The 62424-nt window shown below is 40.2% G+C and overlaps 4 protein-coding genes, 1 long non-coding RNA gene and 6 other non-coding genes across 13 annotated transcripts; 1 reads left to right on the top strand and 10 right to left on the bottom strand.

Moving 5' to 3' along the window:
- Positions 1-4820: 4820 nt before the first annotated feature.
- LOC139434780 (uncharacterized) lies at positions 4821-6548 on the bottom strand. The gene is made up of 2 exons (XR_011644087.1): positions 5998-6548; positions 4821-5689 (listed from the first exon to the last, which is right to left on the bottom strand). It is a non-coding gene; the product is annotated as an uncharacterized lncRNA (long non-coding RNA).
- A 5497-nt stretch (positions 6549-12045) lies between these two features.
- fam83hb (family with sequence similarity 83 member Hb) lies at positions 12046-24567 on the top strand. 2 transcript variants are annotated; one of them, XM_034094955.1, is made up of 8 exons: positions 12046-12339; positions 17627-17820; positions 17937-18269; positions 19238-19402; positions 19542-19666; positions 19741-20289; positions 20423-22688; positions 22994-24567. In XM_034094955.1, the coding sequence occupies exons 2-8, from the start codon at positions 17698-17700 to the stop codon at positions 23012-23014; spliced, it is 3582 nt and encodes a 1193-aa protein (XP_033950846.1). In that variant the 5' UTR covers positions 12046-12339; positions 17627-17697; the 3' UTR covers positions 23015-24567. The 2 variants fall into 2 exon arrangements, with proteins under 2 accessions (XP_033950846.1, XP_033950845.1); XM_034094954.1 differs by lacking the exon at positions 22994-24567 and having other exon boundaries at positions 20423-22742.
- Positions 24568-24712: 145 nt separating this feature from the next.
- Positions 24713-37132, bottom strand: LOC117455439 (synaptonemal complex central element protein 1). Its single transcript, XM_034094956.2, has 10 exons — positions 37027-37132; positions 36427-36471; positions 36284-36346; positions 27346-27420; positions 27104-27151; positions 26889-26943; positions 26028-26117; positions 25881-25944; positions 25714-25780; positions 24713-25198 (listed from the first exon to the last, which is right to left on the bottom strand). The coding sequence occupies exons 1-10, from the start codon at positions 37040-37042 to the stop codon at positions 25095-25097; spliced, it is 627 nt and encodes a 208-aa protein (XP_033950847.1). The 5' UTR covers positions 37043-37132; the 3' UTR covers positions 24713-25094.
- Positions 27897-28028, bottom strand: LOC117455672 (U8 small nucleolar RNA). The gene has a single exon (XR_004553117.1). It is a non-coding gene; the product is annotated as a U8 small nucleolar RNA (small nucleolar RNA).
- On the bottom strand, positions 28865-28996 carry LOC117455671 (U8 small nucleolar RNA). The gene has a single exon (XR_004553116.1). It is a non-coding gene; the product is annotated as a U8 small nucleolar RNA (small nucleolar RNA).
- On the bottom strand, positions 29401-29532 carry LOC117455669 (U8 small nucleolar RNA). Its single transcript, XR_004553114.1, has one exon. It is a non-coding gene; the product is annotated as a U8 small nucleolar RNA (small nucleolar RNA).
- Positions 33990-34121, bottom strand: LOC117455714 (U8 small nucleolar RNA). The gene has a single exon (XR_004553157.1). It is a non-coding gene; the product is annotated as a U8 small nucleolar RNA (small nucleolar RNA).
- LOC117455670 (U8 small nucleolar RNA) lies at positions 34606-34737 on the bottom strand. The gene has a single exon (XR_004553115.1). It is a non-coding gene; the product is annotated as a U8 small nucleolar RNA (small nucleolar RNA).
- LOC117455703 (U8 small nucleolar RNA) lies at positions 35100-35231 on the bottom strand. The gene has a single exon (XR_004553146.1). It is a non-coding gene; the product is annotated as a U8 small nucleolar RNA (small nucleolar RNA).
- Positions 37133-37601: 469 nt separating the features above from the next.
- grinaa (glutamate receptor, ionotropic, N-methyl D-aspartate-associated protein 1a (glutamate binding)) lies at positions 37602-50338 on the bottom strand. 2 transcript variants are annotated; one of them, XM_034095118.2, is made up of 7 exons: positions 49960-50338; positions 42588-42914; positions 41814-41932; positions 41472-41672; positions 41132-41260; positions 40535-40678; positions 37602-39358 (listed from the first exon to the last, which is right to left on the bottom strand). In XM_034095118.2, exons 2-7 carry the CDS (start codon positions 42889-42891, stop codon positions 39209-39211), a joined length of 1047 nt encoding a protein of 348 aa, XP_033951009.1. In that variant the 5' UTR covers positions 42892-42914; positions 49960-50338; the 3' UTR covers positions 37602-39208. The 2 variants fall into 2 exon arrangements, with proteins under 2 accessions (XP_033951009.1, XP_033951010.1); XM_034095119.2 differs by having other exon boundaries at positions 41814-41929; positions 49960-50337.
- Positions 50339-50887: 549 nt separating this feature from the next.
- On the bottom strand, positions 50888-61373 carry mapk15 (mitogen-activated protein kinase 15). The gene is made up of 14 exons (XM_034095117.2): positions 60863-61373; positions 58627-58725; positions 58476-58505; positions 57414-57504; positions 56796-56926; positions 55977-56140; positions 55114-55253; positions 54973-55030; positions 54151-54288; positions 53835-53940; positions 53328-53679; positions 52596-52726; positions 52274-52426; positions 50888-51922 (listed from the first exon to the last, which is right to left on the bottom strand). The coding sequence occupies exons 1-14, from the start codon at positions 60950-60952 to the stop codon at positions 51728-51730; spliced, it is 1878 nt and encodes a 625-aa protein (XP_033951008.1). The 5' UTR covers positions 60953-61373; the 3' UTR covers positions 50888-51727.
- Between the last annotated feature and the right edge of the window lie 1051 nt (positions 61374-62424).

The raw sequence follows: 62424 nt of genomic DNA, 5'->3' as shown, positions 1-62424 counted from the left end.
CCCGCTAAACAGCATAATCTTCCACATGCCATTAGACCGTATTTCCCTTTCAGAGACGAACTGATTGTTGAAAATGGAGTCATAATGAAGGGTCACAAAGCCGTTATTCCTCTGTCACTACAGAAAGAATACATCAGCATCATGCACAGAGGACATCCTGGCGAAGAAGCTACAAAGCGGAGAGCACGTGGCATTGTTTTCTGGCCAACTATGACAGACAACATTCACACAGAAATACAGTCATGCTCAGTGTGTAACAGCACAAAACCACACCAGCAGAAAGAACCACTCCATCTGCATCCAGTTCCAGACCTGCCGTGGTCAACTGTAGCAACTGACATCTTTGAGTGGCACAATCAGCAATACTTAGTGCTAGTGGACTCATATTCAGGCTGGTATGAGATCGACATGCTTCGTGATATCACTGCAGCAACAGTCATTGCAAAGCTGAAAAGACACTTCTCAGTTCATGGAACACCTCACACCCTCATGTCAGACAATGGGAGGCAGTTTACTAGCCAGCGCTTTAAAGACTTTGCTTCACAGTGGGACTTCACTCATATTACCAGCAGCCCTGAGTATCCCCAGTCCAACGGGCTAGCTGAACGAGCTGTGCGCAGTGCTAAGCAGCTGATGGAGAAATCTCATAGAGATGGAACTGATGTTTTTCTCAACCTATTAAACATCAGGAATGTACCACGTGACGCAAAATTAGGATCTCCTGCACAGAGACTGATGTCGAGACAAACACGTACAACACTCCCAGTCTCGGTGAAGCTGCTTGAGCCACACATGCGTCATCCACAAGAGGTAAAAGCCCAGCTTCTAAACAAGAGGCTGTATCAAAAACAGTGCTATGATAAGTCAAGCCGACCACTACAACCTTTGATGGAAGGACAGGTTGTTAGGATGCAGACCCCACAAGGTTACAACAGGACTGGAATGATTCAAGAGATTTGCAAGGAACCCCGGTCATACGTCGTCCACTCAGACGGGAAGCTGTACAGAAGGAATCGTAGGCACATTCTGCCTGTAGCTGAGCCCGTCCCGTCACACACCTCCACAAGTGACACTGATCATCAGGACACAGGACTTGAGTTCACAGATTATAACACACAGGAATCACTGAACAGTGAACACATGAGGGCTGATGTTCCCACAGCTAAACTGCTGCCAGACACTCCTGAGAGTGTCTACAGGACACGCTCAGGCCGTGCTATCAAGCCTAATCCCAAATACAGAGACTGAAACTTTGTCATGTATGCATAAGCATACCACTCTGAGAACAATGACTCTAAACTGTTAGTTCACAGTTATGCCATATTGAGGCCTAAAGTTTTGTTGCACAGTGCAAATGTATTCTATTCTAGTAATCTACTTGTTACTGTAGTAATTACTGAGTTAAATGCTGCACTCCTTCTTTGAGATAGCCTCTGTGTTCATCAGTTACTAAATGCACACATAGTTTGATAATGTGTAAATTTGCAGCATCCTGTATGTTCTGTCATATGTGCTCAGTATAACAGTTTTGTTCACTACTGTAGGAAGAGCTAAAGAAAGGGGATGTAGAGTATTCGCATTTGGTCTCTTTGGTCCTTCTGCAGACACCGTACCGGATGTAGGGATCTATATGCGGCACACGAGTAGTGTTGTGATAACTACCAGGTGTATGTATGTTGCTCCGTTACTATCAAGGTTATTAAACCAAGTTCTATAACAAACATGACTCGTTTATGAGAACATCAAACAGAAATGATGTTGAACAAGTCTTATTAAGCTGAACATCGCCACAATTGTTCTGCTATGTATCGGTACTTATTTTATTTTCTTAACGTGTGAATGACAAGCATTAAGAATAACAACAAATAGCTATTTATCTTGCATATTGTCTCGTTTGATTATGAATGTAACGTTTATATAGTGGAACTACACTGTTTTATCAAAACCAAAGTGCCACGCAGTAACTTGGTAGGCCCATGCATGTATATCAGCAGGAAATGTGCAACCTAGATTACATTTACCAACACAGACTATATAGAAATATTTGTAAAAGTTGTTCATGCGTTATTAAGTGAATATGGCATTAACCCTCCTGTTGTCTTTGGGTCGGTGTTCATGTATTTTTGAATAACGGTTTCCTTTAGGTGATCCAGACAGGCTGGACCAGTGGGTGCTGAACATCCGGAGGAATACATGGACCCCCAACGTTTCTTCTCGCCTGTGCAGTGAACACTTTGAGAGTCATCCCTTCAGCACGGACTCAGGGGTACAGATCCTTTAAAAAAAAAATAACTTGGTTCCATTTGTGAGTGTAAATTGTTGTTACTAATTAAATACATGTTATACATCATACAATGCTAAATAATTGTTATGGCACTGGTTGCACATCAGTGATGAGTAATGTTCTTTTGATTAAAGGCCAAATTAAGATTTTGCCAGTTAAGTAAAGAAACATAGAAATCGATTTTTTTGCAAACCATCACATTTCTCTTCAATTTATGCAAAGACTCTTTATCATAGATAGAGAATTGCCATTTCCCCCACATACTCTATGTTAAAAACAGATGAATTATATTACCTTTTTTTACATTATTTTAATAGCAACATTCATTCATCTGTTGTCATCTTATAACTTATTTATCTTAACAGCTATCACTGTAAAAAAAAAATGATTTAAGTTAATTTTACTATACAATATTTATCTTTACATTCTGTTCTTGCATATGTCTTATTATATTTACGTGTATATAGATTTCTGCCTGCACTAATTTATTATTCTTAATTTAATTTAGAATTTATTTTATTGTTTTATGTCTTATATAACTATGTTGCATTGTTGGAGGAGCTCGGGACAGATGATTTGCATTGCCATTCCTACACTGTAGCCTATGTGCATATGACATAAATCCTTTGAATCTGAATCTTGGAAACACGTAATTGTTGAATAGATTAACTGCATAGTTAACATGTTGGCCCTCTATTGTCTTTTATAATGCACTCTTACATTTAAAACAACATTATTCAAAAGAAAGTTGAATATCTACAGACCTCAAAAAGTTATTTTATGTGTTTTTGTTTATTATTTTTATTAGGGAAGGAGATGCCTGAAAAACACTGCAGTGCCCACCATTTTCTATTTCACCAAAGAACAACAGCCTGGAAGGAAAAGCAGGTGAGTAGCAATGACGAGGTAAGTGACACTCCTAGTTCGACTGTTAATAGTAATGAGGAGGTTGCAGATGTCGACCATGGTAGTGGTGAAAACAGTCTTGCTGCTGATCAGAGCAATATCATTATGATACAAGGCACACCTGAAGAAGCCTTTGTTGTTCCACATGTGGAGCGTAATGACATTCCAACAGCCAATGCTTGTGAGGAGGATGTTGGTTTGGGTAGCAGCAGCCAACACACAGACTCCGCCTCTGTTCACTCTCACACTTGGGCTTTAAACCAAGTACTGAATAGTTTGTGCACACATTTCTAACATGTGATCTTTCTTTCATGTAGGACGCTTGAGGGAAGTTGCAACGCCTCGGCCAATGGGATGTCTTCTCCACGTGAAAGAGATTGAAGGCATCACTTATAACTTAAGACAATTTTCCAAAAGTTATGACTTGTATTGGCTTAGATAGTAATGGATTACATCTAACACGAATCAAGATCGTATTGAGAAAAATGAAAGTGTAATCCTTAGTTACATAGGAAAAGATGTAATCGCATTAGTTTTACTTTTTTTAATAATAGGGAAACTCAGGATTACAATCTTATTCAAAACCTAAAAAGAGCATATATATGTAAAATGATCAAATTGTATCTCTTCTCTGGAAGCGGTGCTGTTCTGTAGACTAATACTAATTGTGAATCTATACACCTACTGCCTGAATCTGCTATATGGTATTATATTATACATTTTAAGTAAAAAAATCATTAATATTTCTTCTCTCCTGTGTTTATTTGCATTGCATTTGATATTGAGGTAATCCAAAAGAAAAAGAAAGTTATCACGTTACATTACTTTTATATCTTGATACTCACATTAAGTTACTGGTTGTGTTTTTGGCAAGTAGCCCTCTCAACCCTGTACATAAGTTATATCATTTTAATTACTGATACAGTTGTTGCACATCTTTAATTTATTTTCTCGTGTACTTAAGTCATAAAATGATTCGAAACCTTTACTTTTCATAAAATGCAAGATGTAACTTTCAATGTGGCTTTATCACATTTTCAATGTAAATAGATATGATTAAATAAAGAGTAAAAGCACAATCTTAAATGTTGACAGTTATCATTTGCCTATGCTTATTGTTAATGTAGTGGTGTTATAAACAAAATGTTGTCCTAAAGGAAATTAAGATGTTTTTTATTTGTTGACAAAAGATTTAAAGTTGATGCTCACAACATGTGGGAACATTTATGGAGAAAAATGTTTCTATTGTAAAACAAATATTTATCTGCATACTGAACAAAACTCTCTAAAAGGTATTATCTTCTGTGACGTTACGACCCTGTAGGGATTGTGGGTATTTCACTTCATAATTACATTCTATGGTATGCTTATGACATTGATGCCAAAATACATGGGATTAGGGGAGACCTTCCTGTTGTTTGCATTGCCGCTGATAAATGACGGCGTAGTATTCATTGTCAAGATTTGTGTTTTTAAACTTGGGACTCTTTTCAGACTGCTCCGGCTTGGGAAAAGAGTTGAGCCTTAATGTGTAATGTTTTCTGTATTGTATGGTAAGCTTATCCTTTCATTTGATAGTCCCATTTGGATGTGATAGCTAACATTTTCAGTAAGCAGTAGACAAAAGAAGTGAAAATATGAATGTAATTTATTTTCAATATTTACATAAATACATAATTATTTTAACAAATCAAATAACAAAAAACATCATAACAAATACAAAATAAAAGGTTTGACAGACAGCCATGCCCAGCATGGGCCTGGAGAGCTGCAGAGTCCAATGGGGGTAAGAGGGGGGGGTGGGATGTGAGGAAGAGCAGCCATGTTAACAGTGTTATGGCTACAGATGTAATATCTAACTTAACATTAGCCATGACAGTCTGGGCTTAGCAAGGGCCTTAGAATACATACTCTAAAGGCCAAATCCAAAGACAGTGATACTGACATTTTAGCAGTTCACAGTCTTTGGAGGTGGTCTTTCAGGCAATTGGCTAGTGACTTAAAAAAAATATCATTTCCCCTAGGGGTGAAATGAACTCAATCTCGCAAAAACAGCCCAGGACTGTCATGTCTAATGTTGGAGTGGTCAACAATGGCACCATTTAGGCTATGAACAAAAGTAGCCATAACACTGTTAACAAACTTCCGGGCCTTGTCAATTTTGACAGGATTTGCACCAGCCCTCCACCGGCACCTCTGGGAGAGCATGATCTTCAAGCCAGGGTGCCGATGGTGAAGCTGGTCCAGGTCCTCCTTCATCTGGTTCAGCAACTGAACACTGGGCACATCCCCCAAGTCATTGCCGCCACAGTGGATGAGGAGGACATCCGGGACTGCTCTTCCTCGCGGGGAGTAGGAAAAGAAAGGGAGGACACCTCTCCAGCACAGTCCACCCCAACCGAACCAGCACACCCTCAGGTCGACGCCAAGGTTGCTGCTGATGGTCTCTGTAGCTCTCTGGGCTCCACGCCGGACATAGCTCCCGATTATCCATAGTCACTATGGGAGGAAAATAAATGAGAGTAACAAATGCTTCAGATCATGAGGAATATCAAATAAAGGGTTGCTCATTTTGTTCCTTTGACAATAACATACAAAATAACTATGAAATCACACCTGTATGGTTAAAAGTAACAAGAGAGCAAAACCACAGAAAACAGATTAACAGCACACAGTTTATATATATATATATTTATATACTGTGTGCTGTTTATCTACAATTGTGCATACATGTATATGTATAGTATGTTTGTGTGTAATGTCAACCATCTGAAGTCCTGTAAAGTAAGCCAGGACCATCAACTTACAGGTTGTGCAGTTTGGCGTGGATCTTCTTTTTTCTTAATTCTGAAATAAATAAAAATGTTTTAATCAATATAAAAGCACCTTTCTTTTTCTACAGTCATATTTCATTAATCACATTTAATTCACGCAACACTGGCCATATCTCTGCTAGTTTACAAAGTTTAGTTACAAATGACATTTATATTAGAAAAACGGTGAAGCACTTAAAAAACAATTGTATAGTGTAGGTTCAAGAACCTTTAAATCAAAAGGACAAGTTTTGTAAAGTTACAGGGTATCTTACCTTCAGAATATGCCGGGAACGAGGAGCAGTGACCGCAAGCTGGGTTGTTAGCATAGGTTGTTAGCTTAATACTTAATAGAGCATGTTAGCTTAGCTTCTTAGCCTGAGCTAGGTCTGGAACGTCACGCTCGGTGGCAGCAGGTCCCGCCCTGTCCCACCTCGGCTCCGCCTCAGCACCGCCTCTTTGCCCTTATTTGGAGCAGGCGGGAGAAGGCGGGAGTTAGACTCTGACGTCACTGTCGAGCCGTTAGTGGCCGACTCCGCCTACTAAGGGCTTCACGGCAACTCTGCAGAATCCTATGGGTGACGTCAAGGACCCTACGTCCATTTATATATACAGTCTATGGTTTGAACATAAGGGTGACATCTTTTGGTGCACAGTGGAAACAAGTATTTTAAGGAGTCCCGGGATTTCCCACAAGCCACTGCCAGTTTCTTAGAAGTGGGCAAACTGGGTCAGCTTTCCTCTGATATAACTAAATTAAATATACTTTGATTACTGTAGAGTCCCTCCCAGATGAATTTAACTGACAAGAAACTCACAATTTACAACACAAAGTTATGGTTACACACTGCTTTTCATTGCGACCGGGTATTGGTGATATCCATCGCGTGTTTATGCCACAAACTGTTTTCCCTCTTTGGCCCGCATGTCAGTCTTGGAGGTTTAAAGCCCAAGTTGTTGGTGCAAACACCTACCTGTGTCACCTTTCCACTCTGACGGTAAAACTGTTTTGGATCTGTGTCCTTTTCACACTTTAAGGTGTTTCAGGAGATTTGCTGATAACTGTAAACAATCATGGTTTCACCTCAACCACATTACAACCTGTCTAGGGAAGTTAAAGAAAGCTCAAGTTCAAAGATACCTGTGATATGTGGGAGCTAAAATAGTTTATCTTTAAATTATGTTGGTGAGCATCAGCAGCTTTCATTGAAATGTCTTATAGGTTTTGATTATTTGCTCTTTAAATATGTCTTGATTTTTAAACTATTATACACTGGACATTTTTAAATAATTGATGCCAGTCTGATGGTGTCAAGTTGGTTTGATAAATGAAAGTCTTTGTTTTGCTGTTTGTAAAGCTTTGCATGGTGTTTCCTGGATACTCATTCCCACCATTTCAAGACGATCATGTTGATGGTAATAATAGCATTAAAATGACAACACCTGTCACAGGTATGCATTGACACACACACAGGTGCACTCTGACACACCAACGTTTACCAAATATAAATGAAGAACCTTGCGGGGACTTTCCTTCTAAGTTGTTATTGGTTCTTGACGATGCCCCACCCAGTACTGATTGTCATGTTATGAGAGTCTCCTGACAAAGTCTCAAGTTCATCATTCCCCACACACACATAAATATGTATGATACCAATGATACAAACAGTTTTTCGAAATTAATGAGAGGATCATGTTTTACTCGGGGACTAATTCTTTTTGCTGGATCTTGTTCTGTAGGCGGAAATAAAAGGCCTGCACAATGCAGACTGAAGGAACTAAAAGGGAAATGTCATTATATGGTAGGTGGTAATGGGAGTGTAGTGTCGTCTCATTGGTGTGAGTCCAAATACTCACAACACTGCCTCCCACATACACACATACGTAGAGCAACACATACATCGTATATAGTGTTGAAATGGACGTGTTTGCACCTTACCTCCCCGCACAGTAGTGTAAAGATGACCTCAGGGCCCCAGTTTCCAGCGAGTCACATTATACTCAGATGTGACATTACAGCGTGAGAAAAGCATGCTGGGAAAGCTTACAGGGCCCCAGAAAAAGAAAAGAAAGACAAGAGAAGAGCAGACTCACAGAATAACCTCTTTGTATCAACGTTATAAAGTATTGCAGTACATTTCAGCTCTGGGACAGCAGCTAATTTAGCTATAGAGATGTAGAAAGTTCATCAAGTGAAGGAAATATAATCTATAAATAGCTTTATATTTCTATCCTGCCAAAAAAAACATCACCTCTTCTGTAAAAGACCTGAAATAATTGAGTCCTGCACATTGTTGGTGTTGAGTGACTCCTGCTCCGCTGAGCCGCTCTCCGTTTCCTAGTTATTGTGCTTTTGTCTCCCATCTCTCATTTCACTTGGACGACAACGTTTTCCGCTGAAAAAGGAAGATGTCTCCTGGGAGAGGGATCCTTCCTCATCGTCTCTTCCTGGGGTTTCTTGCTTTTCCCCCATTGACAAAGGAGAGCTTTTAACTTATCCAAAGTGAGTGTTGAAAAAAGACAGAGGGGAGCAAAATGTAAACCCTGAAGCAAATGCATGTTTTTAGGCTATATATAATCAAATGTACTTGTTTAACATCCATTATTAAACACTAAGTTCACAGTTTGTTAGGAGGAGACACTTAAGCTAATTTGAAGGCTTGTGATGGCTGAACAAATTAGTACTGCATCATTTTTGTTTTTAAATGTGAACCCTTTGGAATGACCTGGATTTCTGCATAAGTTGCTCATAAAATGTGTTCTGATCTTCATCTAAGTCACAACAATAGACAAACACAGTCTGCTTAAACTAATACCACACAAACAATTATATGTTTTCATGTTTTTATTGAACACACCATGTAAACATTCACAGTGCAGGGTGGAACAAGTATGTGAACCCCTAGGCTAAAGACTTCTTCAAGAGCTAATTGGAGTCAGGAGTCAGCCAGCCTGGAGTCCAATCAATGAGACGAGATTGGAGGTGTTGGTTAAAGCTGCCCTGCCCTATAATAATACACACCAGTTTTGAATTTACTATTCTTAAGAAGCATTGCCAGATGTGAACCATGCATCGCACAAAAGAGCTACGATTAAGAATTGTTGACTTGCATAAAGCTGGAAAGGGTTCCAAAAGTATCTCAAAGCCTTGATGGTCATCAGTCCACGGTAAGACAAGTTGTCTATAAATGGAGAAAGTTCAGCACTGTTGCTACTCTCCCTAGGAGTGGCCGTCCTGTAAAGATGACTGCAAGAGCACAGCGCAGAATGCTCAATGACGTGAAGAAGAGTCCTAGAGTGTCAGCTAGAGACTTAAAGAAATCTCTGGCACATGCTAACATCTCTGTTGACGAATCTACGATACGTAAAACACTGAACAACAATGGAGTTCATGGAGGACACCACGGAGGAAGCCACTGCTGTCCAGAAAAACATTGCTGCACGTTTGAAGTTTGCAAAAGAGCATCTGGATGTTCCACAGCACTACTGGCAACATATTCTGTGGACAGATGAAACCAAAGTTGAGTTGTTTGGAAGGAACAAACAACGCTATGTGTGGAGAATCCAAAGGGTTCACATACTTTTTCTTGCAACTGTATATGGTATTCAGTTGTGGGAATGTAACTAAGTACACTTACTCAAGTAGGGTACCCCTACATTTTTACATGCATTTTTAAACATCACAATCAGGATTATATAGTATTCTATATAATGCTGTGAAAAGAGAAGTTCTGCATACTTAGTACTTTTGATAGTACATTAAGCTGATAATACATATGTACTTCTACTTAAGTAACATTATAATCTCAGGACTTTTACTTGTAATGGAGTCTTTTCAGAACATAGTCTTTATACTTTTACTTAAGTAACGGGTCTGAGTACTTTGTCCTGCTCTGTTCTTGTCTTTTATTCACATTTAACTTGTATTATTCTCCTATGGAGTAACCTCCATTACCAATATAGATCTTAGTCATGCACTTTCTTTGTTTTTGCTCTAACTCCATTGTCAACATTGAACTCTAACTGCCATGTCAATAAAGTTTGTTTGAATTCAAATCGTCCCGACTCCTCTGCCATGTATGCTGAGATGCAGGCCAGGATTTGGCTGCTGCCTAGACTCTGCCTGGACCTGTACACCTGTCCACTGGCTGCCAGGTGACTCAGAGAGGGAGGGGGATAGAGGGCGAGAGGAGGAGTTGGGTGTGGTGTAAGATGCCTTGGGCACATTCCTTGCAGCTGCCGCACCCTGCGTTTCAGCGTCTGTATACCTGCTAGTGTTTGTTATCAGAACTTGTTCATGGAGGCAGGCACTTTCTCTCTATTGGAATTTCTTTCATTGGACACGATTTCCCTGAAACACACATAGTATTCTTAATAATGCACAGTCATGGTACTTGTAATACTCACATGGCTGTATGCAAACACTTTACTCTCCTTCCATATCTCTGTCATGCTGAGAGTTGCACATTTGCATGAATTGGAAAAGAGTTGAAAGGCAAAGTGCAAACTCCTGCTATTTGAGTGTGTAACAGCTCAAAAGGATATGGGTGCATTCAAACAGGAGGCACACCCTTAGGAGCAGCACTGAACATACAGTCGAATAAGTGTGTGTTGCTATCAGAAGGCCATAAAACAAGGTGTGTTCTGTCTGATCGACATGTTTCAGGACAAAGGACGGCTCATAAAGTGCACACACACAGCACTGTTTAACCTGTATTATGCCTTGAGTTCATTTCAGTTTGCTGTTGTATTTGACTGCAAGTGGAGGATTGAGGAGGATTGAGAATCTAAATGAGAAGTAGTGCAAGGTAAATAAAGAAAGAGAGCAAATCAGTTAAAGGTGGAGACTGAAGATCAAAAAATGTTGGATTTAACTCAGACAAGCAGAAAATGAAAGAGTAATAGATAATCATTCACATGAATCAGTCAAATCCAACACCTTCAAATTATGTTTACATTTGTACATACACGAGTAGCGTCACTGGAATCTAATGATTACCTGCACTGTCACTTTATGGCCTTCAGAAAAACAATCTACTAAATTCCAGCCCATGTTAAAGAAGGAGAAACTGATCGCTGTAGCCTGCAGCAGAGAGAGAGAACCGTTAATTCTGCTGATTCAGTGTTTTGCCACGGGAAAAAACAGCATGCAGGTGAGTAATTCATACCGAGAACATGGCCTGCAAAACAACAACAAACGGGCTAATTAATACAGGATATTAGTAAATGATCAAATGTGGTACCACAAAGAGAGAAGCGCATAAAGTCGCCAAACAGTAATGTCGAGTGAATAAATATGTTATTTTCCTGTCTGATCATTTACACAAAGCATCCCTCATGGCAATATTCAGACACATTAACCAACAGCAAACCCAGACATGTCAGCGTGTTAGCCAACACTCATCGAACAGCACAATACAGAAATATCAACTAGGGAAATAGTACTTTTATCTGGTAACTAATAGCTACCAGTGCATTAAGGTTAACAATACAAACTATAATCAATACATATATTGCAAATAAGATAGGATGGATCCTTTTAAAGAAGAACCACCAGTAGTGTGTAAAGTGATATAGAATACATTATATATAAATACACTCAAATGATCCCTATACCTTAATCAGCTGCAACATTTAAGTGGTTAACACAATAATAGCTGCATAATTAAAATAATAGATAAATATAAATCTATCTTGAATAGGCCTATGTTTACTTTTGGTAGACATATTTTCCATTGTATTGTACATTGATAGAACTTTTACATAGATTACATATTAAATGTAGGACTTTTACCCTTAACAGAGTTGTTGGATAAAAACAGTTTTAGATATGAACTTCTTCTTCCACTGCAAATATAACTAGACAAGAGCAAAACAATGCCAAGACCGGGCAAACACTGTAAATAGTACAAGGAACAAGGCTGGCACAAACTGGCCTCGAAAAAGCGAAACAATTATCATCAGCAATGACATAAAGGTCAACACTTTTGAAATACTCCACTGGGAGTGAACTTCCAATGGTCTTCGGCTGCCTGGGAGGAGTCTCCCGACTGGGGGAGAGCCTGCAGGAGCGGCCGCTGCTTCCTCATTCACCGCGCTGTCTATGCCGAGTGGCGGCGGCTCTGGAGGATCTCAGCCCGCCGAGAGAAGCACTCATCCGGGCCTGGATTCTGTGGAGAAACGGTGTTGCTGGTCGGCAGCGGAGGGTGCACACCGGGGGGGTTTGGCTGTAGTTGTAGCCGGATCTGAGGAATTTGACACATTTCACCGGGGAGAGCGATACCCGTTGGTACAAAGAGAGGAAAGGAGACTAGTTCTGCAGCCAAGTTATAGGAGGTAGGGAGTGGAAATGAAAGCGGAGTTTGAAGTTGCAAAATGGGACAAAGAACCAGTTGTACAGATGCTCTATTCTATTCTGTTATATAGCCTACTATTGTGTCCCGTTAAATTAAATTATATTATAAAGTAATATATACTTTTAACTCTATTCTGTCCTGTGTTATATTATACAAATGTCTTACTACTTGATTAGTTTTATTATATTTGAATTGTATCTTGCTTTAGACCTACTGTATGTGTTCTTTTCAGTTTTATCATCCTTTAACTCTATTCTAATTATTTCCTATTGTTGTATTCTATTGAAAGGTGCATGTCCCCCCCCCTCCTATTATTTTCCATTCATTACTCAATCTATGTGGGTGGAATCAAAAAGTGAAATGCGGGTTACTTTCCTCACCAGCCGCAGTCTGAAGGATTAAGTCATCGAGGTAGCTGCTGCCATTGCAAAACCTGAACAGTATTGTTATTATAGTCCAAGCACACAAGAAGGCTCCGCGTTGGCTGGCACTAAATACTGCTCTCTCTCTCCTGTCCTTTTGACTGTGTGGATCTTTTGTAGGGAACGCAAGGTGATAAATGATGTTTGAATAGACAGGGACACTTTAACAAGCATGGCTAATGCTTTGGTTGCACAATGCTATGGATTGCATTGCATGTCATCGGGCTAACTTGACATCCCTCTAATAATTAGAGGGATGTCAAGTTAGCCCGACCTTGTATTATCTCAGCAATTATCTTTAAATTAGAGTCTAATCCAAAGATAATTGCTGAGATGTAGTTTGCGACTACACATACTGTTCTGTTGAGCAATACGCCTTCCACAGGTTGTCACCTGCATACTTTGATCTGATCTATAGGCTCTCATTTGACCTTTTATTGCAGACACAAAATCAATTGTGTGGGCAGCTTTGACTCACACAAGCCATTTATTCAAACTTCACCTCCACAGGCTGTTCCTCCATTCATTCAATGTGACTCACTGGATCGGAATAATCCAACATGTGTTTATAATTTGAGGGGAACAGTTTGTAGTGCTGGCATCTCCACATGATTGTGTGCTTCTTTTTTTATAGTTTTCATCTTCTTACACTAGCCATATGGCCAGAGCAGAAGGCCATTCATAGCTTTGTTTGCATTGTATGTGTTACAAGGGTTAATTGTCTGCGGTTATCATTCATGGATGCACAATAACGCGCTTCTGTGAGTAGAGAAGGAGCAGAGTAGAATATTTTCCATGCATTTATTGTTGGGTTTTCCACTCAAGAGGACCGCAGACATTAAGGCAGTTGGAACATTTGACGAGGACCTGTTTTTCTAGCAGTGCTGCTATTTAACACAGTTTAAAAATTAGGGATAGGTGCCACCATTTTCCCTATACATTCTTCTGACCTTGAGCTGTCTTTTTGTGGCATTCAACATTAGCACTGAGGTGTGATGATACACAGAGAGACAAGATGTACTCTGTGTTTTCTCTTATCTATGTTAATCTGCCCAAAGAGGCATTCAAAGTTCCAGACACAGGACGTTACTGGCTCTTCTCTCCTAACCTGTTTTCAGGTATTCCTTTCTCACTCCATTCACACAGAATTATCCCACAAAATGACTGGACCGGAGAGGTATTCCGAATCAATCATAGTGTTTGTTTAGTGAGGAGTGTTCAGATGTGTGCGAGACAAGAGAGAAAACACAAAATATAATTTAGAGTTTGTCCTTTCAGACTTGTTTATCTGGTTCACATGTTGAGACAGATAACTTTTTCTCTCCCTCAGCTCTTAATGTCTCTCCCTCTTCCCGGGGCAGGAATGCTGTGAATGAGCAGTTTTCTCGCTAAGTGAGCAAACGTTGGGCATCTGAATATTGGGTTTATCCGCCATGAGGAGCTGCAGTCGGTTTCTGCCCGCCCCTGTGGTGGTTTAGTGTTTCAAACCGCCTTTGTGCGCCTTGGTGCATTTAGAGCAAGCTCGTCCTTGTGTGGCAGAAAGCCTTGAAACTGAGGGAGGAACAGAGGGAGAGAAAGATCTCTCTCATCATGTCTCTACTGTTTGATATGCATACTGCAGTTACTATAACAACAAACAAAGCAGTGGTATTTGTTTGAATATTGGACCCGTCAGCCAGGTGAGGTGGAGGACGGCGGCCATGTCTCTTTTTCATTGTATTTTTTCCCCCGTTGGTTCGTCTGCATTGACCCGTGGTCCAGAGCGTGAATAAGAAACCCCCGGGCTCTGTTTAGTGCTACTGTTCTCTTCAGGCAGATCATATTCACCTCAGGGTCCATTTGCCCTGCTATTTCTCTATGGTAGAGTGCTTTAACCTTCAACAATTTAGAACTCTTTCATCTCATTTTCCAAGTAAAGTGCTGAATATTACCTATGGAGCTGCAAGATTAGTTGATGCATCGACTGGTGGATCTTGCTGAATGCTGCTGTGAGGATAAACTCAATATCTTTAGGTCTTGGACTGTTGATCAGAAAGCAAACACAAAAATAAAGCCATATAATGATAATAGTTATTTCACCCTTTAGGTTTTGGAAACTGGAATGCAGCAACACGTTAAACGATGATTTAACAATTTACAAATCACTTGCAGTGTTGTTTTTTGGCCGTTGCTATGTTGCCACATCGATTCATTTTCTGAGGTTAAAACGTTATGACGAGCACAGGCAGGTGCACATCTCTTGCTTTATGGCTGTTATCACAAGTCCTCAGGTATGCATGCTTAATGCTGCCTCATCAGATTCACTTAAACACAGATCAAGCCTCAGGCTGCTTCATGATTTAAAACATTGAGCAAAACAAGACCCATGAAAGTAGTTTCGACTCTTCCATTTTTAGAAACTTGGCATTAGTAAAGCTATCCCATTGAAGCAGTTTGTGCGTCTCACGTGCCTCCCTGTCCACTATGGAAGTTTTAATGTGAACAGGACAGAGCAATTTTTGTGGTTAAAACCCAGAAAGGAAACGCGATGTCAGCCATTTTACCAGCAGATGAATCATCAGAGAGGCATGTTGCAAGTTATCCCCAGGCCAGGCCGGGCGACCCAGTGACTCACTAGGCTCTGAATAAACCGGCTTCTCCCTATGATTACGGGTTATGCCATAGGGACGTTTTCCATCACCACCAATCTCTGAGTGGAAGTTCATAGAAAACATGTCACACACTCTTCTAACAGGTAAACCCTTCCAAAGCATCTACTCACCCTCCCACTCAGACCCCAGGTCACACACACCCTGATCATGAACCCAGGCTGTCAGTCAAACAGAAGGAACACTTGTATTGTTTGAGATTGACGAAGTATTGAACCAGCTTTTTTCCAATACTGGAACTGTTTAAGTGGTTGTAAACATAAAAGTCTATGAAGCACGGAAGTGGCTAAAGGAGAGATAAAAACAGTCAAATCATTCCAATATTTTTGTAAATGTTTCTGCTCTCTCTGGCTTACATCTCACAGATGGCCCTACAGTCCGCAGCTCTCAGGAACATTTTAAAGATCAATGAGGGTTGTCCTGGATGGCTCAGCTGATGGTGCATAACACGTGGTTGTGTTTTAGGTTAGCATCCGGCATTCAAACTGTTTAGTGAACCTTTACTTTATCTTTACAAGCACATATAGTAAACGACAAAATAATTAACAGAATTTAAGTAATAATGGAAAAACCCTCACTAAACCAAGCCGGTCAAACCTGCTTTTGTTATTAAAGCTGAAACACATAGTTAATTCATAAGAAAATGTATCTGCAACTTTTTTGATGACACAATAATCTTTTTTCCTTGTTTCATCTTCGCAGCTGTGAGGATGTGATAGTGAACCAATCATCTTTAGGTTACTCAGACACAACAAGCTTTTTAATGTTGAAATAATGAATCTATAGCTGAGCCCTATTTATTATTATTTGTATGATTATTATAATGTCCTTCCTTGTTGTATTGTTGTTGTAAGCTTCCAGTTTGCCTGGTTTAGTTGCCTCTAGCTTTTGTAAATGTTTTTTGGATATTGTCTTTTTGTCCTTTTGGGCTTGGAGTGAGAAATTGTAATCCATTTATCTGCAGATAAAATAATTTAAATAAGGTTGAACTTTGATCTCAAGGTTAGTTGAACCTCAAAGTGAATCCCAAACGTTTCCACCGTCTCTTTCTCAAGTAAAAAAAAACCCATTAAGAAATGTAACAATGTTCCTTTCATACACGTAGATTAAGTGAGATCAAGTACTAATCGTTCTCTAAATTAATGAATGTGTTACGACTGAACCTGATTTTTCAGGATGAGTTCCGAGTAACAACTTGAAGCATGACGCACCAGCAGGAAGATTTGCTGAGATATGAGAGAACCTGTCTGTACACCTCGAAATGCCTTTCCCACCTCTTCCCTACACCTCCATTTTCTCTAACTTCACTTTGTTCTTTCTCTCCCTCCCTTTTTATTGTCCATATCCTGTTGTTTATATATTACTGCACAGTTTTTTATATAAACCAGATTGAAAAGTAAGTTAATAATCTGTGCTATTAGTATGTTACGTTGAATTAAATAAACAGTGCATGATGCCATTAATGACAACTTTATAAATGGGGGTATATAGCATAACACATGAGATGGTGATGCATTGGTATTAAATAGGTTGCAAACAATATCTCAGGTTTTTTCTATTATTAATATGGCCTAAGGTCATCCAGTCAATTATTATATGACAAAACACTTCAAACAATTATTTCAAGTGTAGGGGAGAGTGCCACACCTATTCAGTATTTGTATTATATTAAAATAAACAAAATGATCCATAGACTGCACTAATTTGCCCGTCTTAAAAATGGAGACGTGGCCCTTGGATAAAAAATAAATAATTGTGCAGATCTGTCACAAATGTTAAAATCTGTAGGATTATAAGCATGTGGTATTGTGTGGGGAGAAGTTGTGTAAACATGAAAGGTGAACTTGGTAAACCTACTGCACAGGCCTCCACAACAATAGACTCTTTGTGTCGGAGGCTACTGGTAAGCTGTCTTGTGAACCCTGACACAAATTGTTCTTCCTCTCACCACCCTGAGGAATATTTACATCAATTAGAAGTAGTAATGGATGTTTGATGTGTTATCCAGTTGCAACTGTGACTGAACACTTGGAAAAGAGTTCATCTAAATGCTTTAAGATTCTTAGAAACCTTAGCGTTTTTTCCCTCTCAAACCCTTAAATGAACAAGCGCCTGAATAAATAAACATTTTTACATAATGTTTTTTAATTTAACAACACAATTCTGTCTCACACTGACCTTTTTGTTCTTTCTGCAGATTCAAATTCTCTCTCCCTTATCGCTTGTGACCCTAGCCCTGACCTTTGACCCGCCCCTCTCTCTCCAATCATGGCACACCGATCCCAATCCTCATCGATTGGGGAAAACCCCCTCGACCCAAATTTCCTGCCCCCACATTACCGTGAGGAGTATCGCCTGGCTATTGATGCTTTGATAGAGAATGACGTACAGGTAACCCTGCAGCTTTCTAGGTTTTTTAACGTGTGATTGTAAATAATATTTATCTAAAACTCTAAGAAGAATACATTGTATTTAACGACATCATGAATTTGGCTTTGTCACTGCAGGGTTACCATGAGTTCCTCCAGTCTGCGGATGTGGTTGGTTTCTTAGCACAGCAGGAGATTGATCTGATCAAATCCACGATCCACACGCCGAACCAGACTTCCGGCGTGCCCGAGCTGACGTACCCTGAAGGAGGTCTGGAAGAAGACGGCTCCTCCGACACGTACTGGCCAATGCAGTCCGACCTGGCCGCCCCGGGGCTGGATCTGGGCTGGCCGCTGCCCCAGCAAAGCTTCATGGGGCCCACAGAGGTCACCACTCTAGTGAACCCCTCCGACCCAGACATGCCGAGCATCAAGGAGCAGGCCAGAAGACTCATCAAGAATGCACGCCAAGTAAGTTAAACTTGTAAATCCGGATTAGGATGCGATCAAAAATGTCGATGTTCGTAAATGATTCAGTGTGCAACAACAAACATGCAAAATATGCTTTTGTATCCGACACACCCTATGAATAAACTATGATGTAATGTAAAGGTCCCATGTCATGCTTTTCCGGTTATTACCCGTCCCCTTGTGTGTTATGAAGCTTTGTATGCATGTAAACGGTCTGCAAAGTCTTTCTCTCAAATCAAAGTGTATCTCCCTTGAACAAAATGTAAGATAGAGCTGCCAGGAAATGGTGTATGTGAGGGTTGTGTTATCTCACAGTTAGTTTTATCTGCAACTGTCATATTTGCCACCACTCCCTTTTAGATGAATTTATAACAGGTTGGCCTTATGTAAGATTAAAATAAAGTTAATACTATGTGTACATAGCAAAAGCAGTCAAACCTGTTTGACTGGGCCGTGTCGTTATCTGTCCTCCATTATTATCTCAGGAGTCATTCATCTTTCTATGACATGTCTGTTATGTACATTTAAATGGGAATAACGTATGGTGTACTGCTGATACACTGACTGTAGTTAAATAACCACAATGTCTATTTGAGAGGCGTTATTTTACTACATGAATACATTGTATTTTACATGTATACCTACTCAAATGTAATGAATTCTTGCTGTTCTGAGTTTGTATCTTCATGGTGGATTGCACTTATTGTATAATGATTCGGATAAAAGTGTCAGCTAAATCAAATGTAAGGTAAATAACGTTAGAACAAAGATTAGTCTTGACACCCAACTCATTTATCACACTGTCAGGAGAAATGTTTAAACAGTATGTTAAAAGTACCATAAAAGTGATCATAGAGGCAGTCCTCTTTCCTCAGAGCATAATGTTCTATGCTTTATCTTGCCGATAAAGACCCTCTCAATCTGACCAAACCTAATTTTGTATTTTTTTGTTTTTGCTTCTTCTTCAGGTTATTGCGATCGTGATGGACACGTTCACAGATGTTGACCTTTTTGCGGACCTCTTGGATGCAACAGCACGGCACGTTCCAGTTTACCTTCTACTGGATGAGCAGGAATCTCATCAGTTTATCACTATGGTCTTAAACTGCAAAGTCAACTTGGATCACCACCCTGTGAGTTTGCCTTTTTTTTGTTTTCTCAAAAGAGTCTGAAGAGTTGGCTATCCTTGAGCATTTATTTTGTTATTTACAACATGTAACTTCCATCACGGCTTGCATGTGTAAATAACATGATTGGAATTTGTTTTTACAGATGTTGCGCGTCAGGACAGTGGCAGGTGTAACCTATTATTCCCGCACGGGGAAATCATTTAAGGGGCAGGTGAAAGATCGTTTCCTTTTGGCTGACTGCAAAGCTGTACTGAGTGGCAACTACAGGTGAGTCATTTAATTATGTTGTACATTTATTCTGTAAAGTACTTTAATTTACTCTATTATCTTATTTCTTACAGTTTCATGTGGTCCTATGAGAAGATCCACCGCTGCATCGCCCACCTCTTCCTCGGGGAACTGGTGTCCACCTTCGATGAAGAGTTTAGAATTCTCTTCGCTCAGTCAGAGCCGCTGGTCATTGACCCATCCAATGGAGCACTTGCTCTTTCTGACAGCAGCAGCACAAGCAGTTACTTAGGCTCCCAGTTTGGTGTGAAGAGGACCCAGTCTTTGCGCACCCCCATAGGTTACCGCAGGCAGCCTGAGATTTCCCCTGCCTTCCCCTATGGCGACTCTGCCGCATCTCCTTTCCGAAGGAACGATCAATTTCGTCACACTGTTGCACCTGGGGCAGGAGTTACAATAGGAAAGTATTCCCAGCAACAGTTCCGTCTGCAGCATTCGTTCCTGGAGCAGGGAAGGTCCATAGTTTCCAGGCAGATGGATGTGAGTAGCAGTGCCTTACAGAGGCACAGCTATGCTGAAGGAACCCAGGAAAGCTACTCATCTTCAAGGCAATACATGAAGTCCAGAGTCATGAATAATCTGGATGAGACAGACGTCCAGAGGTAGTTAACCATTTAACCCCTACAAATGTTTGGAAACTGTGAATTATTCATAATTATGTATCACTAATGTATGTTAGTAAGTGTCAATACATTTTTCATCAAATAATGAAAAACAACAATATTTTCTTCACAGGGAGCACAGCCAAAGTAGCCATTACTACAAGGAAGGGCCTGGCTCGGGCTCTGGTCATGGTCACTACGAAAGACTTCGGGGTCCCTCTCCACAACTCTCCATTGACCAGTATTCAAATTCAAGCTTTCGCTCAGATCGGGAGCAACAACCTGGAAACTACGGCAGAGAGTACTTTTCATCTGATGATTTGAAAGGACCCGAGGGCCACCAGGCCCCGCCGGTAGCTGGGAGGTATGTAGGGGATTCAAGCAGGAGGCCAACAGTAGGTCATGCGTATGCCTGCCAGAGCTCACCCACACAGCCCCACCCTCTAGAGAAGAAACCTTATGCCAAAGAATCTGAACAAGAGGCTGGTGAAGATGCAGATGCCAGGCATGGCATGAGGAGTTGGAGAATCCACTCCTATCTTAACACCTATGAGGATGGTGGCGAAGAAGGTCTGACACAACCTTTGGGTCCTGATGCATTTGAAGATCCTCCACCTCAGAAATCCTCTGCTGATGACAATCCCACTTCCCGCTATGGACTAAAGGAGCCACCAAATGTTCCCAACAAACCCAATGCAGAATTCACGAGACCACGCTATGGAAAGCCCATCTTACCCGATAGCAACAGCAGAGAATCTTCCCTGACAACAACTAAGGATCTGTATTCATCTAGCAGGGACCTAAGGCCACCTGTACTTGAGAAGGAAACGGAGAGAGGTGCAGCAAGGGAGGTTGGTGTGGATGTGGGAGGGAAAGACGCTCCTGATCGCTTCCTTTCCAAACATGAATCATTCCATTCACGTAACAACCCACTACTTCAACGTAGCTCACGTCTGCGTTCTTCGCTTATTTTTTCCTCTTCCAAGGTAGAGATGCATAGTGGTAGCCTTGGCCTCAAAACAGCCACAGAGGAAGACGAGGAGTTGGACTCAGGGCGCACTTCCTCGATTGTGGCCCAGATCCTAGAGAAGAGGAGGTCATTGACTCGTGAGCCTTTTGACTGGAGAAAGAAGGCTGAGGAGAGAGAGAAGGAGAAAGAGAAAGAAGAGAACGAGCGACTGCAAAAAGAAAACGAGACTCGATTGACAGATGAGCTCAAAGCAAAAGAGGAACTTCAGAAAAAGAACGAAGAGGTAAAGACGACGACAACAGCAGAGAAATTTGAAGTCTCCTCCTCATCATCATCTATGAACATGAATGACCCCGCCAGTCGACTGCAGTATTTCAAAGAACTGGCTGATAAGAGAAAAGCGGCAAAAATCGAAACAGAGTTGTCACTTAAAGCCCCACGGCCTGTTGAGAAAAAGCCAGACCTTTATGATAAACCTCCCATAAAACCTGCAATGACTCCAAGGATCCCAACTGTCTCTGTTAGTTCTGCAGAACCTGTACCAAAGAAGACAGACCTTTCTGCAAAGATAGCAGAGCTCACTCGCAGAACTTCCTTTAGTTCTGTGAAACCTTTGGCGAACCTCCTGAAGCATTCGGAGACAACTCAACCTCGTAAAGATGATAATGCGTCAGATGGTCAAAAGAAGGATATATTCAAGAAGCCCTTACCTTCACCTAATATCTTCAGGAGAGATCAGTTGAAGCTCAAAGGACTCGGTCCTCGTCGCATCTCCTGTGGTGAAGACCTTCTGACCACAGATGCTACGGACGCAGAGAAGAGTGAAATGAAAAAGAGTCGCGCTCATAGTTCTTCAACTCTGCCACGTGCCGATACAAAAGAAGGAATGCAAAGATTAATGGAGTCTAATACATCCATCAACACACTTGGTGATGGAAAGGGTGATGGTAAGACACTTGACTTCTTGAAGAAGCAGACTCAGAGGCTAAAGGGATTCCTGGGGCCCAAGGACAAAGAAAAGAGACATTCAGGAGATGAAAAGAGCATGAGCTCAGTGAAAGAGCTCACTGAAGAATTCAACAAAAAGCAGATTTCATTGGTTAAAGATAAAGTATCAGCCACTACCGACCAAACTACAACCAATCACAAGACATCGACCATCACATCGGCTACATCTCGATACCAGTCCCCCAGCAGCTCTGTTATATTCAGCAGCAACCTACGAGATGACACTAAAGTCATCCTGGAGCAGATCTCAGCCAACAGCCAGAAGAACCGACTGGAAAGAGAAGAAACAGGAGTCGACGAGGACAATTCCATAAATAATAGCAGATTTCTCCGTCCGGTCAGCAACATCCAGGAGCGAGAGGGACTACTCAAGAGGATGGAGAGTATGAGGAAGGAGAAGAAGGTCTACAGCCGCTTTGAGGTAGTCTATCACTGTCATGATGATGTTTGCAGCGTGGAGGGGAAAGAAATGTGAACAAAAGCAAAAGTAGTTGTAGGTGTAATAAATGTAATGTAGTCACGAGTTAGTGTAATCAATGGTTTTAAGTTTATTCAGCAAATATATAAATTGAAATGTTTCTTGTAAATGCAGATAAACAATTGTGGTTTTATATATGTTCTACATAATTATAGAAATATGAGGACTCATAATATTGACAGTAGAGACAGTCAGGTGAAAGTCATACACTGTTGAATTACATGTTAACCCTGTTGTTCTGTCAACAGATGGGGAATACCCTGGGATAACAAAAGATGGAGGAATCACCTTTTTATATGGAAACTATTTATGCAAGATGATCAAAAAGACGCATTGCCCATATATGCCAACGACTCTACCAAAGTACCTCTTCGGCTCAACACTGCAGCCTTTCCTGGATTTTAATACGACGTAATAAAACTTGAAAAGACACTATATAAAAATGCTGAAAACAAACTTAAGTCATTGGGTTTGGAATGTGCCTTTGTGCCAAGACATGGTACTACTTTGCCCTTATATGGTGACTGAGAGAAAGAAGAGGAACTCACATTGTGGCTGCCATGGGCTAATGTTTCACCCAACAGAAAAAGGTAGGGCAATTCACCTACAACTGAACTTGTATCAACGTGACTGAGGGAGTACGAGAGGAAAAATAGAACATATTGCACCTGAGGGTTGATATAAAAAGGAATGTCAGAACATGGCGGTATACAGTATTACGCCACGTGTACTATGCTGTACCAGTGCTGTGTGTTTCTACAGGTGTCTGTGCAGCTGGGACTTGTCTGAAGCTGAATTGGAGAAAGCGTCCTTGTGGATTCACCGTGTGCCAATGGCCCACTGTGGGCATCACCAACGTTAGGATTATATTATTAATCCTGGAACAGAAACAACAATGAGAAAATGAAGGGGAATAAAGATGAGATGAATTGATGAAGGGGGAAATTTTAAGGGCAAATCTGAGATTATAGAGAAAGCAGAAGCAATCCAAATGAATGTTTGTTTATAATAACTATTCTGATGTTAAGGCAGAGTTTAAATAGAAAGGAAAGCCTGCAGTGAACTTTAGGTGTGTATCTTTCTATTAAGGCGTGGACCTGCTTCTCAGGGTTAAACGTGACAGATAACCATTGAGAGAGGCCAACGCATTCATGGTCGACAAGTGGAATTAAAACATATAAGTGTACTATTCTTGGTCTAATGTAAATAAAGGTGTTAAGCATTTGTAGTTGCACTGAACGACAGTAAAAAACAAAACAAAAAGACACTGCTCTAAGTGCCCTGTTTCTGTATCATTTAACATTTGAATTAGTCATCAGGAAACAACGAGGAACAACTAGCTAGCTACACCTTGCAGGACTGGAGCAGGGCCATGCCTCCCTACATAAGTCATTTAACTTCAGAGACCTACGCCCTACGCAGGACTGCCAACTCCTTTGTTGGTGCGTAAACACTAGTGCACCAAAGATGTAGTTATACGGTACAGTTCCCAGGCTGCTCAACAGGTCATTGGTTTATACAGAACATCAAAAGCATTGAGGATGGATTGATGCATGGATAATAATGGATAATAATTCCGGGGTTACACTTTTTTTTTTCACGAGGGGTTATACTGTACATATTTATATAAAAAATAACTTGTTGATAATCTATATAACAAATTAGAAATTGTTATATCACCCTAAAGTGCCTTCTGTTTTTCATTATGCAAGTATGTGGTCTTGGCTGTAAATACTAATTAGAATTAAGTAGGGGGGCTCAGTTGCACAGTAATGTGAAATACTGTTCAAAAGTATTTTATTAAAACTCTTTAAAACTGAAATTGAACGTGGCTGTGTGCACATATATACATGTGTGTGTGTGTGTGTGTGTGTGTTTATTGTAGTGACTGGTATTGTTTTCATGTATAGGCTCTTTTAAGATTTATAATATGAACCCATTTAACAACATTAAAACACGTTAAAACGTTACATTTCTTCAGTATATGAACACTTTTATATATTATATCAATACACACTATTTAGATAAGATGAACATACAGGATAGTGGAATCTGAAAAAAAATAACTAGTCACACTATGAACACTATTTCAGAACACATCAAAACAAGCCCGTCTCACAGAACAATTCATATCAAAAAGTTCAAGAAGCCAAGGAATAAACAGTTTGAAGTTGTAGGTGTTTGCACTATGGGTCTGGCAGATGCTGCAACACTTGAATAGATTAAACCCAGGAAGTGACATTTATTAGATTTAAGGCTATTAACTGACACAAAGAAATAAAAGTGCATCTAACAGGCAGTAAAACAAGGTACCTCTGATTCTTTCAAAATACCCATGATCGCACCGTTTTACTCCCCCTGAGTCTCTGCAGCTGTGGTCGCTCGCTGCTTGTGTTTCTCCATCTCTTCCAGCTCCTCTTGGAGGCGATGAAGCTGAGCCAACTTCATTTGTTCTGTGAAAGTCACAGACCATCAGAGGTGTTGGAAATGGAACATTGTCACGGTCCGTGTTTGTCATTTTCTCCTTGTCTTCCTGTCTGTTTCCCCTCCTGTCTGATAGTCTTATGTTCACCTCGACTCCCCTGTGTCTTCTCTTGTGATACCCTTCTGTGTATTCAGTCTTGCTTTCCCTTGTGTTCCTCGTCCCTGTCCCCGTGGTTTGGTTTCTTATTTCACATCATTCCCATGGTTGTTCCTGTTGCCCTTGTCTGCCCTCCTGCGTCCTCCTAGTTCCTTCTAGTTTTGTTTGCTTGCTACTTTCCTTTTGTTTTACTTCTCCTGCTTCTTCAGTTTTGGTACCAGCTTCTAAGTTAATAAAAGCTTGCCTTATTCCCATACCGGCCTCCCCTGCTCTTGGGTCCGCATTACTACTAAACCCTGACAAACATAAACACTAAAGTCATGCATGTAAAGGATCAATGTTTTATGGCTTGCAGACGATGGGCATGAGTTATGAGAGGACACTTACCGGCTGCCAACAGCTGACTTCTTCTATTCTCAGCACTTGTGATTTCATCTGGGAGCCTTTCTGGAGACTAAGTAACAGTTTGAAGGTTTGTCATTATTCTGTTTTGAAGATGTGAGAAAGTATATCAAATGTTGTACTCATGTTTACACAACATAAGACTAACTCACAAAGACAGAGTGCAGGTTCTTATGCTGCTCTATCAGATGAAGAAGTTGGTTTTCAAACTTCATCCTGCAATAACAAGGCTGACATTATTGAATCCACATTTTCAAGTATGTTTTCATTCAAGTTATCCTTGCACTGTAAATCGTTACCGCTGCTTCCGGTGTTTAAGCTTGAATTCCTGGATTTCACATCTGTACTGTTCCAGAAGTTCCTCACTTTTCCTGTTCTGATTTAACTGCCTGCAAAACACACACGATGTAACACTTGGTTCAAGATAATACTTATCTAAACATATCATAAAGTAAGAAACTGAAGTTCTTAAAAGGAGAACATACTCATTACTTTTCTGTCGTAAGTATTTCATTTAGTATACAGAAATCAGCTCTGCCATGTGATTAGTCCATATGTATTTATTGAATTACTAGAAAACATGCTATATTGTTATGTCCTTATCAAGACAGAAGATATCACCTAGCCCTACACAATACATATCAAATGTACAATTAGAGAAGTGAAAAGTTGACGATAAAACAAAGACCCAGAAAGGAATCAAACTCCGAAGCCTTAACACTTCCTTAGAGCCTTAGGAAAACTGCTAATTCAATCAAATCAATATATAGAAAGGAGTAGAAATGTATCATTGAAAAGGTATGAAGGTACACAAACTGGAATTCTTTGTACATCAACTTGGCGAATAGATAAATAGATATCAATATAAGTCAATTAGGAAACGAGTCAAAACATTACTTATGTTTTTGTTTACAGTTCAAATGGAAGGGCTCAGAAAAACAAATCCAACACGTCCTAATAAATACAGGAAATACAGCCATCAGAGAATTTCTCGAGGATAATAAATATCCAGGATTCTGATGAGTTGCTGCCATCTAGTGTTACATATCACCAACAGCAGTTTCACAAAATGGAGAAATGAAAACGTTAAGGCGAAACTCAAAGCAGAACTCTTTATAGCTGCATTTCTATATATGTATTCTGGTTGGTGCCGAGCTCACCTGACCGAGTCCTGCTCAGACTCCGCACTCTGAAACTGAAGCTTCCTGCACAGCTCTGGAGAACAATCAGCTTAGTTCAATGTATTGTCTTTGTCAACACATGACAGATGTGTTTCCAGACAGTCAGTCAGCCAAAACATTAACACTACATGCCAACAAATGCTCATACTTTGGGATATAATCAAATGCACATGTACACTTGTTTGTCTGCGTACCTTCTTTTTCTTTAAGGATTCCTTCCAGTTGGTAAGCTTCAGTTTGTACTGTAAACAACGACAATGGTTAGTAATGATAGATAATAAACAACATAATATATGGTACATGAGACATAAATAGTTGCAAATAAGATAGCAAATACATGTATTTTCTACTTATATACTTATATTTTAGCAACAGCTACAATAGCTTTATTGGATACAGATGAAATATAACTATTATGAATGATGTTGTGTCTTACAAGATGCCAGTTCTTTCTGCGAAGAGTCACTGACGCATTTGATCTCCTTGATTTCCTCTTCCAGGATTCTTTTACCTTTGAAAGAAACACAGTGTGACTAAAACATGACAACTGTTCAGAAGTTAAAATGTGGGGAAATGTAAAAAGTAGAGAGGTAAACCAAAAAAAACATTTGCTAATTTCTTTTTTATCTCAAAGATGATGAAAAGAACAAAATAAATTCTCAACATTTTCCTTGTTCACAAGCAAAGTCACTGCCCCTTCTGCAAGGGAGATGCTATCGAACACATTGAGCTACACATTGAATGGATTACTCAGACAATTCGTTTATATATTATTATAGTTTTGTTATGCAAATATGAATGGAATTGTTTTTTTAAAAACCCGTACTGACATGAAATGCAGTATATCCAAGACAAAAGAGTTGAAATCATTTGTAACATATGTTCCACATGTTTTTTTCTGTGCACATGAGGATATTTGCCAACATACCTGCCATCCAGTTTCATCACTACAAAGACTCTGGTGTAGCTGTTTTCATTCACATGTATGTCAGAATGGTCTTAGAGGGTGTTGCAGTTCCCTCTAAGATGGAGATATTAATCATATCTCATGGCTCTCCATTCATCATGTTCTGAAACTCCTTATTAGGAGTAACAGGTAAGGATGTACCTCACTGAAGATACCACTGTGATGATATGAGAAACATTAACATCAGTACGTACAGCCGTCTTACTCGCGGTGCACAATCACAAAACTTTCTCTCAATATCTAACCGTTGTGTCGTAAAGTTTTCACTTCACTTTCCTCGGGCATCAACAAGGCATTTTCACCCAGAGAACGGCCGCTCACTCGATATTTTACATTTTCAGACCATTCTCTGTAAAAACTAGAGATGGTTGTGCGTGAAATACTCAGACAGCCCGTCCGTCCACGTTCAAAGTCACTTAAATCCCCTTTCTTCCCCATTCTGATGCTCTGTCTGAACTCCACCAGGTCGTCTTGACCATGTCTACATGCTTAAATGCATTGAGTTGCTGCCATGTGATTGGCTGATTAGATATATTGCATTAACGAGCAGTTGAACAGGTGTACCTAATAAAGTGGCCAGTCAGTGTATATCATAGTAAAAGCACACAGTGATGATGGCAAGCTACATTTGTCTCGCCCTGCACTAGAAACGCCGACAGTTAAAACAAACTGAGAGCTAGTAGAACAATGGTGCAGCAGATGTGGAACGAAACACTGCATTCGACAAAAAAAGAAGCCTACTGAGTTTGCATGATAGTTAAAAGAAGAACATAATCAAACTAAAAAATGTATTAAAAGAAAATATGTCATATTCACATGAAATAATTTTCAAATTGATTGTTTGACACAAATTCCATGCACACAGTTTGTCAGTTGGACTCCTATTATTAATGTTATGAATTTAATATAATGTGAAATATCCATAAAATGTACTTAATGTCTTCAATAAAGGCTTTATTAAATTGTTATGATTTATTTTCACATGTATGTCAGAATGGTCTTAGAGGGTGTTGCAGTTCCCTCTAAGATGGAGATATTAATCATATCTCATGGCTCTCCATTCATCATGTTCTGAAACTCCTTATTAGGAGTAACAGGTAAGGATGTACCTCACTGAAGATACCACTGTGATGATATGAGAAACATTAACATCAGTACTACAGCTGTCTTACTCGCGGTGCACAATCACAAATCTTTCTCACAATTTCAAAACCGGTGTGTCGTGATGTTTTCACAGTTGTTAGAAGTGTTGTTTCACAAAGACTAACAACAATATCAAGATGTTCACTTCACCTCCTGCTCTTGCTAAATTTGAAGATTAATTGGTGCTGAACAGCAAAACTGTGATTATAATTACAGAACAACTCATCCTATATTTTTTTCAAAGCTAATACACGATGTCTCCATTCAAGTTTGAATCCTAAATAAAATATTGTGGCTGGAAGAAACATTTACGTGGTCGATAGGTAGTCGGCTGAGCTTGATTCACCAGTGGCTCATGATAAGATTTATTTTCACATGTATGTCAGAATGGTCTTAGAGGGTGTTGCAGTTCCCTCTAAGATGGAGATATTAATCATATCTCATGGTTCTCCATTCATCATGTTCTGAAACTCCTTATTAGGAGTAACAGGTAAGGATGTACCTCACTGAAGATACCATTGTGATGATATGAGAGACATTAAGATCAGTACGTACAGCTGTCTTACTTGCGGTGCACCGTCACAAATCTTTCTCTCTTTCTCAAATTGGGGCGTCGTGAAATGTTCACGTTATATGATCAGTTAATCTCTATAGGACATGATTCACAGTGGTTATGAGCTAACTAAAGAAAACACAGCATAACTCATATATATCATAGTATAAGCGCACAGTGATGAAGACAAGCTACACTCTAAAGACTCAGCCTGCAGTTTAAACAAACTAAGAGCTAATAGAACAATGCTAAGGTGAATGGGGAAGCTAACACAACATTTGTCAAAAAAACTGAATTTGAAAAAAAAATAAGCTTGCTTAGTATTATTGTTTAAAGAAAGAAACATTATAAAAAAAGAAATTGTATTATTACATGTAATATTGACAGGCTTGCCACGGAGCCCGGCCGGGCCCAGCCCGAAAAGGCAACGTGGGCAACACCTCCGCTTCTCCGTCCCGCGGGCCCACCACCTACGGGAAACATCGATGGGGTCGGGTGCGCTGCCAGAAGGGTGGCAGTGAAAGCGGAGGGTCTCGACGGACCAGACCCGGGCGGCAGAAGCTGGCTTTGGGGACGTGGAACGTCACCTCTCTGGGGGGGAAGGAGCCGGAGCTTGTGCGGGAGGTGGAGCGGTACCAGTTGGATCTGGTTGGGCTCACCTCTACGCACAGCGTCGGCTCTGGAACCTTACTTCTGGATAGGGGTTGGACTCTATTCTTCTCCGGAGTTGCTCAAGGTGTGAGGCGCCGGGCGGGTGTGGGGATACTCACAAGTCCCCGGTTAGGTGCTTCGTTGTTGGAGTTTACCCCAGTGGACGAGAGGGTCGCCTCCCTACGCCTGCGGGTTATGGGGGGGAAAACTCTGACTGTTGTGTGTGCTTATGCACCCAACAGCAGTTCAGAGTATTCGGCCTTCTTGGAGACCCTGGAAAGAGTCCTGTATGGGGCTCCTGAAGGGGACTCCTTAGTCTTGCTGGGAGACTTCAACGCACATGTGGGCAATGATGGAGACACTTGGAGGGGCGTGATTGGGAGGAACGGCCCCCCTGATCTGAACCGGAGTGGTGGTTTGTTACTGGACTTCTGTGCTAGTCATGGATTGGCCATAACAAACACCATGTTCGAACATAAGGATGCTCATAAGTGTACGTGGTACCAGAGCACCCTAGGCAGAAGGTCCATGATCGATTTCGTTATCGTATCATCGGACCTGAGGCCGTATGTTTTGGACACTCGGGTAAAGAGAGGGGCGGAGTTGTCAACTGATCACCATCTGGTGGTGAGTTGGGTCGAGTGGCGGGGGAAGCCTCTGGATAGACCTGGTAAGCCCAAACGTGTAGTTCGGGTGAACTGGGAACGTCTGGAGGAGGCCCAAGTTCAGGAGGCCTTCAACTCACACCTCCGGCGGAGCTTTTCGGGCATTCCTGTGGAGGTTGGGGACATTGAACCAGAGTGGTCGGTGTTCAAAGCCTCTATTGCCGAAGCCGCGGCGGGGAGCTGTGGTCTCAAGGTCCTAGGTGCCTCAAGGGGCGGTAACCCTCGAACCTCCTGGTGGACACCGGTGGTCAGGGAAGCCGTCCGACTGAAGAAGGAGGCCTTCAGGGATTTGTTATCCCGGGGGACTCCCGAGGCAGTTGCAAGGTACCGACAGGCCCGAAGGGCAGCAGCCTCATCCGTGGCCGAGGCAAAGCAGCGGGTGTGGGAGAAGTTTGGAGAAGACATGGAGAAGGACTTTCGGGCGGCACCAAAGTTGTTCTGGAAAACCGTCCGACACCTCAGGAGGGGGAAGCAGGGAACCATCCAAGCTGTGTACAGTAAGGATGGGACGTTGTTGACCTCAACTGATGGAGTGTTGGGGCGTTGGAAGGAACACTTTGAGGAACTCCTGAACCCGACAACTCCGCCCTCTATGTTAGAGGCAGAGCTGGAGTATGACGGGGGATCAACACCAATCTCCCGGTGGGAGGTCACTGAGGTCGTTAAACAACTCCACAGTGGCAAAGCTCCGGGGGTGGATGAGATCCGCCCGGAAATGCTGAAGGCTCTGGGTGTTGAGGGACTGTCATGGTTGACACGTCTCATCAACGTTGCGTGGAAGTCGGAAACAGTACCGAAGGAGTGGCAGACCGGGGTGGTGGTCCCCCTTTTCAAAAAGGGGGATCAGAGGGTGTGTGCCAATTACAGAGGCATCACACTACTCAGCCTCCCCGGGAAAGTTTACTCCAAGGTACTTGAAAGGAGGGTCAGGCCGATTGTCGAACCTCAGATTGAGGAGGAACAATGCGGATTCCGTCCTGGTCGTGGAACGACGGATCAGCTTTTTACTCTCGCAAGGATCCTGGAGGGGGCCTGGGAGTACGCTTATCCGGTCTACATGTGTTTTGTAGACTTGGAGAAGGCGTATGACCGGGTTCCCAGGGAGTTACTGTGGGAGGTGCTGCGGGAGTATGGGGTGAGGGGGTCTCTACTCAGGGCCATCCAATCTCTGTACTCCCAAAGCGAGAGCTGTGTCCGGGTCCTCGGCAGTAAGTCGGACCCATTTCCGGTGAGGGTTGGCCTCCGCCAGGGCTGCGCTTTGTCACCAATCCTGTTTGTAATATACATGGATCGGATTTCGAGGCGTAGTCGTGGGGGGGGGGGTCTGCAGTTCGGTGGAGTATGGATTGCACCACTGCTTTTTGCAGATGATGTGGTTCTGATGGCTTCATCGGTCTGCGACCTTCAGCACTCACTGGATCGGTTCGCAACCGAGTGTGAAGCGGCTGGGATGAGGATCAGCACCTCCAAATCTGAGGCCATGATTCTCAGCAGGAAACCGATGGACTGTCCACTCCAAGTAGGGAATGAGTCCTTACCCCAAGTGAAGGAGTTCAAGTATCTCGGGGTCTTGTTCTCGAGTGAGGAAACAATGGAGCGTGAGATGGGCCGGAGAATCGGAGCAGCGGGAGCGGTACTGCAGTCGCTTTACCGCACCGTTGTGACGAAAAGGGAGCTGAGTCAGAAGGCAAAGCTCTCTGTCTACCGGGCCATTTTCGTTCCTACCCTCACCTATGGTCATGAAGGATGGGTCATGACCGAAAGAACGAGATCGCGGATACAAGCGGCCGAGATGGGTTTCCTCCGCCGGGTGGCTGGTGTCTCCCTTAGAGATAAGGTGAGAAGTTCGGTCATCAGGGAGGGACTCGGAGTTGAGCCGCTCCTCCTTCGCGTCGAAAGAAGCCAGTTGAGGTGGTTCGGGCACCTAGTTAGGATGCCACCTGGGCGCCTCCCTAGGGAGGTGTTCCAGGCACGTCCAGCTGGGAAGAGACCAAGGGGTAGACCTAGGACCAGGTGGAGGGATTATATCTCTTCGCTGGCCTGGGAGCGCCTTGGGATCCCCCAGTCAGAGCTGGTTGATGTCGCCAGGGAAAAGAAAGTTTGGGGCTCTCTGCTGGAACTGCTACCCCCGCGACCCGACCACGGATAAGCGGGAGAAGATGGATGGATGGATGGATATTGACAGTAAAAAATTGTCACAAAATGTAGTGATGTTACGTATTGCGCCGAGGCTTCGGAGCGTGTGTCGAGTAATCCCCGAAGCTTTTTGTGAAGCTTGTATCGTTTTGTACCAGTGACGTCATCGATGACAAACGAAGCCTCGCTGCCTGTCGATACCACGTGACTGCTTCACGAAGCGATTCAGATCGGTTGAACCGTTGAACCACAACGCTCATAATACCCATGGATGTATAATAAGAACCATATTACCCCTCCTGTACCCGGGCCCGGTGACACGAAGGAGTTAAGAGAGCTCAGACCCTCACTTATAGAGGTCGGAACATGTTTATAAGTATAAATAGATACAAGCATAAATAAATGTAGGAATAAAAACATGAATAAATACAGGAATAAATACAGAAATAAATATGCTCCAGTGTTTTCAGGGAGATTCAGTGTGTGTGCTGTGGCTCAGCTGGAAAGCAGTTGACTCATGATCTCAGGGTCCATGGTTCAACGACTGAACAATACGTATTTTTTGTTGTTTATAAAAGCTACAGCTAAATGAGATAATTAATAAATATATTCTTTGATATGGTTTAGCCTTTCTCAGGCTACAACATGGTTAAGTTTATGAATATTATTAAGGAATACAAATCCCTCTTTGCAATGTTTACCAGCCTCCTTAGGCTTTTCAATCACAATCACAATCACTGCTCTTGCTAAATTTGAAGATTAATTGGTGCTGAACAGCAAAACTGTGATTATAATTACAGAACAACTCATCCTATATTTTTTTCAAAGCTAATACATGATGTCTCCATTCAAGTTTGAATCCTAAATAAAATATTGTGGCTGGAAGAAACATTTACGTGGTCGATAGGTAGTCGGCTGAGCTTGATTCACCAGTGGCTCATGATAAGATTTATTTTCACATGTATGTCAGAATGGTCTTAGAGGGTGTTGCAGTTCCCTCTAAGATGGAGATATTAATCATATCTCATGGTTCTCCATTCATCATGTTCTGAAACTCCTTATTAGGAGTAACAGGTAAGGATGTACCTCACTGAAGATACCATTGTGATGATATGAGAAACATTAAGATCAGTACGTACAGCTGTCTTACTTGCGGTGCACCGTCACAAATCTTTCTCTCTTTCTCAAATTGGGGCGTCGTAAAATGTTCACATTATATGATCAGTTAATCTCTATAGGACATGATTCACAGTGATTATGAGCTAACTAAAGAAAACACAGCATAACTCATATATATCATAGTATAAGCGCACAGTGATGAAGACAAGCTACACTCTAAAGACTCAGCCTGCAGTTTAAACAAACTAAGAGCTAATAGAACAATGCTAAGGTGAATGGGGAAGCAAACACAACATTTGTCCAAAAAACTGAATTTGACAAAAAAATAAGCTTACTTAGAATTATTGTTTAAAGAAAAAAACATCATAAAAAAAGAAATTGTATTACATGTAATATTGACAGTAAAAAATTGTCACAAAATGTATCCAGATATATACTCATTACATTTGTATTCACATGTATGTCAGAATGGTCTTAGAGGGTGTTGCAGTTCCCTCTAAGATGGAGATATTAATCATATCTCATGGCTCTCCATTCATCATGTTCTGAAACTCCTTATTAGGAGTAACAGGTAAGGATGTACCTCACTGAAGATACCACTGTGATGATATGAGAAACATTAACATCAGTACTACAGCTGTCTTACTCGCGGTGCACAATCACAAATCTTTCTCACAATTTCAAGTGTTGTTTCACAAAGACTAAAAACAATGTCAAGATGTTCACTTCACCTCCTGCTCTTGCTAAATTTGAAGATTAATTGGTGCTGAACAGCAAAACTGTGATTATAATTACAGAACAACTCATCCTATATTTTTTTCAAAGCTAATACACGATGTCTCCATTCAAGTTTGAATCCTAAATAAAATATTGTGGCTGGAAGAAATATTTACGTGGTCGATAGGTAGGAGCTTGATTCACCAGTGGCTCATGATAAGATTTATTTTCACATGTATGTCAGAATGGTCTTAGAGGGTGTTGCAGTTCCCTCTAAGATGGAGATATTAATCATATCTCATGGTTCTCCATTCATCATGTTCTGAAACTCCTTATTAGGAGTAACAGGTAAGGATGTACCTCACTGAAGATACCGTCAAAACGATGCGAGAGCCAGTTAGACCATTCAGAACAGCGGTCTTACTCATGGTTTTAAGTTTCGATATCTGAATTCGACTTTTGCCTACCACATGTAGTTGAATGTGTTGTTGCTTAAATTCTGACCTTTACTTTGTTCGTTTATAAATATGTATGTTCTATTTGCTGTTCTGTCGGTTAAATCTAAAAGGAAACGTGTTCATTTGCATAACAGAGCAAACCCTGCTTTCTCATTGGTGCGCATTCACAAAGGTTTGTCTCAGTTTCTCTCAATCTCAGACGACCGTGTATTAAAGTTTTCACATTGCAGGAACAATTTACCTCTATATGACACACTACACGCAGTCCATGTGCTTATTCTTGTTGTGCATAATTAGTTTTGACGTTTTCAAAAAAAGAAAAACACAGCGCGATTTAACATCGGAAGCGGAAGTGTTATTTTTTACAAAGACTAACACATTTAGAGATGTTGACTCACAAATCCACATCATGCATTTGCTACGTTTTAAATGTATATAACTGCTACTTTCTAAAGATACGCACTAAATGTTATTGTGATAACAGGAATCACATTGATCGAATGATTAATATTTGAGTATGAATGCAAAATCATGAACGATCGAGGGACCGCCGACACGAACCAAATGCAACACGAAGACGGAAGAGCGCGACAGTAACTCATCTTGCCTAACTTTGTATGCTTTGTGTTACCTCTAAATAAAATGTGAAGCAGTTTGTTTATTAATTCAAATAATGTTTTATTCTTCGTGTCCAGTACCCATTCAATACAATTGTTAGATGAAAAAAGAAGGCTCACAACACAAAAAGGATATGGAGGTGTTGGGTTTTCTTAACTAGAAAAAAAAAACTGATCTAATCTTTCTCCAAAAGATGTCGCTGTTTTCTGAACTGCCTGACCAGACATATATTCTACACTACTCACTTTCCTTCTAGTATGCTATACAATGCACATCAAATGTCTCAGTAACTTCTAGAAATAAAAAAAAACGTTATAATGTATAAGTTTAAGTCAGTGACACTCTACCTTGTTGCAGCCTCCTCAATTTGCCCATCAGCTGTTCAACTTTGGGCTCATGCATACCTCCACCTGACCGCAGAGCATGAACATGTCAGCTTTGTTTATAGGATCTTTTTTTAGGTTTAAATGTATAACTTGTGCTACTTCACCTTCGTTCAGCGGTATAACATTAATCAAGTCCCCAATGTTAAATCCTGTGAAAGAAAAATACATGTTAGATAAGTGAAAAGTGTTGGTCTTACTTCTATAATGTCCCAATAAGCATATACGCAAGTGTTAGATATCTAAAAGGATTACAAAGTCATATGTATTTTTAGGTTTCCCTTATTATTTTATTTACATTATAAAGAGTTACGGTTGTGAAAGTTAACATACAAGCCTTCTGCTTAAAAGCTATTTTCAGGTTAGGGCTCAGACTGAGATTTTAGCTAACATAAACAAATGCTAATGTTTTAAAAATGTTACCAGACCTAGTTGACTGTAACATAGCCAATATTTCAGTGATACGCTACATTAAAAAGGAACATATTGAATACTATGCCAATGCTTTTGTACGTTCCTTCACTACAGTACTCTTAGGGTTGTTTTTATTTAAAGTTAGCTTTAGCTTACAAGGTACACAGTCAACTGGACAGCAGACTACCGTTTATCAATATAAGAAGATTCCTTGGAAGATTCTTAAACTCAGTAATGTAATACAATTTTCCCTATAGTGACTTATATTTCAATATAAATGTAAGCTGTCTAACCTGTGGTTTCGGACATGTTTATCCAGCGAGGAGAGTAAAATATCTAAACTAACAGTTCTGACTGAAGGAACGAGCGGAGGGATCTCAACGTTTGCCGCCAAAAGTGCACCGGCCGTTGACGTCTATTTTCTGAATGGATATAGTGGCATATACCATACCTTTTCAAATTGACTTACATTTGGGCTCTGTAATTCAGCGTAGGCCTATCGTTTTTTTTTAGCTACATAAACGACCCAGACCGAACGCTTGTATAGCCCTTATTTAAATCTTAAGGGTCTCAACATTTGTAATTGCCTAATGGAAACATCGGCGTCACTTTATAACAAAAAACTCAAATAAATACATCAAACATTACTGAATGGGACATTTTACAACTGAAAAATAAAGTTTCAGCTCTATGTCTGACAGTTAATAAATCAACGTATTGTATAAGTTGATTTAGGTAATTGTATAAGTTACAAAGCTGCATAAAACTTCCTTTTTAACTGTATTATTTTACTATATTATATATATGATTTATTAGTAGGCTATTTCCAAATTTAACAAAACAGTTTAACACACAAAGTTGGACACAATTACATTTTATAAGTTTTAATGAAAAGCTAACAGCTGTGTAGAGCAGTGCAGTTCCACTTTGATTTAATGCAAATATACAATGAAAACATAACTTCAAAACCCCAAAATTACTTCATCTATACACATCAAACCACTAAGGAGTGCTTTGTACAAGTACACGTTAGTTAGTTAGATACAAACACAAACATTAAAAAAAAAAAGAGTTTACCAGGGCTGCCCAACAACACTGTCTCTCATAAACAGGAATAGGCCTACCTGTAAAGTGTGCATTATCAGCACATGCAAATGAGAGGGTCATGCAAGAGGTGAACAATCTGAACAGAAGTTACAGAATAAAAGAATGTTCATGTTGAATATGTCAGTCGAGTGGTGTGTGTTTATGTGCAAGGAGAATTCTGTCTTCCAGTGCATGTTGATTCCTTTACCTTGTGTATATAATGGTTTCACAATCCCCTTAAGTAAGTCCAAACAACAGTTTCAGTTTGTTTTTTCAACACCAGTTTAAACAACCTTCAAATCAACGCTGGTACCTACATCAAGCTCAATAAATAGATAAGTCGGTCATCCATTTACTTCCTAAAAGCTAATAATGAAGTTCTGAAACCTGGATTAGCTTGATATAGAGGTGGTCAGGAATTCCCAAAACTTTTTGTTCACATTAGGTAATAAGAAAAAGAAAACACAGCACTACATTTGTACTTCACATTAATGACCAGATAAGAGGAAATTAGTAAGAACTGTAAAGAAAAAAAGGGGACACATCAGCTTATGAATGATTTATACTAAAAACTAATTTCTCTTTCCTCTTGAAAAGATGTCCGTAAGAATATACGGTTTATAAATACTGCTTTATGTTCATATTAAGTTATATACATCCAACATTGATCTTCATTCTCTTTCCATTATAATATTTAAGTTGCTGTACTCGGTAAGTGAAGTTCTGATATCAGAGCAATTATTTCCTGAAAAGCAACAAATCCAAAGGAATCACTTCAGCATGCCATTTGGGGGCAGGGGGTAAAGGGGGGCGGGGTACTGGCTTCATATACACTAATACATTTAACTATTTACAGCTGTGACAAGCAATTCCGAGATATTCCTCTGTTAGCTCTAAAGAAACATAACACACCTTTAGTTTTGTTTCCAGTGTTGCCATGCAGAGTGAATTAACATCAGCAGGCTCAAAGGGAGAAATCTGTTTGGGGAATCAGACAGATTGAAAAATGGGTATTTCTAGCACTAATTTGTTTTCAAGTAAAGCTGGTTTGCATCAATATTAGGCGCTACAGATTCCATCCCCGCTCTTCCTCTGTTTAATCTCTAAGCAAGGCAAGGCCGAGTGCCATGCATCCACGGGACGGGATAACATGTGTTACACTGTAGGAGCTGAGTCACACTGAAAGTATGGGTAAAGGTCATGTAGCCATTATATAGCTACCAGTGTTAGTAGAAGCAGAGGAGAGTTACAGCAACAAGTGGTCAAAAAGACAGATCATTTTGACATTAATTGCAACACCTTTTAAAAAGGTGTGGGTGTGATAGGAAAGGAAGTGTGTTATGGGACAAAGTGAAACAAAAGTTTAAAGAGCTATTTCATTTAATTATTTCATTCACGGGAACGTCCCACAATAGCCAGGATGTAGAGGAAGATGTTGATGATGTCGGTGTAGAGGTTGAGTGCGGCAAAAACGTATTCCTCTGGACTCAGAGATAGCTTCTTGTTGCCCAGGAGGAGCTGAGTGTCCACAGCCAAAAACTACAGAGAAGACACAAGGCGTTAGTGGTTTCATGAGATTTCTACACTGTGGATATAACATTAATGGCATACAAATGTATCAGCTGTCGTTTCAGAAGTAACAAATACAACCGTAATAAACTAAAATGCCATAATACACTATAATTCAAATAATTCTAAAATAAATATATACATTTAAATTATTATTCAAGGTAACATGGCGATAAATATCTGAATGGATTCCGACATTTCACACAGACAACAGCTCTTTAAAGAAATATTGATACAGCGGGGGTGCAAATGGACCAGTAGACATTGCTAACAATTTACTTTTACCATTAGCAAACGTATACATTAAACTGCAATCTCAGTTTCATTAGCATCCATCCCGAGGGCTCAACCTCAATACAACCTCAACATTTTATAAACCACTTCCAGTATTTTGGCGCCAGTCTAACCTTCGAGCTCATGGATCTAAGGTCTAACTGGAATCGCATTTCTTCAACTGACCAACTTAAGGCAACACGCTCACACCTATGAAGGGCTGCTTTTGGTCTGAATGTCTATTTAGGCTTTGAGCAACACTAGATAGTGTGCCCCATTCTTTCATGTCTTATTGGCTTTTCCTAACTTCTCAATGTCTATACAGTTGTATATTAAAATTCAATGTAGCCATTTTTTCTGCTTGGCATCATTAAATGCATCCTATCACATCTTCTTCCTCTTCCCTTCGACAAAAGACATCTTTTACCCTCAATATGTTTAGTGTTTGAACAGCTGCTTTGGATGAGTTTAGGTCATATCTTTTAATAACAAGTTAGCTTCCCATTTTCCTCCTTCTAAGCATTAATATTTTTCCAACTCCGATTGAGCTTTTATTCTTAATCATTCTGCAGATGCGATTATACCTTAAAGAGCAGAATACAGTTCACTAGTAGGAGGGAAACCGTCTGGATGCCAATGCTGACGACTGTCTGGTAACTGAATCTAGACGACTGGATGCATTACCTCACAGATATCAAATGACCCAACTTGAGAATGACCTTTGATAATATGAACTGTAATGACATTCAAATGATCCTTACTGTTGCACGAAATGATCAGAAATGTTCAACATAGCATCAAAAAGTAAATACAAGCAACCGTCAAATGTGGAAAGGGATTGATTTTAAAGGACAAAGAGAATGTGAAACGTACGCAGGTGAAGAGCAGGGCCCCCAGTGAGGAATAGACGATGTCCAGGATCCTGTGGCGGATGAAGATGCAGAGGATGGAGAAGAGCAACAGCACGATCAGGCACACAAACAGCACGCCCTGACAGGAAGTGAAGTCATACTTGCTCTGTGGTGAAGAAGGGCAGAAAAGAAAGGACCAGAAAATATGAGGCATGATAAAAAAAAGGCTTTGTAATTTGACTAATGGTTCATTCTATTTACATTACAACGCAGAAAAATGACAGATACCTATATAAAAGTACAAATCTTTGGTCATGATCACTGAGAATTTGATATGAAACTTAAAGGATGTAAAATATATTGGTTCACTTTTTATACACACTCATACCGGTTGTCATACTGTGTGAAAGGCCCCACATCAGCATTTTACACATGTATTTTTTAGCTTGTCTCTAAATGATAAATGCACACTGATGTCTTTGTTAATAAAAAAAAAAGCTTAGTGTGGTTGTTTTAACTAACCAGAATGAATTCTCACATTTGCTTTTGAACCAGAGGGCAGATGCTGTCTTTAGACTTTCAATTTAATTCATACAAGCAGCTGTATGTGTGCACTGACCTGTAGTGAGAAGAGCACGACCGTGAAGCAGACCACTGCAGTGATGCCCACGGCCATGATGACCGTCTCTGTGTCATAGAAGCTGGCGATCATGCCCACCATGTAGGAGAGGCTCAGGGTCAGGATGGACTGCAAGGCACAGAACACACACACGGTCACATGAACATCCTGAAGACACACTTTACATGTTGTAGATTCAGGTGAGACTTATTGCTCTCAGGTCTGATTCAATTTTTCCTCATTCATATTGCAAACAAACTGTTTATATATCATGAAAGTAAACTTTTAACTTTTAGAAACAGACCTTTTTTTATTATTTGGCATTAGGAGTAGTTCTTACCAGTGCAATCAAGTTCCAGGGGTGCTTGCGGCGGAATTCTCCACAACAGCTGAGGGTGATCAGGGACACGAGAAAGACCACGTAGGACACATAGTATGTCCATGGATTACGTCGCACAAAGACCTTTGCTTCGTCAACAAAGGTGAAGATGGCAACAAAGGAGAAAGTGATCAGCAGCTGCACCGTGAGAACCGCGAAGACCTGGTGGGAGAAAAGATACAAAGCAGGTGAGGTGCAAAACTATTTTTTGGTGGTATTTCATATTAATGTGAGTCATATTATATGTTATGTTTACTTCTTTATTAAACCCATCTTATATAGTTCATACGATAAGGGACCTACCTTTCTGATGAAGGCTTGTCGGATGGTTTTGTCCTCAAAACCAGAGTTGGTGAATTCCTCATTGTCGTAGTAATTTGGAGGAACATCACCTTGGTAACCAGGGCTGCCTGCAGGTGCTGCTGAACAACAATCACAGGACGAGAGTTTAACAACGTGCAATAAACAACTGGACATGTGTCTGAGCCTTGTTCACCACACTGTGATTGTAGCATTGATAATCTCATTGATTGCCCAGTCAGGTGCGTTGAGTCTGATCTAAACTGGATGTTGTTGACCTGGATAACATACAGAGTTCTTCTGGCACTCACAGGCCTTTAGTGTGACACTTGTGTTAAGTTATTTTCAGTCCTTAGTCAAATGTCTTTGTTGGATTTATCACCCTCATTCTGTTTTACCTTTCTTCTTCTTTTATTTGAATATAGGTTTTAGAGTTAAACTAACTGGATCAAATGCATACAATGGTACAAAACATCCATATACATTTTTTACATTTTCAGATTATATTCAACATTTCACTGAATCTTGCCAAAATTTTGCCGAGGCATTCTAGACCCTGTTGTTGTCAAAGTGAGAATGTAGATTTTTGTGTATGGAACATGATCAGGGTCAAATGACAGGATGTGCTAATGTGAAGGAGGGGAACGGCTCTATACTTCTATCCTGCTTTGTCATGGTTTATCACCTCTGTAACACACTAAGGTATCTTATAACAAAACATATGGTGGCCTAGAAAGTTTATTCATAATACTTCAAATCTTTGGTTTCACCACTTACCCATTGGGTCACTGGCAAAGCCTGGTTGTGCGGGCCCTTGCTGATAAGGCCCTTGCTGATAAGGCCCCTGGGGGTAGGGCATCTGAGGGTAAGGCATCTGAGGGTAGGGGCCAGGGGCGCAACCCGGGCCTGCCTGGGCGAAGCCCGGCTGGCCGTAGCTCGCTGCTGGTGGGTATGGCCCCACGGGGGCTTGGCTGTAGTTGGGAGGGGGCGTGTCGAACCCTGGCTGAGGGGGTCCGTAGACACTGTTATGAAGTGGGTTGTTCTCACCCATAACAGGGTATCCACTCTTATCCTGGGACATGATGAGGGGGAAGGCTCACTCTGCTACAAGTACAACATAAGAGAAGAAATGAAGCAGAATTACGATCAGTTTGCTTAAACAAAGATACCTTGCTCAAACTATTTAAATATACGGTATGTTGCCCAAAAATGTAAACATCTCAAGAGTCCCAGAAGAGAGCAGAGGAAAGGTTAAGATGGTACACTATCCGAGCCAAACTGGCAGACACACAGGCACTGCATATCCCTGATTAAAATGTAACTGGCAATCAGGAGATGCTGCAGGGAGGGAACAGAGGTATTGGGAAGAGCCATGCTTTCTGTTTCACACAAAAACATCGAGGATTGTTAGATGTAGTTTAAAATAAGTTGGCATTATATTTTTTCCAAACTTCTGAAGAATGTGATTTACATATGAGAGTAAAAGAGAAGAAAAAATAGTGATCTATGAGTTTACGGCGCTGTGGTATTTAACCCATCCGGAGCAAGGTATCTGTCGTAAAACAAGCCACAGGTTGAAGAGTCGAGGACAACTTCTGATTATTGTCATTTTCAATTGCTCCACGGAATATATTCCAAATACCTTTATCAATCATTTGGGTTATAAACTTCTGTGAATGACCCTGATCTAATTGAAAATGTACACCTGTAATCACAGGCTACATTCATATCTTCATAAAACTGTTGATACTATACAGTGGTTTTAAGGATTTAGCCAGACAAAGTGAACAGATGAATGGGGAGAGAGAGAAATTGAGAAGACAGCGAACAGTGACCAGAGAGATAGTATTACCAACACGCAGGTGGTGTCTTGGTTACCAAATGTATCACTAATCCTGCCTTGACATATTGGCCATTACTGCAGTGTGTGTGTCCCCCCGCCGGGCCCCTGTACATCCTGCTCAACAGGTTTCTGTGCCAGTTAAAATGGCCTCTATAATGCTAATGGGGCATCTATATGATGAGGGACAAAGTAGAAAACAGAAATCTCTCTGCAAGTGAGATAATGTTTTTAAGTGCTTTCAAATGTGTTTGTACAGGTTTATATAGAAGCCTCTGCGGAGCAAGGTGGGAGCCAAAAGGCATTCTCACTTTCACTTTCAAATAAATGCTTGAGTCTGCAGCTGACAGACTTTAGAGTGGGGCATAGGTCTGTGGGGTTTAAAGGGGACAGATCACGATAAGGGACAAGGCATTGTTGTTGTGTTTTTCCAATTGTATTTGTTGAGGCTTCAATCCTTGTAGTAGAGACAAATCTGAAATATCTACAGCCATATCTAAAACTAACATCAAAACAATATAGATCGATAACTAGCACTACAGTTAAGTGGTGACTGCATTTAGTACAGCTGTGCATATAATGCATGGTTATACAGACATACTCTCAGTCTTTATACTTCCTTTAAAAAACTCTACCAACAATAACAGTCCATAAATATCCATTCAGTGGCAGATTAGAAAGCAACAAATCCAGCTAACCGTTTTATAGTCCCTCTATCTTCCTCTCTTCCCAGGCCACCCTGTAAGCGTTATGCAACAATGCTCTATTTATAGCACATGCATCCAGACTCTGGTGTGTGTCTTTACCATCTCCGTCTGTCCATCACTGGGACAGTGCAGTGAGACTGCAGACAAACATAGCGAGTGCCGGCTCTGCTTCATACTGACAGTCTTCATAAGATCATAACAGATTACAATCATTATCTGAGGAGCCAAATCCCTCCTGGCTTTCCACACAACAATGGTTACATAAGGGGGGGCATATATAACACTGAGTAGGGCCATTTTGATTAACTGTAAAATCAATGTATTGATCAGGGACATTTTTACATTGAAATCAATATTGGTTTAATACTAAAAGATCATTCTCTTGATCTCAGATGACACATACACTTCTCAACAATTATGTAACACAAATAATGTTTTAATTGATTGCATTAGAAAAGACGATGGAAAGAACACACACACACACACACACACACACACACACACACACACACACACACACACACACACACACACACACACACACACACACACACACACACACACACACACACACACACACACACACACACACACACACACACACACACACACACACACACACACACACACACACACACACACACACACACACACACACACACACACACACACACACACACACACACACACACACACACACACACACACACACACACACACAGCATGTGACCCACTCCATGTCCAAAGTCTAATGTACATTTCATGCATTAAGTTTGTAACTCAGGACATGGAAGAATTTGCCATCTCATCAGTGCGGGTCTGAAATCACATGGAAAATAATACAGATGTTACTGACTCTAGATCTTTACACTATTCATTTTTAGGTCTATAAAATCTCAGTAAAAATAAATGCCGATCACATTTTCCTTGATTTGCTTGATTTGTCCGACCAACAGTCCATATCTCCCACACATTCTGTTGAATGTTAAACATATATATATATAGCAAAATACCTCCCAGGCCTTATACACATTTCCAAATTGTAGAAAAGGCTTGAGGTTATCCTGTAAGTCATGTTCAACAGAAGGGACTTGATTGTTTTTTTAGTATGATAGATAACCAACCTAGAAACACAAAACACGGTCTAGTGAATTCCAGAAATGCGCATTAAGTCAAAACTGGCTTTGGTTCTTCAGTAAAGAACATTAAAATTAAGTGCTATGCTATCTTTAACAGACATTCACTCCAATCACAACAACAGTCAATACAGTGTTTGTTTTATTGTAGTGGGTGAGTTTGTGCAGCTTTTCAAGCATTACGTGGCTGAATTTAAATCCTCTTAGGACAGATGCCCGACGCTAGATGGTTAAGGGCAGTGCCACTGTCTCTGGCCTCTGCTGATAGCTATTGCTGGAGGGGGGGGGGGGTTCAGTGGGCTAGCCAGAGAGCCACGTTAACACAATTAAGTATACACAATACCTCGACAAACCCACACACATGCCTGAGCAACACCAGGAAACCCAGTGACAAAACAGGACCAGCCACACAAAGAGGCAGGGCTTATTCAAAGTGGAGAGTTAAAATATGTGGTGTCACAAAGGGTGAGAAGTGAGAAGCTGTGATCTCTGATGGAGGGTGAATTAAATGAAATAAAACATATATTTAAAATAAGAAGTTTACAGCTTTTGAACATGCCATTTTTTTTTTTAAGTAATAAACAATAACTATCCCACTGATTGTTATCAAAGATTAAATGCTGTATCACAGTCACATGAGTGATTACATCTGTGGTAATCGTGTTGCAACCGGTAGAGAGAAACCAGCTGATTTTCTTATCAGACCTCAAAGCACTAATGACAACATTGAAAGTCCTGTTATGAAATCACACTGTTGGATAAATCCCTACCGAGACTGCCTATGCAGTCGTCTGGCAAGAGTTTGTCATTGTGACGCGCCGTGTCAGCGCGGCTCTGCTCTGTCAAACCAGCAGACACCTCGTCTGGTGACAGATGGCGGCCCTTTAGGAAGGTTAGCATAATATGGTACCTTTGTTAACAAAAACAAAATTCTTCTTTCTATTAAAAAGGACAGTCTAAATGAAAAAGATGAATAGCCAAAATGTAATATGCTCAATTTAACAACCCTAAAAATGTGCAGCTGTCATAAGCTTATGTCCATACAACATATTTACAAGTTTTCCATTACAACACTCACATTTCATACATTAGTAGAACACTTTTTTGTTGAACCATTATAAGGTGACATGTTACACTAATGCTCTAATAAAAAGGTGTCTAATTTATACCTAGCTTAGAGTTTGACATTAATGATGTATGTATGTGTAAGCAGTTGCCAATTAAAGAGGTGTTCTTAAACATACTGAAGCTTGCTTTATTTCTCTTGTCTGTTCAAAGTAAACCCTCTCAACCTTGAAGAACGAAACTATTCCAAACAGAACGGAAGTGAACCTGTCACACTGTCCCGAAATTGACACCCGATAGACACACGATAAAGCCCCTGTTACACTGTCCCGAAATTGACACCCGATGGACACACGATAAAGGAAATGTTCAAATTCGGCTGTGATCGTAGCAACATCGGGCCATTCGTGAGGACATCTTAAGCCATCATATGACCGCCGGTGGAGTTTCTCAGGCTCCGGCAGCAACTTCGTGAGCGGTGGCAAAATCTTTGGCATGCCAAAAAATAGCCGAAGGACCTTGCGTGTGTCCATCTGGTTGTTTTATTGCACAACAAAATCATGTAAACATATTATGTAAATAACCCAATTTGTGTTCTGTGAAACTGAAAAGGATATAATATATTATTTTGAAGGCGAGTTGACAGGAAGTTGTTGTTGCTATGGAAACAACAACATGACGGAGAAAACGTAATATCTTCTACATATAAAGACGGAGAAAGTAAAGAACAAAGTCTGAAAATATCAGTACAGTATCATAGTACTGTAACATAATTGTTTGTGTTACTTTCGTTGCAGTTGTACTGTATGTCTTAAATGTAATGTAAATGTTGCCTTCGTGTGTGGTTTGGGGCTATCTTCGTGCGAAATTCACAATTCAATATTCGTGTGTCCATCGGGTGTACATTTCGGGACGGTGTGACAGGGGCTTTACCCTCTTTCACACCCAGATGGTCACACAACAGTAGACACATCCACTAACCTCACTTATTATAAGTCTCCTCAGATTGTTCTTAAATTAAACAACCCTCGACTTTAAAAAATCCCTCACTGTGAAACTCAAGGTTTCAAGGTTCTTTATTTTGTCATACGAACATAGCTACAGTGTAGTTATGCTGATGACAATCTTAGGACACAGGCTTCTCCAACAGTGCAACACAATAATACAGATAAACAGAAAAATATAGTGCAAGTAAATAGTAAATACAAAAAGTAATAGTTTAAAAAAGTGAAATAGTGCAATAAGAGTCAAGTTATTGGAATGATATATTAGAGAAATAGATACATAATTACTAAGTAGCAGATGAATGTTATGGATGTTGTTTCAGCAGTTCAGGTGTTTAACAAGTAGAGCAAAAGTCATTAGCTCTGCATGGCATCATGCATGTCCTTGTAACCTGCTGTCAGGGAAGAACAGAGAGGCCGTTTCAGTCCAAGCTTAACGTCATAAGACATAAGACATCTTGTCATTGTAGGCGTTTTAACAAAATGAAGTTTGGTAACTTTCAGTGAGCAGACACAAGATAGAAACAAGACAATCTTATGCTATGATTTATTCCTTTAGCTTAATTCCACACAGGACAGTCAGAAAGGAAATGGAGAACTACAACAAAAACATTTAAAAGGGTCCAGAGTAGCCTGTACATAGCAAAGGAATGTGTTGGGCTGTAGCAGAGACAGCGAATTTTGAACTATTTGGAAAATTCATGTAGAAGGCCCGATGCTTAGATATCAACAACACATTTCACCACTATACAAATGTATGGGCTGCAAATATTTTCAGATTAAACAGGACAGTATACTCTTCTGGACTAATGACGACATAATATGAGTGTAATATGTGTGTATCTGTGGGTATTGTCCACATGTGTAATATGTCGTGTAAAGCGATTTGAGCATGTGGAAAAGCGCTCAAATACAAATTGTATGAATTATCGTTATTCTTATTATATGACCAACAGCCCAAAACCCAAATATATCCATTACCATAATATAAATCAGAAACTGGTCCAACTTACGGCCCGTCCACACAGCGGCGTGCATTGACGCTTGCCGGCGGGCCTCCGTCGAGGCGTCAAAAGTTGAACATTGCTCAACTTTTGAGGCGAGCAACGCCAGCAACGCTCCACGTCGCTTCCCAAAATGCAGTTCGGCTAAAAGTGACATCACCCCATTCAAAGTGAATGGGCAGAAGCGTTGGAAGCTTCAACGCACGCCGATGTGTGGACGGGCCGTTAATGTTTTGCATTGGAGCTCAAATAGTGACTATAACTTTTGATCTAATATATCAGTTCATATTTGTTTGGTCATGTTACATCATTGGTGGAAGGTAACTGTACACTTAGTCAAGTACTGTACTTAAGTCAACATTTGAGGTACTTTACTTGAGTATTTCCATTTTATCCTACTTTGTACTTCTACTCCACTACAATTCAGAAGTAAATATTGTACTTTTACTTTAGATATACCTGGATTAAATTCACAATTAGTTGAAATTAGTTTCGCCTTAAACAGCTTGATAAACAAATACAATCAATGACAATCAATACATCGATAATTATAATCAAAACATATAATAACATAATAATTACTCCTATTTTTTGTATATTTAGATACCAATACCTTTGTACTTTAGCATTTTGAATACAGGACTTGTACTTGTAAAGAGTATTCTGGCTCTTTGGTAGTTCTGTTTAAGTACAACATTTGAGTACTTCTTCCACCTTTGCTTAAAATCCACCAAAATGCAAGGGAGATTACACGTGAACACCACTCTGAACACAGAAGGTGATATGACAGCTGTTTCGAGGTTATGCAAAACAGACACATGACTCCAACATAAACATGGGCCTCGTTTTCCGGCAGCACCTGCAGCGGCCGTACATCCCTCTCTGTAGGCCTCACCACCGCAGATAAACACTGCGACAGCGCGATCATCGGTTACATCAAACTGACACATATAAACCCCCAAGCTAGCAACACCACCACTGTATAAAACACGTGGATAACCTGTGAGTTATAAGGCTGTAGACAAGGTAAACATCAAGTATCCCGGATGTTGAATCCATCAAATAAGTTGGTTTTTTTGGACGATGACCACAGCCTGCGCCCGCATGTTTACAGTGCTGAGCTGTCAGTTTCCTTTAAAGCAAGATTTTAGTTGGCCAGTACTATCTAGATGTTACATTTTCTTTTAAAAACATCCGTTTGGTTAATTCCCCGCTCCCTCTCTTGCTGCCGTTAGTTGACAGCAGGCGGGATGATGCTGACCGTTGCTTACCACAGCTTGCTCGCTAGCCTCAAACACAGGGTATTTAACGACTGACAAATGAATAAATACTTTCTACAAATAAAACACACACACCGGGCAAACGTACAACCAATAGACTTTAACACACGTACCTTTAATGTGTCAAATAGAGAGTTGCAGCCGACATTAACGCTCCCTCCTCCTCCTCCTGATCTATGTGAACAACTGGGTCGAGAACTGCTGCTGACGTCACCACCACACGGTGTTATCACGTGGTGTGTGGGAATCTCCGCGTGTTATAAAATGACAAGTTAGCTGCTCTCTGAATGACGCAGTGTTTTTCTGGGAGTGAGCAAAAAAAGTTTGTGCAGTCAAGGGTCTGTTTTGGGTTTACTAGCTAAATACTGCAACCAAGAGATCTAGATGTAACTGGAGGCAGGTGTGAGAAGTGCTCAGATCTTGTACCTGTATTCAAAATGTTACAGTTCTTTGGCATCAACATACTTACTTAGAGTACCAAAAGTAAAGTACTCTTTATGCAGCCTGGCCTAATTCAGAATAATATATGATATGTTTTGATTATAGTTATTTATGTATTAAAGTGTTATCAAAGCTGGTAAAGGTGCAGCCAGTTTGAATTACTTTGTATACTGCAGGGTAGCTTCTGAATGTTACTCCAGGTTTATCTAAGTGTTGATTATATTTCACATCATTAATCCAAATCTACATCAACTTTTGTACCTCAACTTCCCTGCAATTTTAAAGGAAATATTGAATCAACTACAATTAACTGACAGCCTACTCTATACTTTGCAGATTCAGATTATAATATAATAAATACATTATTGATGGTGTTTTATAGATTGTACAACGAGGAAGTATATATTTTTGTTAAAATTATCCCTACCTGCTTTCAACCTTAGCACACATTTTTGTATATAATATTTGTATTCAAGCTTTAATCAGTTTTTTCAATCAAGTACCTGGAGGTCCTTTAATGTAGCTTCTGTTGCGTATTGTGTGTGTTTTGGCTTGACCTGATATCATGTGTTTTGCTCAATATTTCAGGTGAAATCAAGATAATATCCAACTCAGTTTATTATTAAACGTTATGGTGGTCTGCTGCCACAGTCACCCAAGTCTGTTTAACATTATAAACTGGGAAACACAAATATGTTTACTTTCTGTACACAATATGAACAAGTATTGCTTCTGAATTCACATAAAAAATACTATTTTATATTATCAATTTAAATAGTTATTTGCAAATTGTACAGATATTCTGTTTTCGGCTAAAAGCAAATCGCCTAATGTGCATGAACCATTAAGGCTAAATCATGGCTTGTTTGACCCTTTTAGTGGGCCACTTCATGGGTACGAAGTACAGTATGTGTGAGGCCATGTTGACCCTGTGTTTGTGAATGAGTTAAAACACAATGTATTTAGGAACATTTAACATGTCAATATTGACACACATTCTCTAACACATAGACAAGTAAACATTTCAACTGATAATGTGCTATAAAAGGTGCATATTACCAAAGAAATGTGTAGATGACTCCAAACTGAATCACCTTAAAAGCTGAAGGTCTTGGGTTTGTCTGGTTAGTAATCCAACCTTGTGAGAAATGATACAGAGCGAAACATGTTGGCCTTACATAAACAAATGTTCCTGAAATGCTGGTTCAATTTGATAAACGCAATATGAATTTGACATATTAGTATTAATTGTCACGGTTTGGATCATGAAACAAATCTCCAAAGAATACCATCTACATATGATACAATCGATGTAACAGTCATCACAGTTTCGCTTTACAAGCCTTGTTTTAGTTTGCCTCGTTGCTAACATTCTATTGCAGGGCAAACGTTGCTGTGTGTTCAAACATGTGACACATGTGACCGCTGACATGGCAGCAGCTACTGGTTGTATGGGCGGCTTCGTAGCAGATTGTCCAGATCAGTCTTGTTGATCGTGCCATAGGACTGGCAATAGCTGCCCAGTTTGGCTCGAGGGTCGCCTGCTGCGGCCACATTACAGTTACTCTGATACACTTTCTTGCTGAAGCGTGTTGGGGGCCGAGCCTCACGAACCGGAGGGTTGGAGCGCTGGTTCTGTAAGGGAAGAAAAATAAAGTTAGCCACTCCATCTTCATATTAGTGAATTATAAAAAAAGAAAATTTCTCTGACTTTTCAAATGCGTCATGGGCAAAGGTGAAAAAGTGAGTGAATTCTTTAAATAAGGAGTGATAAGATTGACTTAATCATGTAAATGAGCCGAGACAAAGGGTGAAAACAATGTAAGCAATGAGGTAAGTAATAAAAGGAGTGGACAAATAAAAAAAAATACAACTATTTTCATATGTTCTACCTCTAAATCAATATTTCATCATGTCATCATAACCTTAAATTGCATTGTGGCATTGAGTCATATTTTTAAAAGTCCTGGGGAGTGGTGGACTGACCAGGCGGGCAGATGCGACGTACAGCCCAGAGGGCAGGGAGGGCTCTTCCTTGCGAACCAGCGGGTGGTTCTGGGTTTGGTTTAAGGTCGAGGAGAAGGAGCGGGTGTGGGCCACAGGGGCGGAGCGACCACGCTGGAGAATCTGATCCATGGACTTGTGAGGGTAGTGATAAGAGAGAGCAACATACAAAGTGAGACACAGAACTAATGCGAGTAGGAAACAGTGTAAGAAGATAAAAAAAGAAAGTAAAAACAAAACAAGATCACATCACAGGAAAGGAAAACAAAACTGAACATTGAGTGAGCTGAGGTCTGTTGATTACTTGATCAGTGTTGGTGCCCTCTGTTGGTGATGTTGTTGCCCTTCCATTACTGGTCGGTCCCACGTGTTTCCTGCCTGCTGCAGTGGAGAAGCCGTGATGAGGAGGACCAGCCGGACTCCGGACAAAAGCATCTGAATAAAACAAAGAAGAAGCTGTGATTTCAATCTGAGGGTATATGTATTAATAGTGTGTGTTTGAGACCCAAATACCAAAAACAACATTCTTTTGACATGTTATGTTAACCCTAACTCACTTTAGTACACAGGGGACATGGAGGTGACATTATTCAGGTCTTTACGCTTGTTCACAGAATATATAATACCACACCGAGCCTGTAATCCACTTTTGGAATAATGGGTTTAAGGAAAATTTAGAGATGTCTCCAAAAGAGAAAAAATCATTTTATACTTTGGGTTTTAAAAGTGTAGGAGGATGTAGAGCAGGATCTTTTGAATAATTATAAAGCTGCATTGTGAACTTGTGAAACAATTGTTACTTTAAACAAGCATTCAAAACATTTAATTACAAATCTTATAATCTTCCCAGTATTTAATACCCTATGCTATGAACATATTGTAAAATAATAATAATAATAATAATAATAGTAATAATTCATGGGATTTGTATAGCGCTTTCCCCAATGCTCAGAGACACTTTACATACAATTAAAAGTAACAAAGTACTGAGGTTCAATCCCCAGCCCTGTTTGGAGAACAAGTAATTCAGACATACTTGGGGCATGTGTGATGGGGTTGTAGGTGAGTTTTCCCAAACCGTCGGGACTCAGTAAGGGACTCGATAAGGGACTCGATAAGGGACTCGATAAGGGACTCGTCTTCTCCACAGCAAGCGGGGTTGACACAGGCGCAGGTTCAGGGACGGCTGTTTGTAAAGGTTCCTGGTTTGACTCTTCAGTCTTTACATGTTGTGTTTCCCCCTTATGGTCATTGTCCCCACTCGCTTTGGCTAGTCCCTTCTCTACTTTCTCCTTCACATTGGGCTTCTCAACGCTTCTGACAGAGCGTCCGTCCTTTGGCTGGATCAGCCTCAGCATCCCCTGATTAGTTCTCCTCTCCAGCATCATCTGCAGGTAGAGAGTAGGATCATTGGGTTTAATCACTGTGATCAGACCAAAGGTCAAAATGATTTTTTTGCAATACACTTCTTTGCAATATGGCCTACTGAGTAAAGATTACATTGTTGTTGTTTCCTTCTGAACCTTTCAGACTCATTTTGTACCTCATAAAGTTTGTTGCGGTACTGAACCACAGATAGTTGTACATCATCATCCACTGGAAGCACTACATCGTAGTTAAGGGCGGGCTCCTTGGCTGGATTGTGAAACCTCCAGAGACAGAAATTATAGTAAATGAAAGCACTAAATGGTAATATGTTCCTATTATTTAAATACTTATTTCAATTTAGCACGGGCAGAAAAACAAACAGAAAAACTATCGATTTTACTATCGAAAACACATATCTCTCAATCATTTTTCTGTAAGGAAAACCACAGTTACTTATCCTTCAATGAATTGGAATTCTTGATCTTTAATACCTGGCTACATATGGGTGTTGCAGGGCTTGCTCAGCGGTCAGTCGCTTGTCTGGGTTGAAAACGAGCAAACCTCTCAACAGGTCCAGAGCATCTGAAGGCACAGAAGGCAGGAGAAGATCCTCCAAAGGCACCTGTGGTCTGGGGAAGGAAGGAAGAGCCATATTTAAAAGGATTTTTCTGGATGTTTAGCATCGTGTACTATTATTTTAAAAAGGGATTACAAATAATGAAATGTCTCAGAATGAGAAATGTTGTCTTTTGTATTCCATGGATCCATCTTATCAAAACCACACTGTACCCTTATTGCAATGAAATCTCCTATCACAAACCTTGTTCATAAATGTTGTTAAGAAAGCACCAGGAGGAAGAAACCCAGTTGAGAGGACAATTTTGAGTTGTCAATATGTAACTAAGAAGAGTAAAAAATGTATAAATAAGAATACTGCTACTTTTTAAATATAGCAAAGCTTTGGAGATTATTCAAGCAAAGAATTTGACTCTCCCTGTTCTTCTAATTTCTCTGCAACAAACATCAAGAACTGCCCTGTTCAACAAGGTGGTGTTTCACAGCTGTCATTGCTTAGTTTATGATGCTGCTTTGTCACTGTTGCGTCATTGCACCTCTGCAATAATCACTACTGCTGCTCTCAGAGCGTGTTATCAGCCCCCCCACTCTTGAAAGCCCTGATAATAATCTTCAAAGTGGAAGGGAGGAAATGTGTTATCGTTACTAACAAAACTAGCTCTATACCAGGAGTTACAAGTCGAGAAAAGGCTAAGCAGGATTATTAAATCACATAATAATACAAAACGTTTTCTTACTTTAGTAACATTCTCTGAATCACAGAGGATCCATATTCAGACTTGATTGCTAGAATATCTGAAAAGGAAATTGCATTTAATGAATTCATAGTGATGATTGCAGTCCTTTACTAAAAGTGTAGTGTGGGTGTTTTGAATCACCTTCTGGGCTGGGGTGGGGTATGGTGGTCATGATCTTCTCTATCTGGTTGATGGTGGACGTCCCGGGGAACAGGGCTTTCCCCAGCAGCATTTCTCCCAGGATACAGCCGAGGCTCCACATGTCCACACCTTTAGTGTACCTTTGGACAAGATGTACTTCTCAAAGTCTGGTACACTCATAACTACACACACACAGTTCAGTCATTGGAATTCACTTAGAGGTACATTTTTCCCCCAGATCAAAATACATTTATTTCCTTTTACCTGTAGCACTATTAATCCATTTTAAATTAGTATTTGGGTGAGTTGCCGAATGTCTGAGGTATCAGTCATAGAAATTACAACCCCAAGGTGCATCACGTCGCAGAAGTAATGTGTGCATCTACTCTTGGGTGAGAGGCTTGGATAAGAGTGAGATCATTCTTTGATGTGTAGAAAGAAAAGTAGTTCCTATATTAAACTGTTTGTTGATTATCTTAAGTAAAGGGGTCACACCATGAAATATGTTTGGAATTTTGAGCAGTGTAGTGCCCTGTAGATATTTAAGAGGCAGATATCTTCATTTCTGATACTGCTAACATAAACAAAACTAACAAGAAAACCATTTCGATGATAAAAAGCACTGCAGGTGAGAGGAAATTATGTATTTTTTTATTTTGGGTCAACTGTCCTTTTAAAACCACTGCTGTGAAGAACAAGCAGACCCAAGCAGATACTGAACCCCACATCCCAATGCTCTCATGGCATGGCCAACAGTGTGTGTTCATCTCTCCTGTATAAAAGCCTCTGAATGTGTGTGAATGCTGACATGTGTTGTAATAAGCGCCTAAAGTGGTCGACATATCACTCATCACAGTTGATACCTTGTGGACCCCAGCAGGATCTCAGGAGCTCGGTACCACCGCGTCGCCACGTACTCCGTCAGCGCTGGATTCCCACTGTCCTCTTGGATCTGATTGAGCGATCTGGCCAAGCCGAAATCACACAGCTTGACTACACAGTCGGTGTCCAGCAACACGTTGGATGGCTGTGGGAAACACAGACAAGAGAAACATTCTTCACAGGGACAATAATAGTTCAGTTTTCACGTATTTACAGAGAGGTTAATTCAAGCAGCTTGACCATGATATGAAAACAGTGAAAAGAGATGCAATAACAGACAACTGGCAGAAAGAAGGAAGGAAATTCTAGTCAGTTCGAAACAGGAAGTTATAGTGTCAGCTGATTTCCCGCAGACTAGCAAGTCTTACAGAATGTGTTAACATAAACAGTATTTTGGACTTAAGTAATGGCTTGGATTTGCATAGGAGTTGAGAAAATGCCAAACATTTATTGATTCCTACCCCTCCCCTTTTTCTACTGGGTTGAACATAAAAAGGAATTTGAAGAAGTCAAATAAAAGAAGACCTCAAACCAGAAATGTATGAAAGTGATTACAGGCCAAAAAAAGTTTGTATATTTTCTTATCTAGATTAATTTAATTCACTAAAGAATTTGCATTAGATAATGCCTCATTTGCATTTTAAACATACATTTTCAGAACACTTATGATATAACAAATAATTGTATTAATGTAACCTGTAAGTAATCAACTCAACTGTAATGTCTCCCTTCATGAATTGGAAAAGAAGATAAAAGAAAATGCATTCATGCCTGTTGCTTAATATTCTCCACCTGCCTACCTTATGGTCCCTGTGGATAACATTTCCTGAGTGCAGGTATTTGATGGCTTTGAAGAGCTGGTACATCACATAACGTTTGTGGATGTCCTTCAGAAGGGTGCCTTTCTTTATCACTGCATGCAGGTCAGTATCTGTTACAAGCAGAACAAAAAATGGATTATAATAATATGACTGTTATAGTAACACAAATGGATGAATTGTAAATCCAGGCTTCTCCGAATTAAAATACACAATCATTTCAGCAAAGTATTGTAATTGAAGTGCCAGGGAGAAACAGTGGACGTCTGTGCTGAATGCTGCTGTATTAATGGATATACTGCAGAGAGGGGCGAGGCCAGTGTGTGGACTCAGCAGTAAGACAGTGCAGCCAGCCAAACACACGCGCGCGCACACGCACACACACACACACACACACACACACACACACACACACACACACACACACACACACACACACACACACACACACACACACACACACACACACACACACACACACACACACACTCAGGGCCAAGTTAAACTAATAAGCACTTCTGTAATCTTTACTGTTCCCTTAGTGCGTCAAAGCATCAGACGATTCTTTCTTGAAGTGTACAAAACTTCCCAAACACTCACCCATATACTCAAAGATAAGGTAAATGTCTTTATCATTTTGAGCTCTGACGACATTTAGAAGTTGAACGATGTTGGGATGATCGCCAAACTCCTGCAACAGAAAGGGAAGTTTTAGTAACAGAAGCAACAGTTTCCGGCTAATAATGATGACTGGCGCTTTTTGTGTAAAGGTTGTGAAAACAACAAGTTATATAATGGTCACTATAAAACCCATTACAACAACACTTGAATTTTACTGAAACTTAACAACAGCTGATTAAGGGGCCAGAAACACAGCTGACGGTCACATGGATGTAGGTCAGCACATACATACTCAAGGATATGTTACACAAGGAAATCAAAGTAAAAGGTAGAAATCAATATTTGTGTTACTATTCGTAGATTTTGATTTGATTGTCTCTTTTATTCAGTAGGCTGTATACATACATACTTTGTCAGTGTCTTCTATTTACACAGCAAATGATTTGTTTTATTTTTTCTCTTTTTGGTTTACTTATGTTTGATATTGTTGAAATTTCTAAATACAATCATTTATTGTCGCTATTATCTGTGATCTGTGAATGGCCGTGAATCATTGTGTGTAAATGGAGATGAGCATTTACACAACAAGGTGCTGAATGTATATCATTGTCTGGCTCAATAAAATGATAATATTAAGATATTTTATGATCTTAAAAGAAATAAAGATATACAGGTAAGTGATAAGGGAACATTGTTGCTGGTCATTGCCATTGACCTTGAGGATATTAAGAAAACTGAAGTCTCTGCTGCTGTCTGGTTTTTACCCCAGTGTGTCACCAGCAGTGTCATTGCTCAATGGTTTGCACACAGTAAACTAAACAGCTGCAAATTCAGGTCAGAAACCTTTCCAGTATGTTCCTGCCTATAAAGCAATCAGCTATGACGTAATATGAATGGAAAAATAAACAGTGCTGTGCTGATTAAGTAAGGCATGGTACAACTACTGTAGCAGTATCAGTATACATACCTTCAATAAAAAACAATTTACAGTAAACGTTTTTGGAATTAACTTCAAGAGAATTATATGATAATAATTGTTACCTGGAGGAACATGATTTCCCTAAATGTCCGCTGCAAAAGAAAAGAAAAGTAGAATTAGGATGTGAACTCTACAAAGAACACACAAGCCTCCTGCTCTATTTAATCATTAGCCAATCTTATCTTTCTATTAAAAAGGTCATCAAGCACTCACCTGGGCATCCGTCCTGTTCCTAAAGGCATCAAAGATCTTCTTCACGGCCACGATCTCGCCTGTTTGTCTGTCAACAGCTTTCCATACAATGCCATAAGCCTGAGAGAGACACAACATGGTAACATCAGATCGCCATGCATGAGGAGGATGAGATTCTGTCACACATTAATATTGTTTTCAACTGCATAAGTAAAGGAAACATATTAAAAGTGGTTCAAAAGTCATTATTGCACCACTTTTAATATGTGGCTTGTGTAACTTTTAATTATAAAACGTGTCAAATGCACATCTGATCACAAAAATGTGAGGACATGACCTCTGTGCCCTCAATAGTAGCTACATCCATGACTATTGTGAAAGGAGAGTTAGGGTGCGGATAAAGGCGATGAAGTGAAGCATAACAGAGGCAGCAGTGATGCAGGTCCCTCTTATTGTAAAGACACAGGGAGTGTACACTGTCACTGAAGACAGTGGATCACATTCACATAGCGCTTTGGTGGCGGCAGCTGTCAAACACCGGACCCACAGAAAGAGACATTGATGTATATTTACTGGGGTAAATGGTTAAAAACTAAATATTTATTCAGAACAAGTAAGAGCACTTTATGAACCTTGTATTTTATATTAGTTTTGTTGTTCTTGCACTATTTTTTATTATTTTATTGTTTTATGCCTCTCAGGTCTTCTGGGACGGGTCAGAACTAAACATGGAGAAGCACCGTTTAGTTTAGTATGCTCAAAATATCTGGAACAAACTACACGAAACCTGCGGGTCTGCTGCAACTCTTACTACGTTTAAATCCAGGCTGAAGACTTTTATTTTTGCTGCTGCGTTTAATTGAACTATTCATATCTTAAATGTAACTTTTATTAATGTATTTTATATATTAGCTTGTTTTATGTTTATTTTATTCTCCTTGCTTTTTAATGACGTATAGTCTTAATGTCTTTTGTAAAGCACTTTCAATTGCCTTGTGTTTAAAGGTGCTATATAAATAAACTTGCCTTGCCTATTTAGGTTGCATTGTTAAAAGAGCCTGGGACTTAAGATATTCATTGCCATGACTACACTGCAGCTACAATGCATATGAAAATAAAACCTTTGGATCTTGAAGCCAAACAGTGCTTCTAATTATAGTTTAGGTACCTGAAGCACAACATGAAAGGATGCCAGTATCAAAGCAGACAAGGTTAAACAGCATGAGTCACCTCCGCCTTCAGGACAGGTGTGTGCAGTTAGCCAATAACACTTGTGTACGTGTCAGTCACCACCTGGTCATTGTACGCAGCAGGGCAGCAATTTGTGAGTCTCTGTGGACAGTTTATGGAAAGAAACCAAGCTACGAATAGTCCTGTGGCAAGAAGGAAAACAGAGAGGGGTTGCACTCTGAAGGGAACAAGTGTCCTCACACAACAGCTGATCTGCAAAGAAAGACTTTATCCTGCCAAAGTAAATAAACCTTTCATTGCAACATCATGGAGAGATTTAAGTCTGAATAATTGCAGGAATGTGTCTTAAACGGGGTTTAAAAATGTGGTGAACATTAATGTGCAGGTGCCCAGCAGGTTGTTGTGAACAGGTTGTTGGCGTAAACAGCATTGAAAGCATTTGGCAACTCATACAACCTTTTTGCAATAAGGAGTTGTGTATTAAATTGTATAGCCAGGGGCAGTGGTGTCAAGTAACTAAGTACATTTACGAAAGTACTGTATTTGGGTACAATTTTGAGGGACTTGTTTTGCTACTTTGTACTTCTACTCCATTACAGTTCAGAGGTAAATCCTGTACTTTTACTCTACAACACTTATGTAATAGCCTACCTTTAGTTACTTACTTTGATGTTTAATATACAACACTTATAATACTTTAGTTACACCTGGTAACATTCACTGGATACCCTACAAAATAAATACATTTAGCTGCACCTATAGCAGCTTTGATAAACACATGAATGCATCAATAATTATAATCAAAACATATCCTATATTGTTCTGAAGTGGGACAGTTTGCATAATGACTACTTTTACTTATAGTACTTTAAGTATATTTTGATGCTAATACTTTTACAGTAACATTTTGATTGCAGGACTTTTACTTGTAACAGAGTATCCCTGCACTCTGGTACTTTTTTTTAAATGTATGTACAATATCTGAGTACTTCTTCCACCTCTGGCCAGGGGTAAATACACGTTTCCATTTTGAATCTAGTAAATGAAGAGACAGAATGTCACTCACCCCTTTTCCAAGTCTCTTCTTGATTTCATACTTGAGAGAAATGTGGTCCTCCACCTCAGAAACGTTTGTTGATTGATATTTTTTGCTCATTTTTTAACAGTCCTCTTGCTCATGCAGAAAGCATTACCACACTCTTTGATTATTCCTGAAAAAGATCTTGAATTCTCGGAAAACAGTCGTTAACACCGTTGGCAGAAATGACTGAATGGTAAAGCGAGTTACTTCAGAGACTTGTGTTGATTTCCACTACAAAAAAAACGTCTTTCTGCAGGCTAGTTCTGTATCTTATCCAGCAGCGACCTGTTAATCCACAACGTGCTGTCAGACATCGCGTCGCTTACTGTTTATCACCGTCGGTCGAGAAGCAGCAGGTTAGTTTTTAACTCAATGAAGTGACTGATAAATAGAATTTGTACTGTACAAAATGTGTTGTTATTTGTCAAGATGATATTTAATTCTCTCCGCGAGTTTTGATACTCCCCTTCCTCTGCTGATGCAAACTGACTAACGTACACGTTTGTCTCTACTTGTCGTCCTGGTAACGCTGCTGTCTGGTTACTTAAAGGAGCCGTAGCATAAAATGCTACCCAGACACAGGGGCCAAAAGTGTCCTTATCCAAAAACTGTCAGTCACTTCAAGAGAAATTAACACAAATACATAAAACCACTACAAAGCGAAACAAACTAACTTCAGAGAGATACAACTTTACTCAAAAAAGAGACAAAGAAAATGACCACGAACAGACCACAAACAAACCACAACAAGACTACAACGACACGCAAAGCAACTGAAATGACATGAAATAACATATACAAAATATATACAGAGACATAGGCTACAAATATCAAAAAGTGACATACAAGATATATGGGAAAAATTGACGACCAGCCACATTGATAAAATATTAGCTCAAAGAAACACAAAATGAGCTCAAACACTCACAAAATAAGCTCAAGGAGGCAAAGCAATCACAAATAATCCAAAATAGACACACAGCAACTATGAAGAGACACAGAAAGGCCACAATAGAGCTATCCACAGAGAGATCTGTAACATACTAAACACCATAAAAAAAGGCTTGAAACAATGGTAAATTATGTTTGTCTTTGCTTTATTGTATAAGAGGTGTTAGGGGCCGGCCATGGGACATCTGGTGTGATCAAGGAGATTAGTACTATTCAAAATGGGTGAGGCACTGGGATTATAGAAAGACCGTAGTTATGTTTGTACACTTTTGCATCATGCAAAGTGTTTTGCAAACTTGTTTTCAAGTTAATAGCAGTGCCTGGTAGTCTGTTTGACTGCTTTTCTATTTTCGACTTTAGCTCACTGGGACCCGTGTTCACAAGTAGTGAACAAGAAGGTGCTTCAACTATGTCCATGATCAACAATGGCTAACCCATATTATAAAATGTAACTTCAGAGAGAAACTGTAGTTGAAGTAAATGATTAACCTTGAAATAAAAACTGATAAACATGCAAAGAAGGCAATTAAAACAGTAAAGATTGGACCTTTGCCATTTCATCTTTTCATGGGAGGCAGTGTGAGAAAAAGTTTTTA

The sequence above is a fragment of the Pseudochaenichthys georgianus genome, chromosome 11, assembly GCF_902827115.2.
Source record: "Pseudochaenichthys georgianus chromosome 11, fPseGeo1.2, whole genome shotgun sequence".
Classification (NCBI taxonomy): domain Eukaryota; kingdom Metazoa; phylum Chordata; class Actinopteri; order Perciformes; family Channichthyidae; genus Pseudochaenichthys; species Pseudochaenichthys georgianus.
This window is presented reverse-complemented; position numbering and strand designations above follow the sequence as displayed.

Excerpts from the sequence above, each read along its gene's own strand:
- fam83hb (XM_034094954.1), top strand. The coding sequence starts at position 17,698 with ATGGCACACCGATCCCAATCCTCATCGATTGGGGAAAACCCCCTCGAC. Across the intron at positions 19,403-19,541 it reads TCAACTTGGATCACCACCCT|ATGTTGCGCGTCAGGACAGT; the intron begins GTGAGTTTGCCT and ends TTGTTTTTACAG. Across the intron at positions 19,667-19,740 it reads GTACTGAGTGGCAACTACAG|TTTCATGTGGTCCTATGAGA; the intron begins GTGAGTCATTTA and ends TATTTCTTACAG.
- LOC117455439 (XM_034094956.2), bottom strand. Across the intron at positions 26,944-27,103 it reads AATCCTTAAAGAAAAAGAAG|AGCTGTGCAGGAAGCTTCAG; the intron begins GTACGCAGACAA and ends ATTGTTCTCCAG. Across the intron at positions 25,945-26,027 it reads CTTAAACACCGGAAGCAGCG|GATGAAGTTTGAAAACCAAC; the intron begins GTAACGATTTAC and ends TTGTTATTGCAG.
- grinaa (XM_034095118.2), bottom strand. The coding sequence starts at position 42,891 with ATGTCCCAGGATAAGAGTGGATACCCTGTTATGGGTGAGAACAACCCA. Across the intron at positions 41,933-42,587 it reads CTTTGCCAGTGACCCAATGG|CAGCACCTGCAGGCAGCCCT; the intron begins GTAAGTGGTGAA and ends ATTGTTGTTCAG. Across the intron at positions 39,359-40,534 it reads GGGCCCTGCTCTTCACCTGC|TTTTTGGCTGTGGACACTCA; the intron begins GTACGTTTCACA and ends TCTTCTCTGTAG.
- mapk15 (XM_034095117.2), bottom strand. The coding sequence starts at position 60,952 with ATGAGCAAAAAATATCAATCAACAAACGTTTCTGAGGTGGAGGACCAC. Across the intron at positions 56,141-56,795 it reads TTATCCACAGGGACCATAAG|CCATCCAACGTGTTGCTGGA; the intron begins GTAGGCAGGTGG and ends TGTTTCCCACAG. Across the intron at positions 53,680-53,834 it reads ACCGCAACAAACTTTATGAG|ATGATGCTGGAGAGGAGAAC; the intron begins GTACAAAATGAG and ends CTCTACCTGCAG.